Below are 72,089 nucleotides of genomic sequence, written 5' to 3'. Positions count from 1 at the left end.
CTAATATGAAGATGTACCGCATGATTGATTATATTGCATTTCAACACTGAATATTATTGCATGTGAGACGAATTTTATTCACAAAAATTGATAGTTTATAATTAGTTATAAAAAGGTTTAAGTTTTATGTTTTCTTCTTTTTTTGTATATGTTTTTAATTTAATTTTTATAGTAATATCTTTTCTATTGTATCAGTATTAAGTTAATGTTAAAATAGGAAATTGATAAATAAATATTTGATTAAATGAAATTATATATAAAAGTATATATGAATTTTCCGGGTTCGTAATATGATGTGTTTCTAGTGTAGACCTTATTACTAAGTTACTGCTAAGTAAACTACAACTAGCTGAATCAATAGAGATAACCTACTGCAACTAAACTAAACGAAAAGTGGCACACGACAGAAAGCGGTGAAAGGTTATCATTTCGGAAGCCAAGAGTCATTTTCAAAGCTAATTTAAAATGCGAAAAACCGCTGGTAACACGAGTTTACTCGCAAAAACCGAGTCAACCTTAAAACATAAAATTCCAGTTAATTAGAACTTGTACCGAACTTTAATCTGCGGCTTAGGCTTACAAATGTAGAAGCCTGTTCCATCTAACGAACCCGGATTATCTTTTGCTTTCACATTTAGACAGTGCTCACAAAATGTGAAAATGGTTCACACTTCATATTCTGTAACTTCCAAGGCTTGCAAAGCAACCACGTCTAGACATTTGTGTACCCAATTTCGATGAAGCTATTTCAGTATCAGCCTTGCGATTCTGTAACTCACTTGTTTTGATAAACAATAAACTACAAGCTCCCTCCTTATCAGCGTGCCAAATCGTAAAATGACTACTTCACGACTGATTTAAGCGACCGCCGCTGCGAAAACCGCAGTGAGAGTTCGAAAAGTGAGTTACAGAATCGCAAGGCAGTAGTGGAACGTAGTTCTATGTCACAACCTTGAGATGGCGCGGTGTAAAAACTAATATCGAAGCTCTGATGTGTCGCCATGGAAGTTACAACGTATCGGGGCTGTTGTAACCATCGCCAAACAAACATTTTAGTCACGCAATTGTGCGATTTTTTAATTATTATTATTTATTTTAACCAAAATGTCAGATCAGATTTGGGAACGTAGCTCGTAGCTCCCGCGTAGCGAAAGCATTTTCACTATTGGTTCACCATGCATGTATTTATTTATTTAATAATAAGTAATCTTACCACTAACATACATATTATAAAACAAAACACTAAGACAATAGAGAAAGCCAAAACAGATTACATTATTGACGAAGCCACAACCTCAGGGTACGGGCCGTGCGCTTAGCTTCTATCTAATACTGTCTAGTCTTAGAAATATTTCCCATTTTTATAGAAGAGATTTTTGAAGTTATACTTCTATAGGCCGTTATGAAAAATTGATGAGAGTAAAATTTTACGATGCGCGCGCACCGTGACACAAAATTATCAGAATGAAGTTGCCCGCCCACTAACGAATTCTTTTTAAACCAGCCGGGCACCGAGCGTGCGCGAGCGAGATGGGAATAAAACAATCTACAAGTAAAAAGAAATAGAATATGCGTGAAGTTAGCAGCTATGCCAAGAATTTTGATGACCATAATAACCTTTGTAGTTTTGACCTTTTAAACAAATAAAGGAGTTTTAATTATTTTTTCAAAGAAATTTAGCAATGCTTTTTCACAAAGACCTATTGTTACTTAGTTAAAAGGTTATGAAACATACCTTAGTTATTAAATTGAATGAATAATAAAATAAAATAATAAATAACAATAATTATTATTTTTAATTTATAATTGAATAATATACTAAATATTATTAAAGTATTAACGTTAAATATTTATGATTAATTATTTAATATTTAAAAAAAATAAAGAACGCCAAAGAATTATAACTTCTTACGCGCGTACATAAGTACACGCACCCTTTTTTTATACACGAGGCAAAAAGCATGCAATCTAAAAAAATAAAGATTTTAAGGCCGGCATTTTAAGATTATTTGTGTTTTACTATCTGTAATCACAGCAATAAATATCGACAAACAAATTCAAATTATACAAGTTTTTGCATAAGATTCGGTCTTTATAAAAGATGTGAAAATAGAATTTTGTAAAGGGCCCTTTTGTGACAACGGCGCTTATTATTACAATGTGATCTAAGTATACGCAACCATTAGGCAGATTATGAATGTTTACCTCGTACTCGTACATGACAATAACGGAGCAATTTGTGACTTCTCAAACAAATTAGTAACAGCTTACGCTCATCAATCGCTACCTCGAGGAAACGTACCCTTTGAATGCGGATGTCATTAAGGAACCAGCTTTCTACAACGAACACGTGAACAAATCCATTCTTTATTTAGACTTAGCCTCGTGATTCGAAGAAAATATAATAGCGGAGTAGCAATAATATGTTGTATTTTAATTGCCATATGACATAATTCATATGCAATAATTGGAATTCTGTATTTTGTAATCTGTGAAATGTCAATATTGAGTAGACTCTGTGAAACATCCAGCGTGACAGTTATACGAACTCATAGACCTCATTTCATTTATTCACAAAAATGATATACTATTATTTTATTTTATTTTTATAGATTACTGGCGAGCTAAAGTGACATGTATATAAAAAGGTAAGGTATTCTGTTCACACAGACTATACGAGTATACGCAGTACGTACGTACCGTTATGGTAAAAAATTTAAATGATATTTATTAACTAACACATCAGTTGTTTTTATATTACAACTAGCAGACCGGCCAAGCGTTGCTGTGGCTAAGGTTTTTGTTATATTACATAGTAGCAAACTATTCAAGGGAGACGGTAGGAGAACACCAGTCAAGGGGACCACCATGCTTTTTTGGTGGTTATGCCATTAAATTGTAGCTTATGTGAAACGTTGGTACTTTCAACACAGCGCCATCTGTTAGAATTGTGACTATCAAATAATAAACAAATGTTTTGCAATAAAATAATATTGCGGGTATAAATTAAGATGTAAGCTTTTAAGTTGGATCAATCTACACACGGTGTGCAAATTTGATTGATATCGGTTCGGTTTTTTAGGAGTCCATAGCGGACAAACAACGTGACACGTAATTTATATATATTAAGATATCATTTACGTTTATCATTATTAAACCAAATAATCTATGTCTCTATGTCTAAAATCTAAATTATTAATACCATAACATCGCACGCTTTTCTAACTTTTCTGCTGAATTTTATAATACCAAGAAAATCTCTCAAGTGCCATCATCTTCGTGCTAATAAAATATTAATTTAATTCAGTTTTGTTTTACAAACTAAACAGTAGGCCTAATATCATAGCTTTTATATGCAGTAAAAGAAATGTTTCTGTGAAATATTAAGCAACATTCCAATTCCGTTGTTTCTTGTCACGTACAGAGGGTTGTTTTGAGCATAAAAACGAAAAAGTTTATTTGTTGTGTGCTTAATAAACAACGAATCCTGTAATGTCATCAAACCCGAATAGATTTATATTAATTAAAGAAGTTTACGTTAGTTAGTATTCTCTAATGTTTTCAGATTGTCATTAAATATTTATTCACAAAAACCTCTGCTAATGTGTTCTAAAATGTTCTAAAACTTCACCCACAACTACTGACTGCAATTTTGTTTTTAATTATTTATTTTACACAATAATCAAATAAATAATAAGATCATAATATGCTACATTAAAAAACTTTTTGATGGTAGTTAGAATTTTTTTAATGGGTGCGTGGATGTATACTATAAAGAAATTAGTATGCGGCTCTTATACTTCGAATATAATCTTATATAATATATATAATGAAAATGGTCTTCGTTTGAGGCTCTTTCACGCTTAAACCACTGATCGTATTTATTTTTTTATGGCTATTTATTTTTTTAATTCCAACGTTCCTTCATTTTTTTATTTCTGTTTTACTTTTATGAAAATTTTTCCCGCTAATAAAAACAAAAGAGGCTTCCTAGAACCGCAAAACGTCAACTTCTGTAACAAACGTCTGTTAAAAACTCGATTTTCGAAATATTTCAATTTTCTTAGCGGGAAGTTAATAAGAAGAATAATAAAAATATGAAAAAAAAATAAAATAATGAAACATAAAATTTATTTTAATTCGTCCAGCAAAGCGGGCGCGAAACGGCTAGTATATATATAATCTGAAACCTTTTATGAACAAAGTAGACAATTTTAAACCTAAGTTCAAAAAAAATGCTTTGTTTTATTTCGACATTACATAATTTGGCTTCAGTTTTCTATCCACCGTAACGTCTGCTTACATAACAATAATCTTAATATATATAAATCTCGTGTCACAATGTTTGTCCTCAATGGACTCCTAAACTACCGAACCGATATCAATCAAATTTGCACACCATGTGCAGTTCGATCCAACTCGAGAGATAGGATAGTTTAAATCTCAGATTATAGTCGTAATTTTAATTTATTGCTAATTATTTGTCTGTTATTATTTGACAGTCACAAATCACAATTCTAACAGATGGCGCCGCGCTGTGTTGAAAGTACCAACGTTTCACATAAGATACTATTTAACATCTGTAACAAAAACCTTAGCCACAGCAACGCTTGGCCGAGTCTACTAGTAATATTATAATTATTACGCTTTTATTGCTGACATTTTAATATAAATAGACATTTGTTTTAGTTACATAACCTAATTTAATCTAATACATCAGATGTGCCGGTTTTGGTGTCCTGTGACACATAGGCCTTTTCCAGCTGCTTCCGTTCTTTTCTAATGTTAGCTTTTCTTGTCCAAGTTGTGCCTTCTATTCTCATTATATCGTCTGCCCATCTCTTGCTCTGTCTTCCTCTTTTCCTTTTTCTATCTCGTGGTTGCCATTCTGTAATAATTTGTTGATAATTTCAACCTCTCACCTCTTCGAATCTCTGGTCATGTACCCATGTGTATAGAAGATATATACACATTTGATAAATATACCCCATCAAGTAAATTATTGCTACCCGCCTTCATACTCAAGGATACTACATATAACATATATAACGCCAATAATATTTATGATTACAAACAAAATATTATACAATAATATATATTTTCAACCATGCAAAAATAATTACATAGAAAGAAAAAACTTTTTGACCGGATTGAAGTTATATATTATTATAAATTTACAACTATTTAACATAATTATAAATTTATCCGACGTTTCGCTTGCTTTACAGCGTGCGTGGTCACGGTGACTGAAGACAAAAGGTGTTGGATGTCAAAAAGTATCACAGCTGTAGAGAAAGTTGCATTATCTGTATTTATTTCCCCGGAGTTGGAATCGACTAAAAGATGGAGAATGAATTACATAGAATTTTAAAAGCAATTAACCACGTTATTTGAGCCTCTGCTAACAATCTTAAAATAATGCAAAAGTCAAACTGCTTAAGGCAGAAAAAAGGTTTCGAAAAGGTACAATGTGAAAGAAAAGGCATTTTACCGGACCCCAGCGGCTCGAGGAATGAATGACGTTTTAATTATCCGGTTGGACTTCTTGATCTCTCGGAAAAGACTGCGATTTGTCTAGATTCAGGATTATTTTGAGGCTTTTTGGAGATGATTGTACAGCTTGCCAGACTGTGAAATGTGTGGTTAAATTTATATAACCTTTAAATGTTAAAGTATCTGTATCATGTAGTGTATGTATGAGCAAACTGCACTAGATAACTAAATATATGAGTGGGTGAGATGTAAGAACCTGACATATAAATAGTGAATATATAAATGTCTGCACCAAGGGACCTAAGGTAACAGACAGAGCCCTACGGGTACGATCAAAGGTTCAAGGTGGTGGGATCATCTCAAAGCTATCGGGCAGGTTTACCACGGTAAATAAGAGCATAAAAAACGTCACCGTTACTTTGAGAGGAAGCGTGAAATGAATAAGACAGAGCAATATTCAAAGCTCATTTATAAAACAATATCTTAAATACGACTCACAACTACTATAATATTATTCTTGTAAGCTGTTGGTGAATTGCATCTTCAGCTATTAAAGTAATAGCCACGCGGCCGTGCCAGCAGTTGGTCAATGTTCAAATTAAATCTGAACAAAGTATTTATCTATTGACTGGAATAGGCTTCCGGAAAGTGTAATCAGTGCATCATCTTTGAACTCCTTTAAAAATAGATTGGATAGTTTCGCCAAAATACACGCGCATCAGCTTATTAAGCTGCTAGTGTGTTTATATACATTATTAAGTACCACGTAATATGTATGACCGTACAATTATGCCCATTACAAAATTTGTGCTATTATCAAATACCGACCTTGTAATTTAAATATAAGGAATATTTTTTTCATAGACTAGAGGGTATTCGGTAGGAGGATTACTTGATTTTAAGTTATTCGATAAGATATTGCTTCCACTGCCGCTAGAAGGCTCGCAAATGCGATGCCGAGTATTTAGAAACGCTATTTTTAAATCTATTAAAGTCAATAGAAAGCTGGTGCTACATAGAAATGGCGTCAATATCGACACCCCTCCGTTTGAATTGGTTCTTTAAATAGCAACAAGGCATTTAAGTATACAGAATTTAAATATGTGAACTAATACAGGAATATTTGTAGACACTTTTATTAATGATTAGGCTGCAGGATTAGTGCGCTCATTGGTTATTTGCTAAAACCTTTTATGTATATTTATAATTAGGAGAATTTAAAAGGTGCCTATCATAATTTGGCCGCTAGTGTTTTTAATTAAATTATTTTGAAGTGATTTTTGGGAAAGCATTTCGTTCACTTGTTATTTAAATAAAATATCGTCTTCACTTCAATTTACATAAAGATTTAAAAAAATCACGGGAGCCGTTTCCCACCTGGCCGCACTTCTTCGTAACATTTCTATACATTTATACGTTCACTAGCGACCCGCCCCGGCTTCGCACGGGTGCAATGCTGATACTAAATACACTACAGAAAAACGGTGCGGCCGGCCGGTACCGCCGCAAACGCTACGTCCCGCAATTTTTAAATCTGTAATATCTTCGAAAATATTCACTTAAATCATACGATGTAAAGGGCCATATAGATCTATATTAAATGAACAATGTATTCAAGGTATTTAATTGGTTAAGGATTAATGCTGTATTCGTTAAAATCGCTTCGAAAATTAGCCATTATTTGTCGTAAAAAGTAAATGACAAAAAAAAGTTATTGTGGGTTATCCATAAGAGATAGACATATACCATCACGGACTTTTCTGTAGACCTTTTCAATGTGTACAATACTTAGTACATTATTTTGATAAAACTCGTAGGGTTCAGCCTGCGTTTGCAATGTAAGCGGAAAAAATGTAATTATTTACGACATCACATTAGAAACCTCAAAAATAACAGTACTTCTCCACTATTTAATGGATGTTATTATACATATAAACCTTCCTCTTGAATCACTCTATCTATTAAAAAAAACCGCATCAAAATCCGTTGTGTAGATAACGTAAATAATTTTGTTATCTTTGACAGTGTTCTAAAGCACACTGTACATAAAAATAATAATAACTATATCAATCACAAAAGCAGCTACTGAAGCTGCTACGCCATGAAACTTTGACTGAATCTACTCTATATTAAAAATGTAATTTTTAATATTTTATTTACGTTTTGTGTATTTTATAAAAATTAATTCAGAATTTATAGATATATCTACATTTAAAATCAAACACCCGTCTTTCTTTGTTATGCCTTAATTAAAAATTTAGGGTGTAGGATAATGATAAAAATTTACGTGTGAACGAATTAGTTCAAAATGTGTAAAAGGTCTAATGGGAGCTATAAAATCCTTTATTTAGATAAAATAAACAGTATATTCGTGTCAATGAGACATTAGGAATATAAAATGAAAATGTTTTGAGGTGTGGCCGAAATACTTTGTTTTAGTGTATGTCATTAGTATGATTTATAAGTTGACTTTACACGTGAATATAGCATTTCGTTGTGAAAAAGGTTATACGTCTTTAATTAGATTATTTTATTTTTTTCATAAATCTAGTTTCTTACAGCACGTTTTGAAAAAAATATTTACCGAAAGTAAATCATAAAAATTTACGGTTACTTTGCATATTGTATTAATTAAAATCTAAATTTTGAAATCTCGTATTCTCTATACTAAACCACGTGCACATGCTTACTTAATATATTTTCACTTATTCATAATTTTGTCCTTCAAAAAAATATTTAAAACAGTTTTTAATAATTCATTAGTTCATAGTAGTATTAGCGGTACTTTGATTATTTTTATGTTCGTTTATCTGATATATAAAACATTCTTATCGATTGTAGAAATATATTTAGTAAAATTTACGTAGGTATTAATATATAGTGAAGACACTAGGAGGTAGGCCCTAACAAATATGAAAAACCAGTAAATGTAAGATACAAATTTAAAAAAATACGATTAAAGGACTTAGCTTTTGTATACACCTTACGCAGTGTTGAAAATGTACCTGAGACCTAATAATCCATTAGGTAGTTACACATTTTGCATTTCATTCGCTCAGTCACATGCACCCACACACTTACTTATTCACACGCACCCACACACTTACTCATTCACTCACATGTACCAATACACTCACTCATACACTCAGGCGTGTGAATTAATTGAAAAAACAAAAACAATTGAACAAAGAAGGTATAAATAATATATTTATGTAATTTTATGAAATTTAATATTCAGTTGGTTATAGCTGGTAACCCTATGGGACACACCTATTTTTTTTACAAATCTTACACATTATAAATAATTGTTGTCAACTGAATAAACACATTTTTTTTCTTAAGATTTTCTCAATAGGAATTTTCATCATACAATATTTCGTGATTTCTACTACTTCGGTGTCAATTGTGAGCTTAATAACAAAAACGATTTATTTATCACATAGTCGCGGTTTTCCCTCGCGGCGACCTTTGCAAATATTTGAGCAAATTCTGTTTGTTCTGTTGCTAAGGTAAAAGCAACAAATCAAGGCTTTGCTATCCCTCAGAGTCTTTTTAATGAACCTATAGTATTTCTTTCGTCTATATACAACATTACAATACCAGGACATCATTTTCACATATGTTATGTACCTATGAAAATGTAAAACGCGTGGCATAAGAACTTCAAACTCCTTCTTTATTTAAAACGAATATAATTCTCAAGTTACGAAATTATTAAAGAATTTTAATAGAAAATTATTATGGCAAACGCTCCTGAATTAAGTTAGATATTTAAAAAAAACAATATCTGCCTTGCGGTTCTGTAACTCACTTTTCGAACATCGGCGGTTGCTCTCAAATCAGTCGTGAAGCAGTCATTTTATGATTTGGCATTCTGATAAGGTGAGAGCTTGTAGTTTATTGTTTATCAGAATGCCAAATCATAAAATGGCTGCTTCACGACTGATTTGAGAGCAACCGCCGATGCGAAAACCGCTGTGTGAGTTCGAAAAGTGAGTTACAGAATCGCAAGGTTGTATCTATTTTTTGTCTTAGGCACATCATTTCTTTTAATTGACAGAAAGTCCCATTGGTGCACAGTGCAGTAGAACCTATGACCTCACGAATAAGTCGTAAACTGAAGCCACTAGGCCAACATTTCTCTACTTAGATATTAAGTCAATATAAAATTTGCGTTCATTACAATTTAGTAAAAGTAATGGGAAAAAAATGCCGTAGGTCAGTTAATGGTTCACGAACAAAAGCGGCCCGATTTTCACCGTAATAAGATTAGGCGGGAATCTTCCGAACGGGACGCTCACAAATTACAGTATTACCATGTTGAGGTCGGGCAATTTTATTCGAATTAAGATTAAGTCAGGGCTTAAATTATAAACGAAATAAATCAACTTGTATTAAACCTCTTTTTTACATATAAAATTGAACGTTATCTCAATACATTATAATTTTATGTAACGTTTTGTTATTGTTGGAGACTTGTAGGAAAATATAATATAGGCAAAGCGATAATTTTAAGGTGAAAGATTTGAAAGAAAGCTAATATAGTCCAGTAACAATGCGAAAACTTTACAAATAGCGCTCTTTAACATTTTTGATAATTCATGTATATTTTGCTTTTTTTTTTAAAAGGATGATCAGGAGGATCATCTGATGTTAAGTGATACCGCCGCCCATGGACACTCAATGCCTGAGGGACCACGAGTGCGTTGCCGGCCTTTAAAAAATTGGTCGAAGTCGAATTGGACCGTAAACACTTCAGTGGGTAGCTGGTTGGTGCCCGGCAAAAACTGCCTTAAAAACGCTCAGTAATTTATTTATAATTAAAAATTAATGAATCGAAAAATAAAACAAAAATCCCTGTGGCAACCTTTAACGCTGGTAGCTTTTCCACGCTGTACTGCGATACTCATTCGTTGAGCAAGGAAAGCACCAAAACCGGAATTATTAAAGTATTATTATTCAATTTTGATTTATATTTTTGAATCAATTTACGGAATTAATATTAAACTTCCCTCCCATATCAGATTATTTTATCTTTCACTCTACGTACATACGCAATAAAGAATTATCTTATGTAAATTTATATTGTGACAAGCAAAATTGGTAACTTAAAGACTTAATGTTGCCAGTCATATCCGATACAATTCCGCCATTCCGGCTCACTTAACTCTAAAGAGCTCCCATTTCCGATCGGAACGTTACAAAGGCGCCCTCTACAATTAAAACGTTAAGTTAATAGTCAATTATAACCGTTACATGGGGCATTTTTCCGTGTATTTCCAGCGCGTATTGTATGCAAATCAAAGATATATAGATACTAGAAACCCTAATAGTAAAAGACGAGAAAAAATTTTCATTCCTAAAATATAGATTTAAATGTACACTAAAAATATTGATATGTAATCTGCGTAATGGTTTTATTTCAAGAGTTCGTTATATACCTTAGAGAAGTATTTCCGAACGTATCAAATCTTATAAGGCCAGGAACGCACTTGCGAGCCCAGCGTTAAGAATGTCCATAGGCGGTGGTATCGTTTAACATCAGGTATTTTGAAGGAAGAGCATATATGGCACATGAGAATACAATATTATTAAAGCTTTATTAATCCATACAACAATTGGTTAGTTTACATTCCTTAATATAAGTTTTGGTTGTGTTAGTGTAAGTTTTAAAAAAATTCTGTTAGATTTCTTTTTCGTTTTAGTGGTCTAGTTTTTGTATGGCCCCTTTAGTAAAAGCCTCCTCTATATTTTTCCATTTCTCTTTGTCTTGAGCAACTTTTATCCAGTTTTTCCCGTTAGTTCTATAATGTCAATTGTCCATCTTTTCTTTTGTCGTCAAATACCAACAACATTCAAGTATTACGTAACGAATTTTGTCCTTTTGTAAAACGTTATGATGCGGGGCGGGGATTGAATTACGCGTTATTGTTAATATTATTTTCGACTTTCCAGTACTTAGCACATAATGGTAACTTTTATGTATAAAGAGTCACTGGGTGGTCACGAAACGTTTCACTATTGGGTACAGACAAACGTTACGGCGCGTTACACTTTCAATAATCTTCAAAAATTGCGTGAACGCTTCCATAACAGTAATAACAAAATGAATTGGACCTTCTGGAAAGGGATGAGAACACATTATCCGACCTAAAGGGAGATCCTCGACCAGTCTGATCACTGACTGGCCCAAAGACTTAGTCTTAGGTAATGAAGTTGTATACATCCTCTGTCGGAAGAACTTGTAAACGCAATTCAGGATGTGACGTCATCGCAGCGATTGTACCCAATTTCTATTCCAGAACTCTATGTTACATAGTGTTGTTTAGTATTGAATACAGGTGGCGTGCAAAACGCTCGAAAAAACCGATCTTTAGTTTAATGTACAGTCGTCACGACAAACGGTCAGGGCTGACTCACTGAATGTTTGTACAATTACACGGAAAAGTGTAGTTAGAGATTTTCGTTTAGATAGTAATATAAATGAGTGCCTGAAATGTATTTATTGTTACTTGGACGTTAACAAAACAAAATATTTAATGCTTTATTTAAGTACGTCACTATGATGAGTGATTTAAGGGTCAACAAATCAACTTAGTACTTATTTTTAATAAGATTATTATTATGGGTCATGTATAACCATTTGATTAAATTTTTTTTAATAAAATTAACAACAACTAGTATAAGATTTAGAAATAAAACTAAATGCATGGGCAGGGGGATTTTTGGAGTATCCTACCAAACCTTATTATTTGGTAAAAATTACCAATAAATTGGTTTTCTATCAGCAGATAGACACAGCGTTCCCTAAAGCCTGAAATTACAAAAAAATCCAAAATTGAAATTTCACAAGTAAACAATTTATAATCCATAACGACAAGTACACAATCACCTTCCGTACCTATCTTTTCTTCCCTACATATTATAAGATTTACATTTAAAAAATTAGCCTTTACTGAGTATAATTATAAAGCAGCTTTCTTGAAATTTAATATCCTTTAATAATTTTTTTCTCAAATTTAATTTCTCAAAAAAAAAATACCTGTTTACTCGTTAACTGAAAAAAAATATTACGAAATACCTTTAAAAATGCGTGGATATTTTAGAAAGTATAAACTATTGAGACTAAGTATTGTTTTAATCAAACACATATAGAAGTCTAAATAGATACTTAAATGTTATTCAATTCCACCAATATCACATGTATGTAACAAAGTAACCTCCTTTGTTTTTAAATTCGTACTAATGGCCAAAAACGCTATTATTTTGTAATTTCTCATATATTTTATCAACATCTATCAATCATGTTCTTTTTAAATGCCTGATTTCCTTAGATAAGCGTGAAGAAATAAAAAAAGTGCGTGCGTACAAAGTACACATGTCAGAAGTGAAACTAATTTTTAGGTCTTGTTCATATTTATACATATCTAAAACTTTAGATTTCCGAGACTTAGAGGGAGGGAAAAAGGAAGATATGTTAGGAATTTAATTGTCATTAAAATATTTAAAGTGTCGAAAATTAATACAAATTATAATTTTTTTTTTAAATTTATTTCTTCGATTTGAGATTCATATGAGATTTCAATAAATTATTTTGCATATAATATAAAATACTAATATTTCATAAATTTTCTTAACGAAATTTTAATTTCAAAAATAGAATTTTATAAGGTAATTCACCCTTCTCACTTTCTCTCCATCGCTCTCTCCGTTTTCTTCGACAAAGACTTAATAATTTACCCTCATGCGCCTAAAGAAGTTTCATTTCAATAAAAGCTTCAGCCTTCTTACCTGATACAATTTTTAGATTTCGGGCTCCTATAGATTACATTTCACCATAAAACAATTACAATTTCATTTCTTTTTAATATGTAATATAATAATAAAAATAAATCCAGTTTCACGTCTCAACAAAATTACTTAGTCAAATATTATAAAACAGCCTCAACCGTTCTAAGTTACTTTCATAAAACCCAAGTAGCCGTGAAGGAAATTATAAGGCTAGTAAAAGGAAAAAATATTTATGACGTCATCACTGTACCTCATGGACAAAGAGAGCCAATATATTAGTCTGACCTTCCAATTACTCCGGCACATTCGACCGTAACTTAAAAAACGATGTCAACATTTTTTTTCGTGAAGGTAAATTATAACTATTTGTTACACCTATTTCTGGAAATAAATAGAAATATATTTCAACTAATTCTTATGTACATCTTCGCGTCGTTATATATAAAATACGTTATATAACAGGTCTTAGTTATTTAATGATACGATGTGTTACTCTCTACAATGGGCAGCTAATGTTTAAAGAACTTTATTTATCATTACAAAAATTATTTTTTATTTACATGAGAAATTTAATATTATATACGAACGAGATACACGTCGCCATCAGCTAGCCCAATTTTAGTCTAATGGGCTCATTCTGATGTGTATCTTTAATGCCCTTGCCCAGCTCATGTCAGATCGCCGTGGTCAGCAAAAAAGCATTTGCAACGGACAATCTGTTTCAACCGGTTTCTGTCCAGCGTCTCTCTTATAACAGTGTATAGTTTTGAGGACGATGAGTCTACCACTTGATCGGGCCATCTGGTTGACGCCATCTTGGCCACGCGATCTTTTGCCTTCTGTGTAGGCAACCACGATCAGTTTCTCCAAGTTCTCAGTGCCTCTGCGCTTTGTATGTCCCAAGTAAATTTTGTATGTTTATAAATTGAACAATGTAGCCGGGAGTTTTTTTTAAAATGTAATAGGAGGCAAACGGGCAGGAGGCTCACCTGATGTAAAGTGATACCGCCGCCCATGGACACTCACACTGCCAGAAGTCTCGCAAGTGCGTTGCCGGCCTTTCAAGAATTGGTACGGACTCTTGAAGGACTCTAAGTCGAATTGGTTCGGAAATACTTCAGTGGGCAGCTGGTTCCACATAGTGGTGGTGGGCGGCAAAAACTGCCTTAGAAAACGCTCAGTTGTGGAACGACGGACGTCGAGGTGATACGGATGGTATTTTGTATTTTGTCTTGATATTTTTTAGAGTTTGTCCATCTTTCGTCCGCGGCGTCATATCTTTGTTTGAGTAAATGTAAATGCAGTCGTTATTGTATTGACGTCATAAGCGAACCTGTGAACCGTTTATGGAACAGGCGTAATATGAAAATGTAATTATTTATATTACATACTTTCACAATAACAAAGAAACGTGAGAAGACCACAAAAAATGGACTCACAACATCATAAAGGTTTCTTGGCAGAAATGGATGGAGGAAGCAAAGAACAGCCCTGCGATTCTGTAACTCACTTTTCGAAGTCACGCAGCGGTTTTCGCATCGGCGGTCGCTCTCAAATCAGTCGTGAATCAGTCATTTTATGATTTGGCATTCTGAAAAGGTGGGAGTTTGTAGTTTATTGTTTATCAGAATGCCAAATCATAAAATGACTGCTTCACGACTGATTTGAGAGCGAGCGCCGATGCGAAAACCGCTGTGTGAGTTACAGAATCACAGGGCAGATCCAAATTGAAAGTTCAGTAGGAGGCTATTACCCAAAAGGGGAATTATTAATTAATTAATTAATTATTATTACTGCAGAATACGAAGTAATGTAAATAACAAAAACATTCGTAGACTAAGTGTATACTAACAGAACTAACATCAATCTGATTTGTAATTTTTAGTGTGTGGAATTAAAGAGGCTGATATTATTAGAGTAATGTTGGCCTAATGGCTTCAGCGTGCGACTGTCATCCCTGACGTCGTAGGTTCGATCCCCGGCTGTGGACCAATGGACTTGCTTTCTTACGCATTTAACATTGGCTCGAACGGTGAAGGAAAACATTGTAAAGAAACTGGCTTGCCCTAGACCCAAAAAGTCGACGGCGTCACATGAGGCTGATCACCTGCTTGCCTGTTAAGCTAAATAATCTTGAAACAGAAACAGAAATCTGAGGCCCAGACCTAAAAAGGTTGTAACCTTACTTGGCTAAATAGTGAGTCTTTAAACGGTTTGCAACTCCAATCTTAAGTATCTATTTTCATGGAGCTCGGTCTACGTATCGCCCTAAAAAAAAAAAGAAATGCATCATGGAGTAGTAGATTAAAGGCGTGTTATACCGTTGCGGGTCACTAGTTTTATCAAGGGGTCAAATACCAGCATATTAGGTATAGCCCTGACAAATGTTAGAAATAAATCAAAAACCCGCGGCCCTCATGTTTATGTTTCACGCAACGCGAGCGTGGCTACTTCCATATTTTTATCGCGTTTAATAACCCTATTTTTCATTTTTAATTTACTTCCTTACAAGTAATTGTTATAGTATTTTTAAGTTTTAATTATTACAAAATAACTGATTAAGCTTTAAGGTTTTATAGCACGACTTTATTTAGTCATTATTTCTTTGTAAAACATTAACTATGCATGGGATCAATATATTTGCCGCGTTCGTAATTGGCCAAAAATATATTAATTTTTTTTTTCAAATTAAGTTTACTATTTGGATTACCGATGTTATAATTTTGTTTTTGTATTATGTCACCTGATGTTAAGCGATACCTTCGCCATTGGGTACTCACATTGGCAGAAGTCTCGCAAGTGCGTTGCCGGCCTTTTAAAATTTTTGTTGGGTACTATGAATAAACTTAGTCTTATTCAAAAAACGTTTAGCGTAGCTATTAATATTTGAACCATTACTGATATACTAAATGGGGCAAGAGCTACTACATTGCCAGAAGCATGGCAAGTGCGTTGCCGGCCTTTGTTTTTTTGTTGAATACTATGAATAAACTTAGTCTTATTCAAAAGTCGTTTTAGCTTAGTTATTAATATTTTAACCATTACTGATATACTTAACGGCGTGGGCGACTAACATTGCCAGAAGGCTCGCAAGTGCGTTGCCGGCCTTTTAATTTTTTTGTTGAACTTACTCTTATCCAAAAAACGTATTAGCGTAGTTAATAATATGTTAACCATTACTGATATACTAAAATTGGCAGTAAAATATTCTTTCATAAAACTTTGCCAGGCCGTCCGCCGCCTATTGTATTTCTTTTCTAGAATACTGGTTTAGAAAATTTGACATTACTAAACTTCTAAAGTGATATTGATTAATATATGAACTTTTTGCTCCTAACAAATTCGCCCGGACGTCTACACAAGGTGAACCTCCTCCCGTTTACCCTAGTTCTATAAAAAAAAGTTGTCAATTTAGTGCCTTTGTGAATATAACGTTCATAATTTAGGCATTTTATTTCAAACTAACTAGACATGAGACTGACGTGCGTTTTAATATCGAAATAACTTCGTGGAAAATTATTTTCTATATTTACTTATGAATTTGGCTTAGAGATGTTATATATAGGTACTTATACATTGGCCAGGTAGGTATATGAGGCTAAAGGCTGGCTTTTTCCCTCGCAATATATTTATGAAAATATTATGTATGTATACAAAAATAGTGATAAGTTTACTAGAATCGATTATACGCACAATGTTAATACTCGGAACAAACGCAGGCTGCAATTTCCCCGTACTAGACTATCTTAAGTTAGTATTTCTTCGGGAAAAGGGATACTTTTCTTTAATAAAATCCCAGAGGCTCTTTTAATACATTTAATAAATGTATTAAAGAAAAGCTGTGTAAAAAGTCTTACTATAAAGTTAACGATTATCTAGTTGATAAAAGGGCCTGGGACTAGTGCTAGACAGGCTACCTCTAATTAATTTGCGATATTTGTTTTAAAATAAGTGTTGTTTGATGATTTGCTATTTTAAAAGAGTACTGAGAGTTTTTTACGCCGGATTTTTCTCTCGGCCTACACCCTCTGTCTTCTTTGCCGATGAGTAGGGATGTCTACCGATTCAAATTTAATGACGTGGAATAAGTGATACCTTTGTCTTATATTCCCTAATACACATATTTTATTTTTATTTATTTTGAAGGTAAGATTAAAGTTTGTTCCACTAGTATCAAGAATAACTTGTTTTCTTTGGGAAGCTTTCAGAGTTATGTGCAGTTTTTTTATAGGACAAAAGGCATACCTGCAGACATCTTCAACACCAGGAGGATTGCAAGTGCGTTGTCGTCGTTTAAGTACGCTTTTCTCTTGAAGGTCGTGACGTCTCGGATATATCGTCGGTTAGTCGGTTCTATAAAGTGGTTGTGTGTGTCAATAGGTGTCTGAAATAGCGCTCAGTCGTGGAACGCCAGACGTCAATGTGTAATGGGTTGAAATTTGCGTTATGTCTTCACATCCGATGACATTTAGCCGCAGGTATTAATCCGTTTTAATAATATATGCGAGAGAATATCCACAGAGAGTCTTTACATCTCTCTACGTCGCAACGCAACGCAAGGGATGTAGCCGATCTAAATGAACAAGCTCGTCGACGATTTGAGTGAAAATGAAAGCGCTGGTACTGGAATTCGATAGTAACATTATTTCTAATATATAAAATTCTCGTGTCGTGGTGTTTGTGGTTAAACTTCTCCGAAACGGCTCGACCGATTCTCATGAAATTTTGTGTGCATATTGGGTATGTCTGAGAATCGGACAACATCTATTTTTCATCCCCCTCAATGTTAAGGGTAGTCAACCCCTAAATATTTTTTTTTTAATTTTAGATATTATTTCTGTTCTTATTTTTTTGTGATACAGCATTAAAAATACATACAACCCCTTACTTTCACCCCTCTACGATCAACTCCTATTTTTTTTATTATAAATGATATACATGGCAAAACAACGTTTGCCCGGTCAGCTAGTATTAATATAATATATTTCAAAGTATTATACTCATATAGCTCCTTACCTTGTTGTTGTTGTCGTTGTTTACGCTTGGATCTTAATTTTTTATAAAACTCAGGAAGCTCAGGAAAATCCTTAGATTTATTGTATTTGTATTAAAATTTTAATTTGAAACCTATTTCTAAGAAATAAAAGATTCCGGTAAAAGAGATTGCACACACTATAACAGTCGATCAAATATAATAATTGACTAAATATGATAATTGACTCGCCTAGATTGAATCTGAAAGTGTTGGTCGGGTTACAGTATTCAAAATTACGGATTACTATATAGGGATCGAACCTACTCGAAAACGTCACATTTTTTAATTCTAAATTTAATTTAAATATGATAATTTCAGTACGGCAAACATAAACGTTATATTTTGTGGTATAATTTATTTATATTTATCTAAAATTAGTTCACTACCCGATTAATAATTTCATCAAACAATAACTATTTTGGTTTCACTCTGCAACACAAATAGGTGCGGTTTCGGATAGATTGATGATAGAATTAATTAAATTGTTATTTAGGGTTAACTTCATATTCAAATCATAACCCATAATAGCTATTTTAATATTATCTCACATTTTTACTATTGAACACAGGCAAACGCAAGCGAGTTTATCTCTCTAAACCGTCGCCCAAGGGTTATACCATACCATTTGAATGTAAAGTGGGTTGTTGGTTTTGAATCTTGAACTAAATTAGCATGAAAATAACTCAGTATATTTAATACTATTTTAGGTTTAGGATTTGGGCTTAGATTTTTGTATCTTATGCGTGATTTATTTTCTTAATAAGAGATCAGCTTGGCATACGCCGTTGATTTTTGGCTCTAAGGCATCCGGTTACCTTGCGATGATTTTCTTAAAATAACACCTGATTATTGACGAATAAAAAGTTTATTATAATATTTAATCATCATTATCAATATGATTTTATAAACAAAATGAAAAGTTATCAATTGCAACAGTCGAAGCGTTCAAACTATGGAGTGGAGCTTTTTATTGGCTTTTAAATTTCTGAACAATAACGCCAATATAGACAGTGAATTTAACAATGCCTCCCTTTTAAATTCGTTTTAAGTTTATACTCAGTATTATGGCAATACTGAGTCGCTTCAATAGGTAATAAACATTTTAAAGTCATGTGAAGGTCATCTAAAAGTCTTTTGTTTTTCAATGAATATTTATGTAAAAAAAATTGAATCATAGCAAATACAGATTATCTGATACATATAGCTAGAGTTTCAGTCAATTTCAGTATACTAAAGAGGTTTCAACGACCATTACATTACATATGGGAAAACTCTAGATAAAAAGCCATCTTGTTAAAGGTGTTATGTTCTTATAGTATTCTTCAAGTAAAGAAATAACGAGTAAGTAAAGAGTTATGTTCTTATAGTATTCTTCAAGTAAAGAGATAACTACATAAAAACTTTTATTTTTTTTCAACTTTTTAAATATTTTTAATATGGAACACTGGCCCTCATCTAGTCCAGACCTCAACCCTTAGGACTTCAAATTATGTTTAGTTTTAGGTTCGATCCCCGGCTGTGCACCGTTGGAACTTTCTTTCTATGTGCGCATTTAACATTCGCTCCAACGGTAAAGGAAAACATCTTGAGAAAACTGATGTCAGTTTTTGGGTCGACTTTTTGGGTCTAAGACATGTGTCTTAGACCCAAAAAGTCGACGGCCTGTGTCAGGCACTGGAAGCTGATTACCTACCTGCATATTAGATAGAAAAATGATCATGAAACAGATTCAGAAATCTGAGGCCAAGACCTAAAGTGCTTGTAGCGCCACTGATTTATTTTTACTTCTTAAATACCAAACCGTCAATTTCATATTCATATTTTGAGCTGCTTACGTAAATTTTCTGACTTATTAATAAATCCGAGACCTCTAACAGTTTAATATGAATCAAGAGTTTCGAAAACGGCGCGGCGGAGATTACTTGTGTATTTGTATTGAACAAATAAGATATTTATGTAATAAATAGGAATGATCTTCTTTTGTTACGTTTTTCAGTCCCCCGTTTTCGGAAAGCTGTAGCGATTGTGTAGATAAAAATACCGAAAAAAATTAATATGATAGGAATAGTAAAGTGATGTTTTATACATACAATTTTCACAGAGAACAATAATGTTACAATACAAAATAAAATTCAGCGTTAATTTAATATAAGTAACATGATTCAACACAATTCTTTGCTTAGATTGCATTTTATTTAGATTAAATTCTAACTAAGCTTTGTTTTGCTGCACGTAAACGATAGAAAGCTGAACAAGCAACTGATATACTCTTGTCATTAAAAGGATTTTCACAAAGAATATTCAGACGTTATTTTAATATTCTAAACTATCAAATAAATATAAAAACAGCTAAAACCTATATGAGTTTTTAGATTTCATCTATTTGTTCTTAGTCTTGTACAAAGACTTACTTAAGGTGCGTACAGACTATATAATATAACATGTTATACAACATTGCTATACAACATGTTTCAGATAATGTGGACACTGAATGTTATAAAACATGTTATAATAACATATTATTGATATCTATGCTAGGACGAACCCAGCATCTACGTTTTTTTGTTTTTTTTTGTTATTTAAAATGGTTATATAACATTGTTATATTGCATTGTTATTCTAATGTGTACAGTATTGTTTTATGTTATAATGTTGAATAACAAGGTTACATAATGTGGACGTGTTATAAAACACAAGTTATATAATATTTTACATAGTCTGTACGCACCCTTAGACTGAAACATAGACAATTTCTTCTTAGACATTACCACCATTAACAGTCTTCTGTCACATGTCAAACTTTTAGAAGAAATGTCGGGTTTTTCTTTTGTTTAACTTAACCGCGCTTGTTTAGCGCACAAGGAAAGTCAATTGGTGACTGGCATAAAATTAAAACTATCGCCATAATATAAAATAAAAAAAGTCCATTGGTGCAAAGAAATTAGCAGCCGGGATGATCGCACGCTTACACGTCATACTTCATATTAATTATACGTATCTTACTATATATATATAGGCAATATATATAATATGACTTGTATTAGAAACGAAAAACAAAGACATTTATTTAGCCTACTCACAAAATGTATCACATACTAACATACTAACTTCAGAATAATATTTTTAAATAACCCATAAAGCTATTTAAAAATACGTTTAACGGAAAGCAATTCTACCTACCTATCTATGTACGTATGTTTTGATCTATACTACGTAGATAGATAGTTAACAAACATATCTCGGAATATTTGAAGGATAAAAAAGCCTACCTCACCTTTAACGAGCCCAATAAATGATTTAACGATATCGAAGTGTCAAATCCGATCGAGATATTTTGCACCTACTCCATTGGGACCCTCACAAATCTGGCACGTTTGAATATTGACCCTTTCTACTTATGAGTCAGTTGACCCGAATTTGAGTACATTTTCTTTTATACGAACGAATGTTTAATATACGCTCCATTATTTACTCATCGCTCTTTGATAGTCAGGTAGCGAATCAATTTAGTACAATTTTTGCTACAAATTTACCTAGTATTAGGGATACTACTACTTACTGGGTATAGGTACAATTATTATTGAATCAAACTTTTAATAATAATAAGTCCCGTTCGAGGCTCATCTGTGGTATAAAAAATAATCAATGGAGCTGTAACCTTTTTAGGTCTGGGCCTCAGATTTCTGTATCTGTTTCATGATCATTTGGTAATCTACTAGGCAAGAAGTTGATCAGCCTTCTGTGCCTAACGCACGCTGTCGACTTTTTGGGTCTAAATCTGGTTTCCTCATGATGTTTTCCTTCACCGTTCGAGCGAATGTTAAATGCACACATAGAAAGACAGTCCATTGGTGCATAGCCGGGGATCGAACCTACGACCTTAGAGATGAGAGTCGCAAGCTAAGCTGCAAGGCCAACACTGCACTCTGTGGTATAGATACATAAATATATCTACAAATATAATACTAGGAAAACATTAGCCACAAACCTAAGGTAATAAAAAAATGTATCACTGAATAGTTAATTACCGTTTATTAAATAGCAACTAATCTAAATCCTTCTTCAAGAAAAGACAGATTCTTAAGGTCGACGACGCACTTGCAAGCAGTGTAAGTGACAATGTTAAATAACACTTAACAACAGGTGTTCTTGTTCATTTGACCTGTTCTATAAAAAACATCACTTTCAGACGTTTATTTTACTTTATTTTTTACATGATCAGTACAGAAACAGACAACAGATTTAGTGAATACATAATGTTACTGCAAACTAAACAACGTTTGTAAACCTGAATCCCAATTACTGTACACAGCATTTAAGTGGCATTTTCAGTGCTGGTTTACAAATGTAATACTTTATACATACAGTATACTTAGAGTATATATGTATATACTATACAGTACATACAGTATACACTATACATATATTAAATTTAATGACAAAATAAAAGTTATTAAGGTTGCAAGTCCTACCCGCAAATTTATTAATGTATTAAACTAAAATTTATAAAATAAGAAAAGATAAACTACTATTACTAAAGGCTGTAGTTCTAGTAGACGAAGGGTGTTTATTTTAAGAGGCATAAAACGGTAAAAGCCTCTAAAAATGTCTAACGGAGCACGTATAAGCAATATTCGGTAATGTTCTGACAAAATATATTTATTGGGTCACGTATAGACGTTGACTCATAATTGGTGTTTTCGGGAAATTTCAAGGGGACAAGTATGAAGACTGGAATGATATAAGAGTTTATGACTAGGGATATTAAAACAAATGTATATGTGTTGGCCTAGTGGCTAAAGCGTGCGACTTTCGATGCATCTAAAAACAAAACTTTTGTATTCACACATTTTTCACATAACCTCAAAATTTATGTGAAAAATTCAAAAAACTAAGTTTTTAGTTTTTAATTTTTATCTTTTACAAAAATCTTATTTATTTAACGAAATTTTACCTTTCTATGTCCCAAATACGCTGTAATTTATTTGATTAAAAATATTTATTTTTTCACCTTATTTTGAATTAATATCGAAAAAACACCCTAATTTTCAATCGAAAATTCACCCGTCAAAATATCAGCTTTTTTCAAAAAGTTGGTGTGCTTTCAGTTCGTTGAAATCTTTAGTTTCCTATGGTAAAAAAAATATATATATTACCATAGTAAATCTTCTCAGAAAATGCAAAAAATCGTATGCAGTAACGCCCAGACCCGTTATAGAACCTATCCCACTGTTCTGGTGAAATTGAGTATTAATTTGTCTGTTTTCATCACAGCGTAAACACAATTTGCCAGAAAGAGATGAAAGATTTTGTTAAAAAAATTAATTACGTTGATTGATATTAATCATATTAATATATTATACAATTCGGCATAAACTTCGTTTAATTGACCTTCAACTTAAATTATTAATTACGATAAAAAAAACTTGACCAATAATTCGATATTGATTTCTGATTATAAGTTCGCTGTAGAGTCATTTTCGGATTCTGAATTGAAATATGAGATTACATAAGTTTAATTATGTTAATACTCAGAATCTTTTTATCGAATTTTGTTTTAATATGTGATATATAGAATAGTCTAGAATCTAGATGAACCCAGAAAAGCACCTAAGAATTGATGTACACAAACCGCAACACTACTTCAATAATAACAAGAAAAAATTAAATTCCTTCCTTTCGTAGTATTGTGCCAGTACATAGTAACAAAAAGTACTGGAAGATTATATTAATTAGATAAAAAATAAATCGATTGTTCTCACAAGAAGAAAATCAAACTCTAATCCCGAAAAAATGGCCACACAAAGTAAAATCATTATATATTCACAGACTAGCCCATATTAAATATTAAACTTATTTAGCAATTCACACACTATGGTATTAAATTTAAATTATACAATTAAATATTAAAGCGGCACGCGAGGACCGGCGGTCTAAGGACTTCGTAAAGTTTTGCCACGGACTTCAGTCGTAGCGATAACGTCGTAGCGGGCAAACGTGTCTTCTACTCTTGTTTTTCTTGGGATTGCGCGCGAAACACTACGATATGATGTAAATTTATTATCTGTGCTTGCATGTGTCTCTATGGTTTATTGGCGCGAAATATCCAAGGAGGTTGATTATGTAAAACTGTTCCGTGAACTATTTAGAATTCTTAGTGACGTGCTCCGATTTTAAATTGGTATGTATGATCTAAAATAATGTAGAACATAAAGAATATGTTTTTATATGCCAGGATTTTTGACTGTGAATTAATTACGAGTAATTTTAATGTTAATAATATAAAATACAACTTTTTAAGTATCTATTTTTAATATTCCTACGCATTTAAATTCTGTTTAGAAATCTCAAAACGCTTAATATTTCGTACTATATTTATATTCGATTTATAAGATCCCTGTAGAAAATATATGATATCATATCGTATTATTACATTCTTTGTTAATCTTTTTTACACTGACAAACATGAAATTAGACACATAAAGGTGCAAATATTGTATATAAAACTAGCTGGCCTGGCGAACATCGTACCGCCTAACAGTTGATTCTTTATTTTTTTTAAATACTTATTCTGCTATTCGGGTCTAGCTAAGATAAAAAAAGAAATTTGATAAGACAACAAATACATTATGTCAAAAAATAAAAATTTACCTTCCCGGAACCCCTCCACTAACACTTGAACTTTATGATATGGTATTAAAGTTCAAATTGACTTTTAAGTATTATTACGAATATTATGTATGGGAATATAGAAAAGTGTTGTTTTTAGACTTTTTCACTCAATTTTTTTTAATTTTTCTCCGTAAGAACCATCCTCGTACTTCAAGGTATATTATAAAAAAAAATCTGACAAATCGGTCAAGCCGTTTTCATGTTATGTCGTGACAACGGAAAACGGGTTTCATTTTTATATATATAGATGATAGATGTGTTAGAAAATATTACATTTATTGAAATAATCATTACAAACACTACTTAAACTACACTGACAATTATTTTCCACATTCAGTAGACAACTGTATATTAATAATTGCCTTTAATTATAGAGGTATAGTTTGCCGTAATGAAACCGTAACAAAATTTCGAATTTCGAACACTCCTAGTATATTTAAATGTTTATAACCTTAAGAATTACGTAATTTATTCAGGGTTGCCCACTTGAAGCGTAGATAAAATATCAGAGTTTGCAATTTAATAAGCCGAGGTATAAATATTAAAGGCCGCACAAAATTTACGAGACAAGTTAAGTAAAAAGTTTAATATCTCTTTTGATAGTAAAAAATTCACCCCTCGGCCTGCTTTAGGGATGTATCGAGAAAAGTTTTTATTGACGATACTTACCTAACCGCAATCTTAAAGTTTTTGAGTTGAAAAATCACTTTTAAAACCGTAACCGATTTATTTTATAGTTGGAAATTATCTTAAGATAAAAGTAGTATTTAAAATATATTGGCCAAGACATTTGTGAGTTCTAAGTCTTTTTAATAGCAAGCACATATACTTATAGCTTGGATTCAGAATTCAATTATACGGTTAATCAAGAAATAATTAATCCTTTTTCCTCTCGATATTTTCCCGTACAAGCAAGTATTGACAAAAATTTAGTACAGCTGTAAACCAAACCCACTCATGGTCGAGAACATAACCGCTTCTAAAATTGCTTTTCCCTACATTTGAAGTATAAAATCAATTGTGGTGATTTTTAATTGTTTGATCAGTAATTGTTTTTTTTAAAATGTTTGTTTTGTTTAATAATTGTTTAGATTAATATTTGTATGATCTCTACATGTATGTCATGTTTGCCTTTAAGTGCTTGTCACATTAAAAATTGTATTTTGTGGTTGTTTTACCAATGTATGAGCGTGCCGTGCGTTGGCAAACCTTTTATCAATAAAAAAAAGACAAGCTTTATCAAAAGTTATATCAATCAATTGAAATAATAAGTCGCGAATTATCAAGTTTCTAACTCCAGTAGTTTAGCGTCTATTTATAAACCAAAACAACAATTTTACATGTGACCGGAACATTTTAACTATACTATAACACGCAATAGATATTTTTTAAATATTTAAAATTTAAATTTAAAAATTTAATTTTGTAAATTTTTAAATTTTTACAGAAAAACAGTTATGTAATATTGTTAGTTTAGTAAATAAAGTGTAAGTATTATTAATATTTTCTATTCATTGAAGATATGGAACATCGAAGACGAACTAGTGCTATTTTGTAAAATTGCGTTTTTTTTAAAATATTTATTTACAATTACAGTCATCTAAGTATACATGTAGTATATACGTCGTTATATACGTATAAAAAACATGATTTTCTATCACCTGGAAAGCCCACACGTTAGATTTTATATAAATAATTGGTGACCATTATAGGATATTAATCGATACCAACGCGGCGGAAACCGTCCAGTAGAGCCAATTTGATAGTTAAATTTCATCACCGTTTACACGATTCTACGAATTTGCGAATAAAAGAGCCGATATTTGTTTAACTATTGTTATTCTTGTTGAGCTCCTTCCTGTACTGTCAGTCACTATATACATTTTTTTAGATTGGTTATGCAATTTGTATTTTTATTGTCTCAGGTGAAATTATTATGACGACTCATTGGTCTAGTGGTTAGTACCCCTGACTGCGAATCCATGGGTCCCGGGTTCGATCCCGGCTGAGACGAACATCGATGTGATGAGCATTTGTTGTTGTGCTTAGGTCTTGGGTGTTTAAAATATGTATTTATATCTATCTATAATATGTATATCCGTTGCCTAGTACCCATAACACAAGCTTTACCAGCTTAGCATGGGACTAGGTCAATTGGTGTGAATTGTCTTAAAAAAAAATTAATAAAAATTAATTTATTTATTACATACACTTTTATGTTATGAATAGAGCATCAAATTTTGTATTCTAATAAAAATTAAAAGCACATTTGAAACACAATTTAATAAATCTTAAAATGTAAAAAGTACCATGGCGCGTACTTTACATTCATCAAAGTTGTAAAAGCTTCGATTAAGCTTTCTCCATAAATAATGTGTTAGCGCCCATTGTAAATCAAAATGAGCGCTTTTAAAGTATGTATGTATTTTGATAAACACGTAAAATAAAATATCGTACTACCTATATAAAATGCATTTGATTATAATAATCATGGCGGTTTAACAAAAAAATTACAATACATTTATTTTATAGTGATTTTTGATGATTTTTATTTCACCTCATTATTTACATAAAATATACTTTGTCTTTTAGTTTTTGGTTTACGATTTTACCAATATTGTCATATGAATGTCAATGTATCAAACTTAAATTGAAATTTATTTTAATTGCACGAAGCTCTTCTAATTATCCATTAAATACTCCACCATGATCCATAATGGTCACGCAACTAAACCTATGTCATAAAACACACCTTTAATAATGTTTTTGAGTAACTCACATTTTACGTCCATCAACTTTCACCCCAAAGGTTTCACCCCATTTAATGAAATATCAACCATAATAAGCATGCACTTTGACACGCTATCTTAAATTAAAATATCGTTTAATTTAATTAAATATTGATATACCTAATTAATTTTGTTGCAAGCCACAATGTTTGTGTTTAAAGTCTCGGTGAATATATGAAATTAAATTTTTATTGAGTTGAGTAACAGTTCGTTATTTTTCAATACATATTTAAAACGATTTGAAAACAGAGGTATCACTATGACTTGTGATATTATTAAAATTTGGTTATATTTAAAGGTAAATAAATACAGATAATGTAACTTTTTCTACAGCAGTGATACTTTTTGACATCCAACACCTTTTGTCTTCAGTCATCGTGACCACGCACGCTGTGAAAGCATGGGAAACGTCGGTTAAATTTAAAATTATGTTAAATAATTGAAAATTTATAATAATACATAACTTTAATCCGGTTAAAAAGTTTTTTTCTTTAAATGAGTAAATGTTATGTCAATAAAAGACAATACAATATTTAAAGCTCCTAAGTTGCCAAGCACGTGTTCAGCTTCATAAGTGTATATATGTGTTGGGTCTGCCCACATATTTTCTAATAAAATCTAATAAATAAAGGTGGGCACCAGGAGGATTTTGGTTTAAACTACCAAACCTATTTTTATGTGGTAAAGTTTATTTACCACAAAAAAAAAATGTTATTTTACTATCCTAACACAGATAGATAGATTAGGTTCAGTTTTTATTTATTTCACAAAAAAATAAAACTAAATCCCAAAATAATAATTAAAGAAAACATCCTCACAAAGTTATAACAAAAATTTCATATAAAAAAGGAAACAATTTATAACTCAAAAGTGTTCAATACACGGCAATCACCGTCCGTATCTGTTGTATCTCTCAACCTATTATATGATTTAATCAATATAAAGGCATATATTCCCCTACATTAAAAGTTATAAATAATGTATCATTACATTATCATAAAATTATTAATTTAAGTGGGCTAATAATAATTCATGGAAGTCATTACTTAAATCGTTTACATTCCCATAATGCACACCGTTAAAAAAACTTAACCACCGTACTAAATAGTTTTATGAGTGAAAATCACAGTCGCGGAAAGTGTATTAAAAAGCATTTTCCCTTGTAAAAGTCATTACGAACCAAACCAAAGTGCATGAATAATATATATGCTAAATTCATATCAATTACCTTCATACATCCAAGAACTAGTCATTTGGGAAGTTAATCAATTATTCGTTGACACCGTACAAGAAGTTGCCTTTCACATAATTGAATGTTCTGTAATTGTATGTATATCATAGATATGTTATGCAACTGTAACTCCTCTATTGGAAATAAGGCAGGCTGAGATTTTGGAAGGAGTTGGGTTGGTTTAATTAACTAGCCAAACTTTCATCACAGTGTTTCTCGCACTGCAGAAAAAGAAGCAAGACCAATTAGGCATAGGAAATATTCGATTATGTGTCTGTTTTATTCATGATGTAAAATTTCATTAAAAAAAGTTAAATATAAATGATCATGATCAGACATGCCAGTTTTCTCACATCCATTCATTTGGAGACAGCCCAAAAAGCCTAAAGCCTTTCTTGTTCTTAAGAAACTTAAATGATATGTTTTAGGAAGAAATCACTGGGCAATTGTTGATAAAACACCATAAATGTATTTTCAAAACATAATGAAAAACTGAAATTCAATTAAATAATTTTAATAACTTTTCTTATGCCACCCCTTAACAATCATATTGCCCCCTGTGTGGCTTGGACCCTACGTTGGGAGAGACTTCTCTGATACAATGTTGTTTATTGAATTAAATAAAAAAAAAAGAGTGTGTGTATTTATATACACGCGTTAAAAGTTATACTTCTTTGGCGTATGGAAAAAAATAGCTAAAATGCACTAGTGATTAACGATAAATATTAAAATTAATCAATTCAATTCAAAATCAATTATTATTAGTAAATACTATCACCATCCTATATGAAATTAATTAAATAAAAACACCAAAATAATATTTATTTATTCACACTGTTTAATTGTACTGTTACGAAACACGTGTTCTTAATATAAAAATACTAGAATATAAAAATTCAAAAAAATTCAAAATTCAAAAATCATTTATTCACGTAGGTAACATAATGTACACTTGTGATTCGTCATTAAAGAAATACATATTAATGCTTCTAATTTTACATTTACTGCCAGTTCTCAAATCAAGGGCGTAGAACGGAAGAGAAGAACTGGCAATAAACTCTCCGCCACTCTTTTTAATCGCCATGTACATCGCCATATACAACTTGAACATAGTTATTATCGATTTTCATGCCATCTAGATCTAACTTCATTCTGTTAATTTTGTGTCACGGTGCGCGCGCATCGTAAAATTTCACCCTCATCAATTTTTCATAACGCGCCTAAAGAAGTATAGAAGTATAACTTCAAAAATATATTACCTTTGTTATGGGAGAGCTGCCAACCCTGACCCAGTATTTTTTTTATTTTAAAGAAGTTTCCAAATCTTACACATTATAATGCATAATTGTTTAACCTAAATTAACAGGGGCCTCATAGCCTAGCGGTCTTATTAAGTGGCAGCTAGGTGAGGAGTACCGGGTTCGATTTTCGGTTCGAGGGCAAGTTTTAATTTAAATTTGTTCTCGGCCTTTGGGAGGGTTGTACGGTACCGGGCGAGTGCCTAAACCGTACATGGAGGACACGGTCGAATTTCTAAAGATAAGCACGAATTATAAAAAATCCTATACTTGACGCTGGCTAATGCACAAATCGTGCCAGAGCCATAAAATGGGACAGGAGTAATAAATTCATAAAAATCATGAATGCGCGTACTCAAATGCCTCTAACTCGTATCGAAAAACCCTATTATTACTACTATTAATAATACATATGGTTATTTTTGTGCAAGTCAATCTTCCTAACAATTATTTAGCTAGAATTGAATTCACAATGCAGAATAAATATTCTTTTGTTAGTTAAATTGCATTTGAATGACACCGTCACTTCATAGCACACTTTACACTTATCTCGAAAAGAAATGGATTAAAATACATGAAACATATATAGAAACGCGAGATATTTTTGTACAGCCGTTATTTGACAGTATTAATAATGAAATGTTTCTTTTATAGAACGCGGAGAAATTGAAACGTGTTGACGTTACATTTATAAAAGCTCTGTAACCTTTTATTTTCTTCACAATTTTAAGTATGTAAAATAAACAATTTTCAATCTAATAGGCAAAATCAGCATCCTGTGCCTGACACACGCCGTCGACTTTTTGGGTCCAAGACAAATCGGTTTCCTCACGATGTTTTCCTTCACCGTTCGAACGATGTTAAGGCGCACATAGAAAGAAAGGCCTTTGGTGCACAGCCGGGGATCGAAACTACGACCTCAGGGATGAGAGTCGCACGCTGAAGCCACTAGGCCAACACTGCTCATTATATTAGATTGAAAAAATATCATGAAACAGATTCAGAAATCTGAGGCCCAGACCTAAAGATGTTGTAGCGCCACTGATTTTTTTTCGTTTTGTAAATTAAAAAAAAAAAGTAATTATAGTAATCAAGGATGGAAGATCGATTGAATCACAGATGCGGTTTGAACGTTTAACTCTAGGTTAAAAAACACAACCTTTAGTTCTTGGCCTCAGATTTCTGAATATGAATTCTCAATCATTAAGACGCCGTCGATTTTTAATAAATGCACAGATAGAAAGCTATTGGTGCACAGCCGTGAGGCAAACGCTCGACTGCGGTTGAGAGGCGCACGCTCATAAAATAAAGAACTACAATACCTACTTTCATAAAAATATATTTTAGTTTTTATTGAATTAAAAGTAAATTTAATGACAATGAAAACGAGTCATGCAGCGTTCAAAGCACGCAAGCTGCAATATTAGTTTTAAACAACAATTTAATCATTCTAAAATTGTCATAATTAAAAGGGATTCAGTCCGACTAAAGCTTCATTTAAACGTTTTAACTCGTCTAACCACTTTCAATAATAGCAACTTGTTTTCTAAACCTTCACACAGATGGATTTTATACAATTATCGCTAATCTATTTGTTTGTTTAGATATTTTTTTCTACTAATTTCAAAGAAAGCGATTATTAATGTGATCTAGTTGTATGGGTATTGCTTAATTGTTTGAGTCTGAGTAGATCTATTCAGGCCCTCAAGCACGGAAGAGAAGAAACGATTCCAGAAATCGAGTATTTCACCTTAAAATACATACATATTTTTGTATTATTTTTTCCATTTATGTATTACGACTTTGAAATGTGGTATTACCGAAGAATGCTGAGGATAAGCTGGGTCCATAGAGTCATGAACGAAGAAGTTCTACGAAGAAAAGAAGAAGATAAGATACTTGGGACATGTGTTTCGACACGAATGGCACCGACTTCTTCAAATCATCATGATGGGCGAGGTCGGTGGAAAAAGACGCGCTGGCAGAAGGAGGAAGCCGCTCCGCAATATTAGAGAATGGACGGGAGTGGCCAGCGTAGAACAGCTGATGGGCTTGGCGAAGAATAAGAAGAAGTAAGACGAGTTGACCGTCAACCTCCAGTAGTGGAGAGGCCCTACAAGAAGAAGATTTTACCTTAGTATACTGTCAAATTTTCTTAAATTTGGTTCAGTAGTTTTCGAGATGTCAATACATTAGTCGAAGGGTTTGTTGGTTGAAAACGATTTTTTTATTATATTTAAATTAAACTTACCTCTTTACTCTTTTATTTACATATATATTGATATAAAATTATTATAATTAGCAGTATAAAAGCTTTCTTAGCACCACATCAAATTCCTTTGATTAACTTTGTCACAATTTTATTTACAAATACGATATATTTAATTAAAAAACCAATACAACTTCAACAACAATACATTCTAAAGCTAAATTTTCACTTAAAAGCGATCTATTAATCATGGTTTGTATGTAAACAGGTTACAAAGCTTTTATTCCCTTAATAAATGACTTTCATAGCACTCGAGGCATTGAAAGTTGTGAGTCTTGTAAATTAATTCTAGTTAGGCGACAGGTAAGGCTAATCACCAGCTCGCCTGACCTCGCAGGTAGTTGATTAAAATTCTATTTAAAATTGTGTTTTCTAAGAAATAATAAAACAAGTGTATGTGTACTTATATACACGCGTAAGAAGTTATACTTTGGCGTAATAATTTTCTTCGAGCACTTTAGAGGGACGTTTCCCTCTTCGAATTGCATTTTTCTTGTCAATTTTAATGGTCACTTCGAATCGAAACGATATAATATATACCAATCATGATATTCTAAAACAAATACTATGTTTATTATCACATTTGAAGGGGTTTTCTCGTATAGAAATCATTATTTCGGTTTAAATAAACATGACTCTGAAAAACACTACGCCATGACAGACAATGCAACGTCGATAAAACAGAGCAAGCGCCAACTAGCAGCCCAGACTGTTTTACCAAAGTTTGAACATTCAGGGTGTCAGATTTTTGTGACGGTGTGCGCGCGCTTCGTAAAAATTTACACTCATAATTTTGGCCTAACGCGCCAAAAGAAGTATAACTTCAAAAATGTTGCGAAGACAATTGGGAAATTTTGATGAAGGGGTTATGTAGATAGACAATGATATTCGTTGATATACATATAAACAAGGTGCCCGATATACTCCGAGACTGGTGAGTCGCCGTAATAACGTATTCATTATGGTCTCGCAATAGTATGTGCTCATCCGCCGCATTTTTCTTACATTTTATTTTATGCTTCCTACATTTCTATTTTTATCATAATAATTATAACGTTGGTGCCCACTTATCTAAAGAAATTCATTAGTATAAAATGAATGATTGTAGAGTACGATGCTGAGTAGAAAGTCCCTTAGCTTAATTAATTATTAAAGCAAATATTTCCATCGAGCTGGTAAAGACTAATTACCACCATGACCTACTCTACTTTTGAGAACCACGAAAAAATTCTATAAGTGTTTTTGGTGATTGCCATAGGTACTTTGTCGGGGTATTGGTGTCGCTTATTTTTGTTGTTTTTAGACATTTTTGACGGGGGTAGACACGCGGATACTTTTTAATGTATAAATACGTGTAAAGATTCTAACTTCAGACTCATATTTAAAAAAAAACTCATTAAAATAAGCTTTTTTAAACGCAATTTTTACAACATTAGGTCGAGTACTTTCTGGCAGTAGTCGAAAAATGTATGTAGGTATGTTAAAATGTAGTTTCTAAACACTTTTATATTAGTCATTAAGTATTTTAATATTTTTGTTTCATATTAATTAAGAAAATGTTTATCAATCTTGAGAAGCGCTTTTGTGGGTGAACGTAAAAACATTACAATACAGCGAGGTGGAAAGAGGTATTTATTTTTTAAATTTATTTGTTGTTTTCTTCTGCAAAGAAAGAATGATGTTATCTTCAGTTATTTTGTATATTAATTAGCCCTCGATAATCTTATATTTTAATAAAGCAAATAAACAAAGGAATCTGTTAACAAATAATATTAAAAGCCTACGCCTGATTAGGTATCTTGATTATATGATGAGTTATATATTTCGGTCTGATTTTCATAAATATCATATAAAAAGATTCAATCTCCTTAACTCTGAATGGATTTATCGTCGAAATTCAAACTAATTTTCTTACGGACGATTTGTAAGGCTTTGTTCTTGATAACTTCTAAAAGATCTACTGAAAATTAATATATTTTAATCAAATTCAATGTAAAAATGTTCAGCCAAATAAAAATATTAAATAATTGGTCGTTCTTAGAATCTAGTAAATATTTAATAATCAACCAACACATCTATACATTTTAAAACGTTGACATATTATCATCCACGAAACAGCGTAAAGTTCGTTTCCCATTCGAATTTATATCGTGTTGTCAAATTGCGGCTACAAATTTTAGCCGGCAATTATAGTATAGATTCACAAATTATAGCAATTTTGCGTATCCGAAGAGACGATGAAATTCCGAATTCAAACCGCTTATTCATCGAAATCGTTAAATCGACACATCAATTTATCACAACCACCAAATACAATTCGCAATACGTTTACTAATGAAGCCATTGTACCAATCGTTTTTACACAGCAATTAACTTCGAATCTCAATGTGGTCTGTATAATCACTCGGCACTGCACTTGTACTGCTTGACACTTGATTTGGTGGGAGCTATTAGCGTATCGATGTAGTCGATTCTAGTTCGAGTACTCTTGACTCGATTAGTGACGTACCGTTATTGATTTTCATAATTGTACCTTCAAAAAGTTTAGACGGCTCATTGGTCTAGTGGTTAGTACCCCTGACGAATCCATGGGTCCCGGGTTCGATCCCCGGCTGAGACAAACATCGATGTGATGAGCATTTGGTGTTGTGCTTAGGTCTTGGGTGTTTAAAATATGTATTTATGTCAATCTATCTATAATATGATGAGAGAAGCAAGAAAAATGGACAAAACTTATCACAGAATGGTACCCTTTAGACGGAAAGAGACATAGAGGAAGACAGGCTAAGAGATGGGTGGATGACGTTAAGAAAATAGCGGGTTCAACATGGACTCGCACCGCAAAAATGAGAAAAGACTGGAGAGCTTTAGAGGAGGCCTTTGTCGGAAGACAAGTTGTAACCGAACTACCGTTTGCCGATAGTCAATAAATATTAAAATTGTTAGTATATTAGTTAAACTCTAGTTAATAGTCAAAATGTGTTTTTTTTTAGATAGTAGTCATAAGTAATTTTAGGCACACGAAACTACTCTGTGTAAAACTTGTTAACAACAATAAAGGCTTTTTATTTTTATTTTATTTTATTTATATCTATATATCTATATTGCTTTTATATACCAAGGGATCCAACACGGCTGCGGGTGCCTGCATGTTGCACCGCGCTATACTCGAAGAATTGTTACGCCATGGCTGTGAGAATATTTAATCACCTTCCTAAAAATTATAGATCACTGCCATGTAATGTTTTCAAGGGGAAGGTGATTAGATTTTTAAAGTCAAGGTGCTTTTACAGCGTAACCGAGTATTTAGAATATAAGTTTAACAATTACTCATAAATGACTTCTTATTATGACATTTGCATGCCTGTTATTGTACGGCTGATTGTGCGGACTTTTCTTGTTGTTGTTTTTATTTTATTTTGTACCACTATCATTGCAAATAAAGGATTTATTTATTTATTTATTTATTTAAGCGAATAAGTGCCATTAAATAAATAAAAATATGTATATCCGTTGCGTAGTACCCATAACACAAGCTTCACTAGCTTAGCATGGGATTAGGTCAATTGGTGTGAATCAATCAAAAAAAAAAAAACTTGCTGTACTCGTGGGTGTTTAGATATTAACAGAGCAGTGTTGGCCTAGTGGTTTCTGGCTTCAGCGTGCGACTCTACACCCTGAGGTCGTAAGTACGATTTCCGGCTGTGCACCAATGAACTGGTGCGCATTTAACATTCGCTCGAAAGGAAAACATCGTGAAGAAACCGGCTTGTTTTGGACACGAAAAGTCGGCGTGTGTCAGGCGCAGGAAGCTGATCAACTACTTGCCTTGCTTGACAAATTATACATAAGAAATCTGAGGCCCAGGCCTAAAAAGGTTGTAAGCGCCACTGGTTTTTAAATTTTAGATATGAACTATACGTGTACTACAATTACATTGTACACAAGGTTCTCAATATTGACTAAAATTACAGGTCTAATAACCATATGTTTAAGACGTAATGGAAATGTTGATATCAAACCCGAAATATCTGCGACATGGCGGCGTTGGATTACAGCGCAAGGGTAGCGTAAATACACAATCTCTATATAGTAGTTGCTATGTGACATCGGTCAGTATTAATTACCAACTCCATTCGGTTACCCCAGCACCCCAGTGCCTGATATATAATTATCCTCAACTTGACATTTAAATATAGTGACGAGGCGGAAATATATCAAATTTGACACAATTCGTATGTAATTAATATTACTTTGTGAGGCGGAATATTTTACATAACATACTAAATTTACATCAAATTAATTGAAATATGTTTTTTTTAACTTTAAATACAAGAAGTATTTCATATCTTTTTGTTTAAAGTGACCATACTTTTTACGTAAGCCTATGAACTATTAAAGATATGTTATATCACATGTGTATATCACATTTAATTTCTATTAGGATATCTTGTGACAGTGAAATAACTATTTTACCACTTTTAGTATCCAGTATTAGTGTAGTGAGTTCCACCATATCAGGGTGTTTTTCTTGACAAAACTATCGTAATTACGTACGTATCGTAATACGTGAGTTGGAACACTATTTTCAAACACAAAAGGCACTAACTAACTCACAATATTTATTGAACAGATTATTTTTTAGAATATAATTATAACAGAGTGGTTCATAATTATCGTCTATTTTGAAAATCATTTTCATATATAATTGTAATAATGGAATATCAATTAAAGTCTTCGACAATCTAAGACAACACAAAATTGCTTTTAAAACGCCATTGCGTCCAATATAATCATTAAACTAACACAAAAACCCTTTCCATGTATAAATATTGAATGAAACTTAATATTGAATGTTAGAAAGCACGCTTTTTCCATTTCAACCGTAAAGATAACGTCTGTCTAAATAAATATTGTGCGAAAGTTAAACTGTATAGTGTATACGCGACGTATCGTCCACTGTTTTTATTGTACTGCCATATGGACAGTGCTGTTTGCGGAAAATGTTTTACGTATAAAATCTTCTTTAACGTTTATTTATTATACTATTAATGACACAGTGCAATAAGATACATTTGCGTTTGGTTTGTTATATGAAGAAGTACATATTTTTGTGTCTGCGATACATTAGTTCACGTTATAAATTACTTCATTATGTTACGTCGTTAGAAATATCTTTATCAAAAAAAAAAATCAGTGGCGCTAGATTTCTGAATCTGTTTCATGATTATTCTTAAATCTAATAGGTAAGTAGGTGATAAACCTTCAGTGCCTGACACACGCCGTCGACTTTTTGGGTCTAAGACATGTCGGTTTCTTCACGATGTTTTCCTTCACCGTTCGAGCAAATTTTTAAGGGCACATAGAAAGAAAGTCCATTGTTGCACAGCCGGGGATCGAACCTACGACCTCAGGTATGAGGGTCGCACGCTGAAGCCACTAAGCCAACACTCACTCAATTTCTTTATCTAGTCTTTGATTTTCTCCTTCGTAGCATTCAGCCCTTATTTACATAGATTTTACGATATTCATTCCAGTAGGCGTTTCAGTAACTAGTCGTTACGATTTTCTTCGTCTAGTTTTTGTTTTTCTCCTCCACAGCATACAGTTCATATTTTTATAGATTTATTTCCACACTCATTTCCGTAACTGTCTAATAATACAGAAATTTGCAAGTCAGTGAAAGCCTTCAGTGGCTTCAGCGTGCGACTCTCATACCTAAGGACGTAGGTTCGATCCCCGGCTGTGCACCAATGGACTTTCTTTCTATGTGCGCATTTAGCATTTGCTCGAATGGTGAAGACATCGTGAGGAAACCGACATGTCTAAGACCCAAAAAGTTGACGGTGTGTGTCAGGCACTGGAGGCTGATCACCTACTTGCCTATTAGATTTAAAAATGATCATGAATGGTCCTGATTACACTTCAAAATCGATGAATGCTTTCTAAACGTCGTTCTTCTCATGTCTTTCGATTCCCAAGTCCATTTACTTATTAAGACAAAAATGGTTAATAAAAAGATACTCTCTCTCAGACTATTAGAATATTTTTAGCATGTTCATAATTAACATTCGAAAACAAAATAATTTCAATGAATCAAACTAAAGTAACGCTTAAATACAAGAAATATGTTGTTCACCGAAGATTCAAAGGAAAACGGAAATTCCCTTGTGAATAAACTGAATAGTTTTATCTCAAAGAATATCTCTTTCCCTTACATAATGATGATATTTGCCGAAAATATGACTTAGGAGACCATCAGTCAGTGGAGATGACACTTTAATAATCGTTTCGAAATTTCCCATTAACTTATACAAATATTTAAGTTTTTCATATAGGAAGTTTTGTATAGTAAACAGTGTTAGTATACCCTAGCATTAGGCTTAGTGGTAAAGCATACGATTCCCGATCCTATAATCGTTCGAAACCCGGCTGTGCATTCGTTTTCGTTAAAAAACGATACTGAAAGGGACTTTTAAATAAATTGTTTTTAGTATTGTCTTTTATTGACATAACTTTTACACATTTAAAGATAACATTTTTATACCGGATTGAAGTTATGTATTATTATAAATTTACATTTATTTTACATAATTTTAAATTTTTCCTGTGATCACATGTGTGATACTTTTTGACATTCAACACCGTTTGTTCACCGTGATCACGCACGCTGTAAAGCACGCGAAACGTCGGAAAAATTTAACATTATGTAAAATAATTGTAAATTTATAATAATACATAACTTCAATCCGGTATAAAAGTGTTTTCTTTAAATTGTTTTTACTCCTTATTATGTTCATAGAACACATATTGAACTTGCTGCGTCTATATCCTCGAGAATCCGATAGTCGCGTCATATGAGCCTAAAGCCTTCCTCAATAAATTGACTGTAAAGTTTTTCCAATATATTGACGATCTTTCCCAGTATTGTCGCATAGGCTGAGTTCATATTATAATATTTAAAAACGTTCTGTCCATAACAGACACAATAAATTACTAATGTACTGTACCAAGCTAATGTTGGCGTATGTAATATGGTTTCATAATAATTCATATGCATACATTTCCTTACAGTCTAGCCACGTTTAAAGATACCTGCTTTTAAAGTGCTGACTTAATTTTTGTATGCTCTGGTGTCATTGATCGGTAGAATAATTGGATGTACATACAGATTTTCCGTCTTAAGCTTTATTATCTCTTTATTAAATTATGACATTTGATTGTTCAAATTGGTATTCATTAACATACGAATTGCAAATGAAAAGTGACGAAATTGTTTATTGTATGCATATTTAAGAATATACATTGTGTAATACAAAATCTTTTATGTGTATTAAATCTTTATAGGCATTAAAAATGTAAGAATATCAGCTAGCTGCATAAATGTTCCCTAGCCTGTATTCTTACAAGCTTTTTGTTGGCTGTTTCCGAAACTTTACTGCACCCGTCACGTTGTTGACACGGAACTTTCTACACAAATTAATGTCTTTGTTGAGGAGTATAATGGCATCGTGGCTAGAGGTTTGAATTTTTGTTCATTTTCTTCGCTTTTCTTAAAAATATTCTAGACTTACATTGATTTGACAATGAATATTCTGGTTAATGCATTCATATTTAAATCGTATGTATTATTTTACGTACTTAATAACACAAAATAGTATTTACAATATTATTAACCTAACTAACATAGTAATAATAATGATAACAAAAATTGATAAATGGAATATTAAATTAATTTAATACGTTTGGTGCCTGTGGCAGTGTACCTTTAACGCTGGCAGCATTTCCTCACTGTATTGCGGTACTTATTGGTTTTTTTACGTACTTTCAAGCACATTTTGGCACTTTTTTGAAGTGAAAACTTCTTTAGCGGCGTTGTACACTTTTTTTGGAATGGGTAAAAAATGTTAAACTCGCGTCAGGACACGTGACTAGATCGAAAAGTCGTAAGACGGATGGAGAGTAGACAGCTGGCGCGGCGCATTTAATGTAATATAAAGTGTCATGTTTGTGTACGATATCGCAATAAATAAATATTGTATTCTACCACATAAATGATAGTACTTTTATACTATTAATTAAAGCAATTCGTGCAAAATTATTCCCTAACCTTTCCAAAATATCAAAAATGCACAACGTTAATATTCAAGTTTTCACTTCTGCCGGCACTCCCGGAGTGCAACCCGTCGTTATTTTTTATTCCCTTGTCCTTTATCGTTTAACAAATAAAATAGGTTTCTTCAATGCATATTTTGGTATATACTGTACAGTACTTATTGTTATTGTCTGTTAAAATATTTTTATTTATCTTAAACGCTGACTCAAACTGAGACTTACACTAGCTCAGATATGGCTTAGACAAATACTTGAGCTTTCTTGTACTTAACAGTAGTTTAATATTTATAATATGCGTTTGAAGTGTAAAAAACCTCGTAGAAAACATAGTTTATTTTGTTTCTTTCTTACAATTTCACTCTCTCAGACTCAGATTGTTATATCTATATTTTTGAAGTTATACTTCTTTAGGTGCGTTATGATAAATTGATGAGAGTGAAATTTTACGATGCGCGCGCACCGTGACACAAAATTAACAGAATGAAGTTGCCCACGGAAGATGCTACGGCATTGGACATAATTTAAAAACAACATTCGAATAATAATAGAATTTATGTTACTCTTAATGTAAGAGAAAAATAATAAATATTTATTTCTTTAATTTTTCAAATGTAAACTGAACTTTATTGACTCCTTTTCCAGTCTTTATAAAGATTATTATTTAATTGTAATTAATTATTTGCATGCAATCAAAAACTATTTTTAATAATGCCAAAGAAGTATAACTTCTTACGCGCGTACATAAGTACACGCACCCTTTTTTTTTCTAACAGGGAAGTCATCGACCTTTTTATTCATTCCCTCGACTTTTGGGTCTAGGACACGCCGGATATCTTACTATAGTTTCCTATCCGAGCGAGTGTTAAAAGCGCACAAAGATAAAAAGGTCTCCCTTACTGCTTCAAGCAAATAAGGCAATTCATTATAAGAATATAATAAATAGGTCATCCTTTTTTTACTTTCATCATAATGCCAATAAAGGCCAGTTTTGCGTAGTTGGGTTCGTTAAATCACTTTGTTTACAGTAAAGGCCTATTATGAAGTACTATCGATGGAGGCTTTTCGGCTATTTATTCCTTATAAAATATAAAAATTGCTTATCTAATATATAAAATTCTCGTATCACAATGTTCGTTCCCATACTCCTCCGAAATGGCTCGACCGATTCTTATGAAATTTTTTATGCATATTCAGTATCTTTCAAACCTCAAAAATAATATTAATATTTTTTAGACAATTTTTTTGTTTTTATTTTTTTTATGATACAACATACAAAAATACATACAACCCCTAATTTTTACTACTCTACGATCAACCCCTATTTTGATTATAGTAGATAGTTATTTTTATTGAACTAAAAAATTGTTTCCTAGAAATAATATACATGGCAAAACAACGTTTTCCGGGTCAGCTAGTAGACTCATTTTTAATTAAGCTATACCAAGAATATATACATGCAAGAAACAGTAATTCATATTGTGTAATTATTTGATATAATTTTTTTCATAATTACGTAATAATAATTAATTACTTCTGAGGTTTTAGCGTAGTGGTTAAGTCTGCGATGCTCAAGCCTGATTTGTCCATTCAATCCTATCAATAGCTTTTCTTTTTATGTAAAAGGAACCTGTTTTTAGTATATATAAAAAATCTCCAAGGACTTTGAAATCGGCGAAGTATATAAAAAATTCTACACGTCTACTTGCCTACTAAAATATTTTCAATTAGAAACGCACAAAGCTCCATCTGTGCGTTTATATTTCGATTAGAGGTTTCAGCTGTACATGTAAGTTAAATTAGGTTATCTGTCATCTTTGACATACTATTCCACAATCGAATTAATGTTTCAAAGAGCTTTTGATAGGGCTTAGGTACTTTTTTTTTTTTTTTTTTTTTTTCGTGGGGAAATGCGTTACGCATACCCTCCCGCGGCACGGTTGACCTTGGTGGGGAAGGGTTATGTGGGACTCGCACAACAGTGCATACCCACTAAAACCCCACGGCGCCACCAGCAATCGCCCGGGGCAGTACACGGTAACAGCGTAGCCTTGTCCGCATCCAGCCACGCGATCAGCCGTTAGTATCACGGTCCTCTACGGCAACGAATGATGTGGAATGGACCTTGGCACAGCAAGGGCCTTTCACATCGGCCAATTCACCCTGTTTATAAAGCTGGGGGAGGTCGGGCACGATGCTTGCAGGGATGCGTCAGCATCCCTTCTTTTCGACGCATGAACCCCAGGGATTAGGTACTAACCTAAGCGTGCAAATTCGTGATGCTTGAAGTTTGGTCACTAGAACTCTACAAGTCTTTTGGAAAGATATAATTTTAATAATATTAATAGCTCATATAGTGTCAAATATGATTGTTTGTCATTCTTCACTTGTTACTTTAATTGCAATCAATTTGCAGCAACTTTGATTGAAGTCACTACTTGTAATACCAGCCGTGCGATTCTGTTAATCCGTGACCTCCTCGCACTAACAACGCTGTCTACGTCACTCACGTCATTTTTGGAATCTCATGGTATTCCGTTAAGCAATATCACATTACGTCTTGACAAGCGGAGGAAGCTTGTAGTATTATTTATCAGAATGCCAAATCGTAAAATGACTCCCTCACGACTGTGAGAGTTCTAAAAGTGAGTTACAGAATCGCAAGGCTGTAAAATTTAATATTTGCAAGTATTAATATCGATTTTTCAATAAGGTTATTTTTACTCAACAAATAAAACCTGTATCTTTTAATACGTATTATAGCGGATATAGATATTTACGTCAAGTGATTAATGTCATAATTTCGCATATCCGTTTAGAATATTTTATTTTAATGTGTATACAGACAAGAAATCGTTTATTGGTTGATCTCTCATAATATTAAAAAGGGAAAAGCATTGCATTTTTGGTAATTCGAATAATCTCCAAAACTAAAAATAATAATAATTCAAGTGCGTACAAATTCTTGAAAGGCCGGCAACGCACTTGCGAGCCTTCTGGCAATGTGTTCATGGGCGGCGGTATCACTTAACATCAGATTAGATTCCTGCCCGTTTGCCTACGATTTCGTTCGTTTCTCTGATCATCTTATTCTTTCTTAACAAGTAACGTCAACAAGGTCAGCTGACACATTATTTACACAATTATTTTACATTTATTTATGTATTCAAAAAAAGAGTGTGTGTACTTATGTACACGTGTTAGAAGTTATACTTCTTTGAACAACATAGTTGGATCAATAATTAAAAATTATACATATACCGACAATGAACCTCAAATCTATAAATGCACTCAAAACAGTTTATTCAAATCAGTTTTATCATTAATATTCAATATATATAAATATACTAATAAATAATAAATTATTATTAGTAAATACTATCACCGTCGTATATGAAATTAATTTAATAAAAACACCAAAATAATATTTATTCATTCACACTGTTTAATTGTACTGTTACGAAACACGTGTTCAAAATATAAAAATACTAGAATATACAACTTGAACATAGTTATTATCGATTTTCATGCCACCTAGAACTAACTTAACGATGTAGAATTTAGGTGTCGGTGTGCGCGCGCATCGTAAAAATTCACTGTCATCTTTTTTCTCCATCGCGCCAAAAGAAGTATAACTTCAAAAAGATTATAAATAAAAATCTACTGAGATTCTGATTCTGATTCGATAGCATTGAAATAAGCCACTAGCCCAACACTGATCTCAAAACTAACTGTTGAATTAGAAAATTCTTTCACTACTTGCTTTATTAACTCAGGACGCCAATAATAGCTTGCTTCGAAGTTAATGTTATAAATGAAATAATGAAGTTAACGCAAATGAAATATGATTAACTAACAGTAAAACAGTAAATTACAAACTTTATGGCTCCATTCATACTCGTAAACTTGTAACAAAATTAAGCATTATATTCTGAACACAGGAATAATTAAGAAATTAGCTACGAACAAGTAAAAATGGCGAAGCCAAAATGTAGATTTCGTTGTAATATTGTTGATATGTACTAGGGCTACTGAAACAAGTTTTTTATACGTTACAAATTCAAATAAATTTATTGATTTAGGTAACACAAGGTACACTAATGAACGGCAATAAAGATATACATATTAAATGCTTCCAATTTTACATTTATTGCCAGTTCTCAAATCAAGGGCGACGGACGAGAAGAACTGGCAATAAACTCTCCTTTTTTGATGGAGATAGAGATTTTTACATAAAGACCTTTATAGGTAACCGTTTACTTATAAGTAGTCAAATTGGGTAGTCAAAAACAAGTGCTGGTTAAACACTGTTGTCATTCAAATAATTTATATAAGATCGGATATTGCGATTACTGCTTGGTGAATATTTAAATGGCTGGTAATGTAATTTTAATACGTCTTTATCGTCGTACGTTTTTTCGTCTAAGTTGTCTGGAAGAAACTGCCATAATAAAACCGACTATTTAGATCCTTTTTCTTCCTTTTAATTTTCTGTTTTGTGATATTATATGACTTAAAAAGTATCTCCCTCATATAAATTTAACAGTCTGATTCTCGTTTTAAATAGAATCAGACAGATTCATACATTTTATAGAAAGAGGCAAAACAGTACATAACTTATAAGGACGGACAATTGGACTCATTTACTTTTTATGAATGGATGCACGTTACATTATGTATATACTTGGTACCGCTGTTGGGAGACTTTATTCGACTTCAAAGGAAATTGTCCAATATGCGGATTAATGTGGAAATATTATTATTCATATCAGTTAAAAAAGTTTAATTTACACATTTTTATTTAGAAGATGCCTGGTATAAGTACTGGAGAAGCCAAAGCTTAAAAAGCGGCAATTCGCGAGCTCTCTGACATTGAGAATGTCCATATCACACAAGATCAGATGAGTCTCCTGCCCGTTTGCCCCCTATTCTATGATCAATAAATAAAGCTTTTTTCGTGTATCGTCATCCAAATGCCACAGTGACCATAGGGTAAATTTATTATTGTTTATTAGTTTTATATTATTTCTAATTGTTAGCATAAGCGTAGGTATTATTAACATACTTTATAATCGTTAAAAAAAAACTATAATTTGTAAATAAGATTTTCCGTATTGTGGCAACCCTGAGAGCTCACAATAAAAAAGTTAATAAAATCATATTTAACTGTTACACTGGGGTTCATTAGAGAGTTGAACGTTCGCAAAGTATTTAATGAAGCTAGCGAGTTTATGACTAACTAGTCCCGTTAATTTATGGGTCCTTTGATAGTATTACGTAGGGTCAGGCGAAAATAATACTTAGAAACACGTGCTGGCTGTTTAATCAGGTTAATTAATGCTTAATTAAGAATTATTATCCGTCTAAAAAGGTCTAATAATAGTATATGTATGTATAACGTATTATGAACTCATTACAGTTTTTACAACATCCGTTTGTTTTGGTTTTCTATTGAAAAATCCCAAAAAATATGAATAAAGTATCGAAGGGACTACTCATATTTGGTCGTAAAAACCGATAGTCGTAACTGCCGATGACCTTGTTATTAAAAACTTAATACAATATAATTCAGCCGGGACCTATGGTCAATATAACCGATATGTTGTATGTGTGATGTTACAATCATTTAACACTATCGCTTTTTACACCCTCCGAAGCTAATAAATTAATCCTAACATCCAAATTAGTATGAAGACATAAACGCCATTGCCGCATCCAAATCTTTTGTCGCGCCAGCATCCTGTCATATGGGCAATTAAGCTTAATTACTTAATTAGTCCACTCTGTAAACCCCTTTTGTACTGTTTATTATTTACGACGGTTACCGAGTTTGTTACCGAATAACTGACAAGTAAAAATTAACCTAAACCATTAAAGCAAGATACATAGTAATCTTTTATAGATTATATTGTTAAAAACCACTAACGCGTGCCTTTTAGAAATGGGCTTTCTGTATATGTTCGATGATCAGCTTTTTCTAATAGGCAAGTGTCACTGCCAGAGTAGTGTTAGCCACTAGCTTCAACGTGCGACTCTCATACCTGAGGTCGTAGGTTCGATCCCGTGCACCAATGGACTTTCTTTCTATGTGCGCATTTGCTCGGACGGTGAAGGAAAACATAATGAGGAAACCGAAATGTCTTAAACCCAAAAACTCGACGGCGTGTGTCAGGCACTGGAGGCTGATCACCTACTTGCCTTTTAGATTTACAAATGATCATGAAACACATTCAAAAATCGAAGCCAAGACCTAAAAGAAGTTGTAGCGCCACTAATTTATTTTATTTGAAGTATCACTAACGCATTGATTTAAATTTATTATTGGCACGGCTGGGAATCGAACCTGCGATCTCAGCTGAAGCCAACACTGCTCGATCAATGTTTAATTACGTATAGGCCATCTGAATAGGTTAGATGCCTAATGGAATCTTCTTTTCCAAATAATGGTTTTTATCAACGTAAGAAATGTATTTCAGATGATTTAATTGTAATCCCCGATCAACTTATCAATGTCATATCATATTCTAAATTAACCATAGGGCTTACGTTGCAAGTTTAAATTATTTGAATGATTTATTCATAGGATTTTTATTTATAGGATTTGCCCAAAAAGAGCAGTCAACACAGTTCGTGAATATACATTTTAGTGGGCCGGCCTTTGAGGGATTACCAATGTTATATACGTAGTATAACCATAGATAATGTGTTTACAGTATTATGCTTCATCTATTTAGATGCTATCAGTAACTAAATTGTACGTATACTTTATCCATTACTATGTACCAAATTAAATATAAATTCAATACAATTGTTAACAAAGAATATTGTTAACAGTAAACTTATAAAAGCTCTTTATAAATCTCTCCTTATTTGGCTTCATATCTTTTATGTAAATCTTTACACCATCTAGAAACTTTTGTAATAAAGGCACACAACAGTTCTATTCAGTAATTACTTCTCAACTTCAACAATCACAGGCTAAATTGAAGTCAAAAGTTACAATAAAAGCTCATTAATACTTCAAAGCGTATAAAAATGTAAGAATCAAACATATTGTTTGAACTTAAAAGACGTAATAAAAACGCGAAGTAATATGAGCCAAAGTTGCTCTTGCAAAGTTCACGAGGACACACACTCATAATCTCAATATTTTTACGAGTTTTCTTTCGAGAAATTTTAATAAATAATACCTCTCAGTTATGTTTACGCGCCCCGCTAAAAGGTACGCTTACTTTGTTCTTATCAATATTTCCTATCTATAACAAATAATAAATGACTCGAGCGGCTCCTAAACTTCGATAAATAATAGGGATTAGAGTAGACACTGTCAGAGAGAGAAATGTATTGAACATTTTCTGTTCGTGAAAAATAAATTTACGGTTTTTCGGTGCTTATACTCGATGCACATGACTTTGTTCATGTGGAAATTATCCCACGAAAAGAATATGTAGGCATTAAAAATAGGTTAGGTTTAGAGATGAATTTAGTGATATTAATTGTAATTTTTAAATAGGCTAATGTTAAAACTGGTTTAAACAGGTTTATCCTTTAATATGCGTCAATTTATTTTATTGTTTGAATAGTGTAGTGTACACTTTAAAGAAATAATTTAGTATTTATTGACACAATTTTTGTATCAAAGTATAGAAAACTGATAAAATATTTAGCTGATTCAATCTATTCTAATTGAAGTAACAGTAAGGCCAATGTGTCATAGGCCCCATAAACACTGAGTTTTATACACACTGTATAGGAAAAACGCCTTTTGTATGGCAATCAAGGTTTATTTACCAAAAATATTAAATATCTGTAAGATAAGTAACTTTATTCTTCTGATTTTAGAAATCCTTTTGTTTTAAACAGTAATAAATTTTCTTACTAGGCTAGGAATATCAAACAGATTTTTCTACCTTTGTCTGCAAAAAATAGAGTGCATTTTTTAAAAATGAAATAGGAGGCAAACGGGCAGGCTCACCTGATGTTAAGTGACTCACATTGCCTTGAATTTTTTGCAAGCAAGTGCGTTGCCGGCCTTTTATGAATTGGTACGCTCTTTTTTAGAAGGACCCTAAGTCGAATAGGTTCTGAAATACTTCAGGTTTCACATAGTGGTGGTGCGCGGCAAAAACTGCCTTAAAACGCTCAGCTCTAATATATTCTAGTTTTAGACTTAAATGGAACTATTGAAGTCACAAAAAAAAATGCTAGTTGCGACGCACGGATAATGGCGATTAAACAAAATAATAACACGTATTTTCATAATATATGTAATATACAACTAATGTCTAGGGTAACAAAATTTAACTGTCAAGAGGCAATGTATTGTCGAGAAATGCACCTGCTTCTGAGATTGGAATATGTATAAGCATACGACACATTCTTGCTTATGCTATATTATTTTGTAAAGGTAAACGTTAGTACTAGTTGTTTGATGCCAACTACGGGGCTGATATATTTTTATACGATGATGCTTATTTTTATGCACTATATACTTTTACACACAAAAAATTACTTACACTGTTCATTTTTACTATGATTATTTTTTCTATCATTATTATTACATTCTTTTCCTTTTTTTGCGTCTGAGGCACAATCTAACTGTTGTGGTCTCTGGCAGAATGACCAGCGCTGTGGAACACGTCTGCTCACAATTCACACACATTACACACTTAAAATGTACCTAATTCCTTTTTTTCTTTCCATATTTTTTTATTATTATTATTTTGTGTGTTACTGTGTGTGTGTTTTGTTGGTGATAAATGTTATGTCTATGTCTAGATATTATTATTTTTTTTAAATATAAGTCTTTATCTTGCAATCAGTCAGCTAGACTATGAGCAGATGTGTTGAGAACTGTTAGACGTTCAGAGCAAAATCTCCTATATTATACAAATAATTTTTAGAAATATAAAATCTAAATCATCATACAAATCTTACTGTATAAAGTAAATCCTACTCCAATAAATGGTTAGGTACTCTTGAGTTCCTAAATGCATTGTATCCTAAATGTATACAATTTTGGTTGAAACAATCATTTTATTGTGTTGGAAAGCAGTAGAAGCATGAAAATTAATTACCCAATAATGTATAGAGACGGTGTGAAATAGAAAATTGAATTATTAATTATGAATCAATATATTATGTTCTGTTACTAACTCTACTACTTACCTATATTAAAACTACATGTATGAAAATCGGATTTAAAATAAAAGTATTTCTTTCTAGAAGTATTTATTTTAAATTCTGATATTTTCACTAAAAACAAACATCAATGTAAGCAAAGTACAGATCGTGTCATAAAACTTTGTGACATAATTTATCTTTCACCATTTTAAGCTAAACGAGATCTCAATATAACTTCTTTGTTTCAGATAAAAGGCGACCCAATGTGAGTGGGAATAAAGATGAGCTTAACGTATCTGATCCTAATGATAGCCTTCGCAACAGTCGAAATAAATCTCACTGAGAGTCGTCAAAATGATAAACGCAGATGGAAATCCGAAAAGTCGCCTTATTCGCATTTCGTTAATATTTGCGATATACAAGACAGAGCATCTAAAGTGCATTGCTATTGTGAAAGTATAAAAATAAAAACAGCAACGAAAGCCGACTGTTGGGTTTTTAACGGTGGAATCGCTGAAGATGATCCCTTCTGGTCCAACTTTTATTCTCAACCGAAAATTGAACGGCTGACTTTCAATGTTAGAACGGACGGTGGGCTCACATTTATTCCCGCAAAAGTTATTGTGCGATTGGATCATTTGCAATACTTAAATATTCAGTACGCAAACATATACAGCATACCGTCCTTTGCGTTCACAAATTCAACGACGCTAAGAGATATAACGCTGCATAGAAATAAAATTGCGAAATTGGAGAAGATGTCATTCGCTCATTTAATTATGTTGGTGAATGTGAGTCTTGTAGAAAACCAGATTTCGGAGATAACAAAAGATGTATTCTACATCTTACCTAATTTACAAAGACTTTATCTTTCAAAGAATACAATAGAAGTTTTACACGACGGGTGTTTTAAGCATTTGAACAATTTAATCAAACTCGACTTGAATAATAATTTGTTGACTGTAGTAATCAGAGAGAATTTCCAGGGGCTATCTAATTTGATTACCTTGGATATGCGAAACAATAAATTGAGTATGATAGGCGATCTTGCGTTCGCAGAACTTTGGGGTCTTCATGAACTTTATTTAGACGGGAATGAAATAAAGTTCATTTCGGAAAGAGGTTTTGGTGGCTTGACACAACTTAAGAAACTTTCCTTAGCCAATAACAAGCTAGCGGCGCTGGATGACGGAGTGTTTGATGATATACAAAAGTTGAATATTTTGGATTTACGGAACAATAACTTGGAAACATTAAAACACGAGACGCTGAGGAACGTTATAGATAATATGAAGTCCAATTATGCGTTTATCTCTCTTGACGGTGAGTTTTCTTTCGAGATTCTCTTTAAAAGTTTTTAATTTTATATGAAATACTAGATAGTTCATACTTGTTTATTTATTTTTAAATCTGGTCTTTACCTTCGAGAACTCTTTATGTTTATAGATTAAGTTCAATTCTTAGTATAATAGCAAATAATTTAGATAGATATATGGTAAAGCACCTTGACGTCCAGACTCACAACAGAGCGTTTATCAAGACAGTTTTTGCCACGCACCACCGCTATGTGGAACCAGCTGCCCACTGAAGTATTTCCGTACCAATTCGACTTCAAGAGTCCTTCAAGGAAAGAGCGTACCAATTCTTAAAAGACCAGCAACGCACTCGCGAGGCCTCTGGCATTGAGAGTGTCTGATCTATCACTTAACATCAAATGAGCCTCCTGCCCGATTGCCCCACGTTCTATTAAAAAAAACGTATAAATCTAACAAGAATTGTTAACTTTTTTATAGCTGTTTTAATATTATGAAAAAGAGACATATTAGCTTACTACAGCAGCCAACGGGTTAATATCTACTTTGAGGTCATCCTCATATTCCTTTTGTGGATACGGGACTTTTTGCCGTGGTAGATTTTCTAATTATGATTTTTTTTTTGAATTTATGAATTTTTATAATTATGATTTTCTAATTATGATAAAATATCTACAGAGGGATACAAATCTTTTTATTTAAATCTTCAAGTTACTATGGACAACTATTCGTTATAGACGAAATAAAATACAACTTAGGTTTATTTTAGATGATTAGTTAAATTATTCATAACATTTCACAATAAATTATTGGAGGTGCTCAAAATGTTGCGTTTAATTACATCAGAAGTTAGTTAACCAAAGTTAGAAACTTAACTACTCAGGACGCACGCCCCTACGTTCCTTATTAACTTTCAACAACTACCTACGTTTGAACAACTTAACTACCTATACAACTTGTGTTAATTACATCTAATCATTTGCCTAGTAATGTAGCGAAGAGAAATTTTAAGGAAAATTTTGAATCCACTTTAGGTACTGTACAAATTATATCACCGCAATTTTTTTTTTATAACTAAACTAACTATAGTTTATTTACAATAAATAATTAAGAGTAACGTTTTGTAAATAAATTTCACATTATAGTATTCGAGATATTAAAATTAAAATTAGTGCGAAATAGTAGGCTCTATAATCTATTTATTTGTATTTGGTTTAAGCCGAAACAGTAAAATAGCCTCGAAAAACGCAGCGTTTGTTGCTTATCACGGCTATGTTGGCTCAGTTATGTTATGGTAACCTTCTATAGAAATTCGGTAGAGGCGATTTTTTTTTTCATAAAATATATGAGGGCCATTGAAATTTTTGGATTACTTATAAGCTGTAGACCATTTTTTTAAAGAACTGGACTCTGTAAAAAATTACCTAAATATATCTAAAACATTTACAGATCGAAGAAGTCGAAGTAAAACATCGCTGGTTTCCCAAAATGTCTCAGTTTAAAAAGAACACAAGTTTAAAAAAATGGTCTACAGCTTATAAGTATAAGCTGTAGACCATTTTTTTAAAGAACTGGACTCTGTAAAAAATTACCTAAATATATCTAAAACATTTACAGATCGAAGAAGTCGAAGTAAAACATCGCTGGTTTCCCAAAATGTCTCAGTTTAAAAAGAAACACGACCTGTGTCAGGGAGAATGCTGATCTCCTACTAGTGTATGGAATAAAAATGATCAAAGATATGAATCATATAGGGTTGTAGCGTCACTAAATATGACTACTATTACAGACACCTAAATAATTACCGTGGGATTTTACTCCCTGCATGTAGTACGTATAAATAAAAGCTACACTATGGTGACCAAATTATTGAATCACCTTCCCAGAAGTTACAGATGTTAGACCTCATAATGCTTTCTAAGAGAAGTTGGTTATGGTATTTGACATAGCTGATGCAGTCTTTTTAATTCCATCCATCCTCCAGCCGCTTTCATGGCATATAAAGACTTATATTATCATGTTAACAAGAAAGTGTTAGGTTTGAAGGGGTTAAATCATTCTCATTGTATTTTAATCTTGACTGGGCTTATTAGATTGCCCCTTTTTTATGTATTGTAAACATAATCAGAAATAAAATAAAAAAGTGTGTGTGTCAGCTACGACGCACGATTGGAGTTTACTCCTTACGAACGATAAAATGGCGATAATGTTCTGTGACTGTCGACCATATTTTCATACTAAAGGTGGTAAGAATATATGTTATTATAATATAGATGTTTGTAGTGGTAATAAAACGTACCTACATCATCTATGCCCAAATAGGATTTTCTTTCTGTGGCCAAAGTTACCTTTATAGTAAGAGAAGAATAAGAATGAACAATCTTTTTAGTTTTAATTTCACTGACCATAACTATTGACAAAACTCCATGGCACGCTAGACAATCTACTTTTATTTTTTACTCCTGTCAACACTGACAAAGTCTTTCTACATAACGCCTCAACTTTTAGTGTTACACATAACGCCTCAAGTCTCAACTTTTCGTGTTACACTTGATTTTACTCCTCATAAAATTTCCGTACCGGGCCTTATAACTCAAATCGTTTCTTAAGGAGTAACAGTGTGGAAACACAAACTGGACACTGCTACACAACAAATAGCTATTAAAATAGTCCCCTCAACGTGAAAGTAACGGGGCAAACACATTTTTTCTCTGCAATTTTAGAAAGACAAACTTTATAACCGATATATTGCTACGCATACAAACATAGTGACCAACTGAGCCACGGAAGCGGTCCCATTAGATGTAGCAAGTGACATTTTAATGGAGTGTATTTCGTGTCGTAAGATATGGCCGCCGCAAAATTGCTGGCTGCACTTGCATTTTCAGATATGATTTAATGTATTACCAGCGTTCATTATTTATTTCTGTACGCTATTTATAGACTAGAGGGTTATTAGTTACTCGTTGTTGTATATTTTACAACGGCAGACCTTAAATAAGAGTTAACCGTTATTTAAGCTTAGTTAAGATTTGAATTCACAGTAGCGATATTGTGTATATTATGTGTTTAATATTATATATGTACTTTATTATATTTTATTTAATGTTTCTCGACATTATCGTATTGGCATAGTATGTAAGGATAATGTATGTATTTCTGTAATAAATAAATAAATATATTAGATAAACGTACTATACATTTAACTGGGAAAAGAATGTGCCTGTGCCTTTTTAAATCAGTCGTTAGCTAATCGTTCATTAAATTTCGTAGTATTGCTCTTTAGATATTTACAACTCTGAATACACTTTATAACTTCATAAATACGTATTTGACATGGGTTTAAAATGAATAGAGCAGTGTTGGCCTAGTGGCTTCAGCGTGCGACTCTCATCCCTGAGGTCGTAGGTTCGATCCCCGGCTGTGCACCAATGGACTTTCTTTCAACGGATTAAACGCATTAAACATTCGCTTGAACGGTGAAGGAAAACATCGTGAGGAAACCGACGTATAAGAGAGTGACGATAAGGGCAGTGTGCTCATCTGAAGTTAAGTGATACCGCCCACCCATAGACAATCTCAAAGCCTGAGGGCCCGCGAGTGCGTTTCCGGCCTTTTAAGAATTGGTACGCTCTATTCTTAAAAGATCCTAAGTCGAATTGATTCGGAAATACTTCAGTGGGCAGCTGGTTCCACATAGTGGTGGTGCGCGGCAAAAACTGCCTTAAAAATGCTCAGCTGTGGAACGAACTGTGTTTTTTACACAAGTTAAATTTCCTCTGTCACTTATTTATCGTAATGTCGCTCGGTGACCCCACTCTTATCAGTTATAATATATATTATATTAATCAATTGTGTTTATACTTCTTGGTGTTATCTGTACTCGGTCAGGAATGGCATAATAGTTTTGTTACTGGGACTGTATCGTTATCATTGTTATAGCACGCTCTTATCACACACACACAAAACCTAATGTTATAATCTAACCTTGTACCCGATCTCGCTGACACTCTAGTACTTTCTGTTTTGTCAGCATTTCACACCAAGTGGTGATACGATAATTAAAATATGAAGTTAGTTCGGTACAATTCATCGCGCATATCATTTGTTGACTTTCATTTTAATATTTTATAAATCCTAAACATCAATCAATTCAATTGTATTCTAAAATCATTTCTTTTTTTTTAAACCCAATTAACGACAATCTTAACCGTACCTGCTCAATAGTAATTTAAAAGACTTCATCATAAAGTAAAGTAATAAATCATTTAATCATATAGGTAACAAAATGTACACTTATGACTTGTCAGTAAAGAAATACATATTAATGCTTCTAATTTAACATTTACTGCCAGCTCTCAAATCAAGGGCGTAGAACGGGAGAGAAGAACTGGCAATAAACTATCCGCCACTCTTTTTAATCGCCATTTTTTTGTTTTACAAAATGTTTGTTTATACATAAAAACTAAAGCAACGTAATTGCACTCTTTTAACTTACACTCTCTTTCGTCTATTTCTGTCATAGCGTATTTATGCTGTGAAGAAAAGAAACAGATGAATACTTAAGTTAAAAGTTACTCATCTCTTTTAGTGAAAAGGTACTTATCTTACAGTAAGGCTCAATTTCTTTTAACTTATACAATTTGTTCACAGGTAACAAGCTAACCTGTGACTGTCGACTATCCTGGCTGCACAAACTCCGTGACGAGACTAGAAGCAAACGCGTCCGCGCTGCTCTCAACCGCCTGAACTGTATCATGGATAACAAACTAAAAACCAACTTGATCAACATTAAAACCCAAAAGAACGAACCTAATAAAGTAATTGCTAAGACCGACAGAACCTACGACGAAGATGACTTCGAAGATTATGACGACACTATGCAAGATCAAGACACAGATTTGGATTTAAAAATCGAATACCGTAAAAAACTACTTGACATCCCTAAAGATTTACTACCTTGTCCTAGTAAGCTTATTTCCGAGGCTTCTTACTCGCCCCCTACTCAGGACGAGGTTAAATATTACAAAACTTCCGGAAGTCGATTATTACAATCAATTTTAAATTTGACCATTGTGTGTGTTTTTATTGTATTGTAGGCATAAACTAGGCTATAATATGTATTAGCTTTAGTATTATTTGTATTCTATATAGGCATTTTTGACGTGACAACGTCTTATAATGTATATATATATAAACGATGGAACCGGCTACACGCACGAAAAAACATGACGAATGCGGCGTTACCTCGCTCTGAGGCGTTCCATTTAAGGCTTGAAGTGCAAGCGAGAGCGCGGAACGAGCGACAAAGAGGCTCAATCGGCCTGCGCGTTTGGCAGCGTTCGTTCGTTTAAAATATACATAATTTTATTTATGCGTACAAATAAATGTAACTTAATCAATACAATTGTGATTTCCATTTACCTCCTTCTCTACGAAATATACGAAATATCTATCAAACAAATAAAATTAAAATTTTCTTTTGAAAAATGCAACCATTGTCACGTTCAACTATCGTCAGTGAACCGACTTTACAGAGATTTTTGTTTTAAAAATAAGAGTGCGCCCGAATATAGTTAAAAATATAATATTCACTGTCAATGTTATCTATCGACAACTTCGTTATATGTATGGGTTGACTATAGGAGTTTCAAGTTTTCTTTCATAATTAGAAATGATTCGTTTTATTATACATAATATTGTAAATATAAGTTTAAATAAATTGCACTTGACAATTCCAAAGATATGTATTCTTTAGTAACGAAAGTTAGTGTTCAGAGTTAGATGTAAGAGTGGACGAAATTAAAACTTTTAATCATTATTATCATATGTTTAATGACGTTAAAAGTTAAATTGAGATTATACGAGAAACTTTCGATTACATTGCTTTCATTACCGAACGATGTCTTAAAATGAAAGTTGAGAATTTGTTATATAGAAAAGATAGTGTTGTATTTTTAATACAAATTATTTGATAATGCTTTGAAACATGTTTTAATAACTTTTATTTAAATTAGTGTAATCCTCATTTTATTCCAAATTTATAAAGCTTACAAGCACAGTACTACACATTTAAATAAAACTTCTTTGACGGCTTATACGAGGTCATCATGTCGCGACCCTATTGCTAATCACAACTGCTGTATTGCACTTGAAACGTCAATTTTTTATCTCTTAAGGAAGTTTTATTTAAAGGCCAACTTAAGGCTATATAGGATTTACGTTATCTTTCGTCAAATATGCCTTGTAATTTAGATTGTACATATAGAATTAAAAGATTTTAAAATCTATGTATTTAATTTAAAATGCGAAATAAATTGGTACTTTTTCTGTGATGTTTTCTTTATACTTTTCTGATCGAATACTTTTCTGATTGAATGTTTGAAATTCCTCAATCCCTCAATGGGATGTTGAAATATACCTTTCACCATCATCCTTCTGTACACACTAGGACCTCTTGGTCTTGCCTCTTAATTTCCATAAATGTTTCTTGAAATTTTATTCCTTAATGCAAGAATGTGATTATACGACTGTGCCTGACACACGTCGTCGATTTTTAGATCTATAATATGCCAACTTCCTCACTACATTTTCTTTTACCGTACGAGCTAGTATTAATTGTATTGCGTTGTCATGACCGGATCTGCCCTTACTCTAGTTTAATAACAGAATGTAAAAGGCGAAGTGTGGAAGAATTATCCTACCTTTTATCTACGTACTCGGGTGGTTCCCTTTTTCATGGCAGTCTGTTAATTTACATATTTTATCTTTATGGTACATAGAAATGTCAGTATTAGCTCAGTAGTAACTAAAATACCAAATACATTAACAAAAGTAGAGTTTTACATTTAAAACATAAATGTCCATAAACATGGACGGTGCGAATTTTACAATAGATATTCAAACTTAAACTTTCATATATGTAACCAAGTACACTTACAAACGTCAGCAGAAGCTATTTTTATTCATTTATTTATTTATAAAGATACTCCTACCCTAAAAGGAGACCCTAAACTGACAAAAGTGAACAATAAGGTAATAAAAATTACAGAAAAAAACATACAAAATTAATTAAGAAAAACAAAATTACATAATAACAAATATAAGAAATTAACTAACTACTCTAGGACAATGAAAAAGGTCCGCTAACCTGTGTAATTCGTTAACTAAATTAATACACCGAATCATATGTGCCCTCTTCAGAAGGTTAGTCCTAGCAGTGGGCATATGAAGTAACGGCGGACGATGTCGCTTTCTGACGTACCCATCAGGTACATTGAAGCTAAGGTACTGAAGTACTGCCGAATAACTGTCCGTGCCATGTAACAACTTTATGAAGTACATTATAAACGCGAATTCTCGGCGTACTCTTAGCTCGTTGTAGCCCCCAGAACCAAGATGTTAAATTGATTCTAAACTTACATTTACCTGTTCGCAAGTCAAGGGCGTAGAGCAGGCAAGAAACTCTCCGCCACTCTTTTTAATCGCCGAGTTTTGAGTCATACAAATTGTTGGAACTGGTGCAAATCAATCCCAAGGATTAGGATCATTTAAATAATCGTCAAATTTATCATGCGATTCTATTCTATATGAATTTCTTACTTAAGCTTTCTCTTAACACTCCCGATCCATACTTAGTATTCTATTCCCATAGAGCGCAAACTAGATTATTTACAAAATGAAATATGTACCTTATAAAAACGTAGGGGCGATATTGAGTATGATCATCTATACGAATTTACGCAATTCTAAAACTAAGCAAAGTGGAACATTTACTTGTTTTGTGACAACAACTATGTTATTACTGTTTAAGACTTAGGTACATACAACTTTTAGTTACATAAATAAAATAAAATTCACTATATTTGACGCCAAAACAATTAAATTTTATACTTACATTGTAAACATTCAATAGGCAATCGTTGACACTATTAATTTTGGTTAACCTTGTACATAATATAATTCTATGAGCACTAGCGTTTAAACTAGGCCTAGCCTGCATCTTAAACGCCAGTTTCTTCCAGTGTCATTAACAAATCGTTGTTTTTTATGTTGTCATTAGATGTCAGTTTAAATGTTTGTTGTTTATTAAACAAAATGAAGGTAGAATATATATAATACGTTAGACCGTTGTAAATGTGTACTTCGACAACGATTTTTAAGTCTTGTGGATGAGAAACTTGAATACGAGTTAGAATTATTAAGTTTTGTTGCATTTACATTCAGATATGTATAAAACAATTTGTTATATCGCCCGCCCATGGACACTTACAATGCCAGAAGGCTCGCGTGAGCGTTGCCAGTCTTTTAAGAATTAGTACGCTCTGGTGCTGATCTTCTTCTTCTTATAGTGCCATCTCTTTCCAAAGGTTGGTGATCATCATGGCTAGTTTAATTTTGGATGCCGCGCTTATAAACAATGACTTGGTGCTTTGATCGAACCCTTGTCTAAGGTTTTTCAACCAAGACGTGCGTCTGCGGCCAGGTCTCCATCTACCTGCCACTTTGCTGCTGGTCAAGTCAAGTCAAGTCAACAATCATTTATTCATATAATATGAACGTCAAAAAAGAAATATACATACAGCTGGTGCTAATACTCTCTCCTATACTATAACATACTAAACTATATTTTTTTAATAGTTAACAAAACGGTGTGATAATTGTAACAATAATCCAAATCTTATATGAAGACTAGTGGACCCGACAGACGTTGTCCTGCATGATATTTCAAGCGATTAGTAAAGCAAAGTATGAAAGTACCGACTGCAGCGCCATCTGGCGGGATGATTTGTGAATCTAAACCATTCCCAGATCCCCTTGAACACACACAAAAAAATTCTTCAAAATCGGTCCAGTCGTTTCAGAGAAGTTCAGTGACATACACACTCACAGAAGAATTATATATATAAAGATAAATTAGAAATACTTAAGATTTTACTCAAATTATAATCATGAAAAATATGAAAATATATTATTCTAACAAACAAATTTAACCGTAAGTAAATTGTCCGGTAACTCGATTAAAATTAATAAATTCAAAACGTTAACATTTTCCCCTTTAAGTGTAACAGATGTTGTATAATTTTTTCTCATAAAAATCCGGAAATTAAATCGGTAGGGCTTTTACGGAATCTTTTATGATACCGCTTTGTACTGTTTACTTCCTAATTTTAATATTATGTAGGTTTTTGTTGATGTTTTGTTTATACAAACCACTGTAAACAGATTTTACGCCTAATATTTGAAGGAAGGAAGCCAAACGATGTTGTATGTTTTTTTTAATCTTACATACATCCCATCTGTTATTAATTTTAAAAATGAAAACATACTTATATAGTTAACCTTTTTTGAAACTTTGCTGTATAAAAATACCAAAATAATAAAAAATCGAACTCCCCTTGTTATTCATAAATACACCCCCTTGTGGTCTATTTATAAATAATAATAATAGCCTTTATTTCCAAAACTTAATGATGAGCATAGAAGTTTCATTTCAATTGAAAAAAATAACTTTTAACATTAGGTAAAATTCACGTTTAGGAACTATTGTATGCTTGTCAGGTTTTGGTTAGGCCACCGTTGGACATAGGCCTCCTCCTATATATAAATAGATATACTAAAATGCAATATAATTGATTTGCTGGTTAAAATATCAAAACGTATCAAACAAATTCATTATTAATGTTGGTAAAATAAATTCGGATTGATTCACAAGGCATATAATTATGTAAGTATATTAAAAGTAAAATAATAACTCCCTAGAATTCAAAAGGAACATACTCAAGTACTCAATCTTTAACATGCACAGACAACTATTACCATGAACAAAGAAAACTGACATAAGCTTCTATCATAGATATATAACGACCATAGATACATTTATTTAATATTTTATGGCTACGTGGGCCCTGGAAGTCTGCTCACGCTGCTCATTAGTTTATATTAAACACAATAAAAAAAAATTGTGCAATATAATTAATTTAAATTAAGTGTAAACCAGAAGTGAGAATAAAATACGAACCTAATTCGATTCTCATATTAAAAAGTCGATATCAATTCGTGAATCGATTAATCTTTCCTAAGGGTGATCTCCATTTAAAGGAACCCCTGTAATAAATAGCCTATTTAGGGCTCCAAGAAGGACCTATTAGTCTCGCACTAAGGGGACACCAGATGGCAGAAACATTAACAGCACGTTCACTAAGGTATTAAAAGATTTGTCAGTTTGTTATATGAAATAGAGTAATACGTAATTTGTTATATATGCACCCTTTGTAACGGAACAGACTGTGGGAACGACTTGAAGATTATCGCAGTATTCTTGGTTTGGCTGATAACATTGAATATTCGTGTTTTCTTTCGTGATAATCAGAAATATTGATTTAAAATTACTGTTACTAAAACTATCAAGTTTCCCGGCATAAGAAGATAAAAAGGGCCGGAATTAGAGGTCTGGAGGCCTCGCGGCAACAAAGGAGTGGAGGCCTCCGGGCCCCAAATTATTTTCCAAATAAGTGAAAAAAAAAATTCAGTCGAGTTTTTCAATCAATATTGTATTGTGAAGATTAGTTTAGTATTTAACAAACATATAAAAATATAAATACAGATAAATGATTTCTGTTATAATTAAGAACAATATAATCATGTTTGTACAAAGGTAAAGGTAAGTGAAACAGCGGAAAAAATAACAAAAGAAAAGTTGTTTTCTAATGTTTACTAGTCGGAATTTAAACGTTTTTATTCCGAAGCTTCTATTGTGTGGTCCCTCTTTTGTGGAGGCCCCGCAACTGTAGCCCCTAATTCCTGCCCTGAAAATAAAAATTTGGTAATTTTTTTTTGGTAACCTTGGGCACCAGTTTAGTAGTTTCCTGCTCGACTTTTCTGTTCCTATTGGCCTGTCTCCTGCCTATTTCCAAGTTTATTTCTATTGTACCATCTGCTACCTTAGTTGTTCTTCTTGATGATGTCCTTCGTAATTACATAGTATTAAAGACTACCCTCTGAGAACGTATTAAGATTGAACTAGACGTTTACGTAGGTACTTATCAAGTTTTAGTGTCAGCCTAACAGATCGTAACTTGAATATTTGTTTTAATAAGAAAGTTTTGACGTTTATAGACGTTTTAAGTTATAATCCTTCAGCGTCATAAACGCGAGTACAATAAGTTTATACATGCTCGTATGACTCGTGGCACCGGCAAGTTTACTTGCTGACTGATGAAAGGTCAGATAACGGTTTTATTAACACTAACTTTGGCCCTTGTTCCTTGGGGACATAGGGCAATAGTGCACGTAATGTCAGAGGTCTCTGAAATAGACAACTGTCTAAATTCGACAACTGCGTAATTGTGTTGTCACGATGTGTAGTGTGTGATATAAGTATAAATAGTAATGTTATTTTAAAGTACAGTGTCGCGCCGCATCGAATTTATATCACGGGGTTTTATAATGCGTGAACAGAGTATTTAGAAGACAATTTTGTTTCGCAATGTCAAGTTTGTTTGACAGGTTAGGTTAGTCATCAGTCCAATAATGTGTCAAGGGACATATTTAGGCATCTATTTCATCTTTTATGACAAATCAAACAATACAATACAATTATTGTTTTGCCGAGTACCTTGTTACGTTAGTATTATTACTTTCTGGAACGAAAGCTACGATTTAAAAATGGAATAGCCAAAAACGTTTCAATAACTTAAATAGATATATATATATATATATATATATATATATATATATATATATATATATATATATAGGCTTGATCCCTTGGCGTTGCGTAGAAATGTGGGATCTCTCTGCATCTTCTACCGCATTTACCATGGAGAGTGTTTAGAGGAGTTGTTCGAACTACATGAATACATATACCATCTGTATCACCTTGACGTTTGTCGTTCTACAACTGAACGGGTCTTAAGCCGCGCACCACCACTATGTGGAACCAGATGCCCACTGAAGTATTTCCAAACCAATTCAACTTAGGGTCCTTCAAGAAAAGAGCGTATCAATTCTTATAAGGCTGGCAACTTCAAAGAATAGAATATACAGATTGTACAGAAAATAGAAACAGGCAAAAATGTAAAAAAGTCAAAATATTTGACTTGACGAAACTATCTACTAAACTTTGTCTGTAGATTAAAACCTCGTAGATAGAGTGATGAATAAAATGTTATGTCTGTATGTAACTACCCTATGTGTAAAGATGGGTGACGTAATCACAGAAGTTTGTAGATGACATCCTTACGGTCGAATCAAATTAGGGTGAGCGAGGGGTTAGATTTTCAGCCTTGATATGACGTGTTTGGCCGTGGTTTATATCTTAAACCTCTGAGGCGTTCTACATCCATTCGTATGTTTATATTTCATAAGAAACAAAAATAATTAACGTTTAAAATGGAATAATAAAAACTAATCCTATATCTAGTCAAGACAGTTATTATTTGCTTTTCTTTCATTCATGTACACACGTTTGCACTGAACATTACTCTGACATTTATTTTAAATGTCAACTTAAAGTTTCAGTTAAAAGTTTATATTAACCGTTTCGTAGCAACTTATTGATTTATATATTGAATAATCAATATATTTAATTTATTATCACTTCGTTGCATACAGAAATATATTATAATTGACATAATTAAATGAAAAAGAGGGCAACTGGCGGCGACGCTTTTGAGCGATCTCATCCATCAATGTGAAAAAAATTAGATAAGGCAAACGCAAGGAGTGCACAAAATACATAAGTCTAATGGAACAAAACAAAGCGAGTAAAACATATATAATCAGGACAATATTTTAAAAAAGCGTGACTTTACGAGCGATTGACATAAAAACATCAATTTAATATATATAAAATTCTCGTGTCACGGTGTTTGTAATTAAACTCCTCCGAAATGGCTCGACCGATATTCGTGAAATTTTCTGCACTAAATGTTAAGGCTAAGCCCCTAAACTTTTTTAAATTATTTTGTAGACAATTTTTGTGATGTAACATACAAAAATACACACATCCCTTTAATTTCACCCCTCTACGATCAACTCCTATTTTCTAATATAGTAGAAAAGTTATTTTTATTGAACTAAAAAAATGTTTCCTAGAAATAATATACAACTCCAAATTGATGTAGTTATACAGTATATTGTGATATATCCTCACTGTTTATTAGTATTATTACTATTCAAAGTTCTATGGTATTACACAATACCCTTTAAAAACGTAAAGAGAAAACAAAGCCCGATAGCGTGTGTGTAGTCCCAGAGGTAACAGTTATCGTTCAATTTACATTTAGTGCCGCGTTTGTTTTAGCTCGCTTTAGATCGTATCTGCGAACTAAGTGCCCGGTACCTTTGGTAAACTTAATGAAATTTCTTTGTTTAATATTTTCGTGTTTTTTGAAGCTTTTTAAAAATACATTTAGGTTATTTAAGATGTTTTTTTTTAAATAGTGGGCCAAACAAGCTTGCGGGACGACCAAACAGGGCAGTCTTCGCAGCCCATAGACACCCATTTTTAGTGGGTGCGTTGCCGGCCTTTGAGGGAGGAGTACACTCGATTTTTATACATTTGGAGGTCGTTTCTCTGAGAGAAGACCCATTCATTAGTTCGCGAGGTAATTAATAAAAGAGCCAATTTTATTACACTAATTATTTTTCTAATAATGTTGATAGATAAAAATCACGAAATTACATTTACCTAGAACTAAAAACAATTTACGAACCTGCAAAAATCTTGTTCAAAATCGGTTATTCAGATTCATAAACTTTCAACATTGAGTTTTAATTTCAATAAAATTATTTTTATTAAAAGGGTTGAGCTTAAAAAATACTCGGTTGATCCGGGCAATGACCCCACTTTTGATCCTTACCCAGAATTCATATAAAATATTAATTACCTAAAATTTATATGAAATTTTAATATTAACTTCATTTTACTTCGTTAAGCTTTATTGCTGCTGATGTATCTAATTAAATTTATAGACACAAGTGTAATTAGTATCAGTAATATTAGTATTGTCTTTGATTTACATAACCTTTACACATTTAAAGAAAAAACTTTTTAACCAGATTGAAGTTATGTATTATTATAAATTTAAAATTATGTTAAATAGTTGTAAATTTATAATAATACATAACTTCAATCCGGTTAAAAAGTTTTTTCTTTAAATCAGTAATATTGTCTTTCGATGTGCATTTTAGTTTCAAAAGCAATAAATCAGCTATTTTAAATAGTTAAGACAGCGGGTCTACCACGCATACCTATGCCGCGCACCACTATGTGGAACCAGCTGCCCACTGAAGTGTTTCCGAACCAGAGCATACCAATTCTTAAAAGGCCGGCAACGCACTTGCGAGCCTTCTGGCAATGTCCGTGGGCGGCGGTATCACTTAACATCAGGTGAGCCTCCTGCCCGTTTGCCTCCTATTACAGAAATAAAACCAAGACTTCTAGTATAAACGCTGTGCCATGTAAATTTGTGTAATTAGGTTTTCGATTCGGAAATTTTATTCTTGTTTGTCTTGTGCATTATAAATGTATTACGTCAACAAGTCATGGATGTATCAGTCTACTTTTGGCGGTTAAGATTTAGCCTAGATAGTCTCAATAGATAATATTTATAAACCAAAGCTAAAATTGGCTAACAAATCCAAATAACTTCAATTATCAGCGCAATCAATTAACTTCAAATATTATAAGTGTATTTATTTTGTTTTTAAGACTACCCTTTTTGAGAGCAGTGATGGTCTAGTGGCTCTAGCGTGCGACTCTAATCCATGAGGTTGTAGGTTCGATTCCCGTCTGTGCACCAATGGATTTTTTGTGTATGTTATATTCGCTCGAACGGTGAAGGAAAATATCGTAAAGAAACCGCATTGTTTCAAACAAGTTAATGGCGTGTGTCAGGCACAGGAGGCTGTTCACCTATTTGCCTATTAAATTGACAAATGATCTTGAATCCAAGCCCTAAAAAGGTTGTAGCGCCATTGATTTTTTTTAAACTATCATACTCTAGAATAATTTAACTATCGTTTTATACATTTGATTCTATTGTTGACAAATTTTTCAACGACGACCTTTTTTGTATCGTGTGATTGCAAAGTACCAAGAATAATCATAATAATAGCAAGAAAACTGTAATGCAGTACAATTATATTTTTACACGTTTATTTCATGTTATTTCGCTTTAATTCATGGTAATAGCAACAGAGTTATTGAAAATATGTTGCATGTTCTAACGGCTATTAAATTAAATGTATGTTATTACTTGCGTGGGTTTCTGATTAAAAGTAATCACTAAGTACTTAATATTAATCATCTAAATATATAAAACAAAAAATCAAGATCGGCTGGACCGCTGTTAGTTATCTCTTGTTTGGTGGATTCTTCTCCGCTCCGGATAGCAGAATAAGTAATAAAAGAACGGATAAGTTTTCGAATAAAAATAAAAAAAAATTACGAGTGCAAACAGCATGTAGTGCCATCTGTTGACAAAATTACGCATATAAAAGAAACCTACTACTTTGTTCTTGCGCCGGAACAAAACAAAAAATGTTGTTTATCAGAAAGTGCTCTAACATCCAGTATCGCAATATTGGTGCTAGAGAAAAGAGGCCTTATGTGTAAAATTCATTCTTTTTTCGCAATGGCACGCAATAAAACATTTCTGTATTTGCAATAAAAGTTGTAGTAATTACCTTAATGAAATCCTAAATTAAGTTTAACTAAAGTTAAAGACTATTAGGCGGTAGTATGCCGGGTCAGCTAGTTTTTAGTAATGATCACCAATATATTGTCTCAAATACAACCTAATATTACTGTTGAAACATGCATTTATCAGGGGCTTTGATAAAGGTGAGGTTATGAATTTCCAAGTCAATTGTTTGTCCACGGGTATGGCTTGACAATAGGAGACGGGTCAGATAAGCCAACGCCATTGCTTCTTTAATATCGGATGCGGTGTTCATTCTAATATTATACAGTATTCATCATTTTAATGACATTTTACTAATTAAAATGTTTTTAATGATAGGTAGAGGCAGATTACCTTGATATTTTAACGTGTTCCAAATTCAAAATTAATTAATGTAAAACAAAAGGTGACATTTTACATTAAGTTAAGTTTTAGCTTAACGGAAAAGCTTGTTGACATTTTAAACTAATAAAGTTTAACATGTTTTTGTACTGTCCTGCATCGTGGTATACAACTATTTACAAAGCAAATAAAATATTTTCATAATTACTTTAGTCATTAATTTGTCGTTTCTATACGCTTTATGTTTTTAAATAGGTGTTTACGATTTTGAGTAACTCTAATAAATATTTCCAGTCTCATTAATTTAAAGAAAATTAATTAAAAATCGTTTCATTAAAAAAATGCTGTTTATACCTATACTGTTTTAACTAAGGCATTATATACATCTTATAAACAATCACACGATACTCTTGTTACTTTTAAGCGCATCCATGAAATAGAGAAGTTACTGAATGTCAGAGGATATACATAATAAATGAAGATTTTAGGCTTGAATTCTGTTGAGGACTCAGAGTGACCCGCCTCAGGAATAATAAACTAGATTCAATATAACGTATACAGAAACTATTGTCTATGATCTGATGATAAACTGATGTAGGAAATAGGGTTAAAACGAAAAACAATGTGAATAATATTATCGAGATAATACATTAGTTTTGAATACAAGAGTTCTGCCTTGCGATTCTGTAACTCACACTCGAATTCTCACAGCGGTTTTTGCAGCGGCGGTCGCGATCAAATCAGTCGTAAAATCACTGCTTTACGACTGATTTGGAGCGCGTCCGCCACTGTGAAAACTGTGTGGAGGAAGAGAGCTGGTATATCAGTATACATTATGATATTTACAGGCCGGGTACTCTATGGAGATGTGATGGAGAGGGTAACTATTTCGCCATGCTTCCTGCTGATAGAGGACATATCTTTGTTTTTAATTTATTTTATTATTAGTTATTACTTAAGTTTAATTAATTAGTTTTTTTTTTATTTAAGTATTATTAACGAAAACTGTCATTTAATAATTAGTAATTGTAGAAATCCGTTGCAGTTTTCGATTTTTTTGTATAACTTTAAAAACGTCGAGTGGAATCAAAAACTATGATATTTTTTCGGATCGCCAATTCGATTACATGAAGGGCATGTTGTTATCACTTTCTTAGGTTAATTTGCTATGCTTAATAATTTAAGGTATTTTTTGGAATGCTTTTGTAACCTTTGTAAGCTTATTAATTATAATCATTATGTTTGTGCTCGCCGTCCGCACATATTAATAGTTATCATGTGTGTTACGTGTTTCTTTCTTTTTTTGGTTTTTTATAGTGTTGCCTTGTTGGTGTGGCTATAAATAAATATATATAAAAATATAAAATGAAAGCTGAAGTTAAAATTAATTTAAAAACATTAAAATTGATCGCCTGCTGATCCCACTATTCCCAAGAAAATTACATTAACCACGTAAAAAATTAAATGTTTTATTCATGAGTCAAATTTTTAAGCGTGACAATAAAAATCTATCTGATTTATAAGGGTGGGGTGTCAGCCCGGCTTATGTTAATGTGATACCAAATGACACTCCTTACAAAGCCAAACTCAAAATGACTTTTTTCAAATAGGTAAACAAATACACTTATGAACGTTAGAAAAGAAGTTAAATTAATTCTAAATATAAGAGTCTTTCCTCCAACTTCAATTTTGTTCCCTTTGGAGTAGTGACTCTTGGGCCGTGGGGTTCAAGTGCACAGGCGCTTGTTAAAGATTTAAGTTGGCGCCTGGTAGATAGTACCGGTGACCGCAGAGCTGGCACTTTCCTGGCTCAAAGAATAAGTCTTGCCATACAGCGAGGAAATGCTGCCAGCGTTAAAGGTACACTGCCACAGGGACCAAACTTTTAAATTTGTTTTAATTTTAATTTTATTTATTTTTAATTATTTTTATTATTAGGTTAAGAAAATTGTAAATACTGTATTTGTGTAAATAAATAAAATAAAGATCAAAAAAAAAATTGTAAATTTGCGGGCAAGAAACTTTCCGCCACTCTTTTTAATCGCTAAGTTTTGAGTCATACAAATTTTATGAACTGGAGCAAATCAATCCCAAGGCTAAGAATCATTAAATGATTATTAAATTTTAATGTTCGTCAAATTTATAAAAGATCTTAATGATTAATTTACGTTTAACGAGGGCTTTGAATTTATTTAGTGATAACTATCTAATTTCGCTTGGGAGTTTGTTGTAAAAACGAATACAATTTCCATATAACTTTGTTTTAGACAGTAGCTTTAAGTTAAATTTTAACTAAAAATGAAATTAAATATTTTGTTTAGGGGCCTCATAGCCTAGCGGTCTTATTAAGTGGCAGCTAGGTGAGGGGTACCGGGTTCGATTCTCGATTCGAGGGCAAGTTTTAAATTAATTGAAATTTGTTCTCGGCCTTTGGGAGGATTGTGCGGTACCGGGCGAGAGCCTAAATCGTACATGGATGACACGGTCGAATTTCTAAAGACAAGCACGAATTATAAAAAATCCTATACTTGACGCTGGCTAATGCACAAATCGTCCAGAGCCACAAAAAATTTTGTCTTAATTCACTACAAAAAAATAGAACGGCTATCATGGGAAAAGCTTTAAATTTTCAATGAATCTAAAAGGCTTGATAACTTTCAACTACATAACATTGTTCATCTAGTGCGCAATACCGTTGCGAACGCTGTTGAAACTTTTACTCATCAATTCATATTGAATGCAAATATGATATACACTTCAATAAAGCTACATTTCTATGTTCAAATTGAGTCGAAACTGTTTATGATTGCGGAGTGTGTTGCAATTTTCGTTTTTCACTTTGTTTTTAACTATTATCTAATATATAAAATTCTCGTGTCACGGTGTTTGTAGTTAAACTCCTCCGAAACGGCTTGACCGATTCTCTTGAAATTTTGTATGCATATTGCGTATTACTGAGAATCGGACAACATCTATTTTCATCCCCCTAAATGTTAAGGGTAGTCCACCCCTAATTTTTTTTTAATTTTTAGATAAATTTTATTTTTATTTTTTTATGATACAGCATTAAAAAATACATACAACCCCTAATTTTCATTATACATGATATTATACATGGCAAAACGACGTTTGCCAGGTCATCTAGTCTGTTTATAAAGTTTAAGAAAACCATATTTTGTCTTTCTTTGACTCGTAGGAAAATAAGTATTGATACATTTTTTATAGATAATTTTATGATCTACAATTTTTGGCTGAGGTACTTTTATGATAAAACTTACAGTTTTGCTGAAAGTCGCGAATAACTAATTTTTTTGACCTTTGACTTTGAATAAAAAAAACATACGCGGGAATGATGGGGAACTTTTAAATATTATTTATAATTATGTTTTGAACAATTTTACTGATTTTCAGCTTGTTTATGCACCTTCGAATCTCTAAATTGACCGGACTAAATGCTTGTAGAAGCGGAACTTTAATAGCTATACTTATTGTAAGTATATTTTGTATGTTACCAAGTATAATATATTATGCGTAGGCGTACAACTCAATAGTTGTATTTTACAATCATGATTAAATATCTTTAGAAGATTTGATTTTCTCTCATTGGCCATGGCTATTTAAAAATCTTATAGTGTTGCGGGCTACGTGCAAGTGTGCGTGATTGTGTGAATGTAGCATGTAAAACAAAACGTATGTATGTTAGTGTTTGCTCGAGATAATTATAAGTTCTCTGTACGTAGGTCAGGATACTGGCAGTTTGAAAAAAAATGAATACAGATTATAAAATGTGTTATAATGTGTTAAGATTTGGGAAGCCTTTTAAGAAAAAAAATAGTTAATTCCAAAACATTTTTTTCTCAATTTTTTTTTAAACTGATTACAACACGCGTGAGTGCATGTGTGTGGGTGCATGTGAGTGTGTAACTACATCTATGTTTTATGTAGTGAAGAAAATATACGAGATTCGCGCCTCTTTTTATAACAATTGTTTAAAATATATACATAAGGCAATTTTAAAATATATTAAATACTTTATCGTAGTCTACTACCATTATCAATCAGCGATTAATAAGAGCCCAAATCATCAATGCTCTACTTGCAGTTAAAGTATGGTTGTACAACGTTAAATACATAAATTCCTTAAAGCACTCTAGAATATCTATCTGCATAAACTGTTCTTAGTTGCGAAGCTTAATATTTTCTAAGCCCTTATAAAACTTTCCTTCATAAAGCGTATAAAAAATTAGCTTTTTAAGTGAACAAAGTGAACAGTGTTAAAGCTACCGACACGAACGGTATCCAATTTATTTTTTCTTGTTTATTATTACGCTTAGAGCACTAAAGGGAACTTAAATGAACAACTCCTTGTTAACTGCACGCAGTCAAGTGGAAAATAGAATTAGTGTCGTATCGATAGAGCTTTTTTTACGGAGACGGAATTGTAGGCATATGTAAATGCACATATAATAATAATAATAATAATAATAAAGCCTTTAATCAGATAGAAAATAATTACATAATTTTAAACTTAAACTTAACACTAGTGAGTCGGTGACACCGACAACCCATCTGTTTGCCCAACTTTGGCAAAGGCCTCCTCCATTTCTCTCCACTCTGCTCTGTTCTGAGCTTTCCTGGTCCAAATTTTCCCAGTTACGGATTTTATTTCGTCTTCCCACCTTCGAAACTGTCTACCTCGTTTTCTTTTATTATTTCTTGGGTACCAATATATGATCTTTTTGTTCCACTTTTCTATACCTCTTATTACGTGACCAGCCCATTTCCATTTCAATCTTCGTATCCTCGTTGTGACGTCTTCAATCTTCGTGTGGTTTCGTATGATTTTATTATTGATTCTGTCGGACTTCCTGATATTTAGCATGCTTCTTTCCATCGCCGTCTGGCATGTCTTCAATTGCCTGGTTTGCATTT

The 72,089-nt window shown here is 32.6% G+C and overlaps 1 protein-coding gene across 1 annotated transcript; it reads left to right on the top strand.

Moving 5' to 3' along the window:
* The first annotated feature begins 24,274 nt into the window (after nt 1-24,274).
* On the top strand, nt 24,275-56,290 carry LOC125060401 (connectin-like). The gene is made up of 3 exons (XM_047665289.1): nt 24,275-24,500; nt 50,062-51,136; nt 55,780-56,290. The coding sequence occupies exons 2-3, from the start codon at nt 50,095-50,097 to the stop codon at nt 56,223-56,225; spliced, it is 1,488 nt and encodes a 495-aa protein (XP_047521245.1). The 5' UTR covers nt 24,275-24,500; nt 50,062-50,094; the 3' UTR covers nt 56,226-56,290.
* The last annotated feature ends 15,799 nt before the right edge of the window (nt 56,291-72,089 follow it).

This window comes from Pieris napi, chromosome 21 (assembly GCF_905475465.1).
Source record: "Pieris napi chromosome 21, ilPieNapi1.2, whole genome shotgun sequence".
Classification (NCBI taxonomy): Eukaryota; Metazoa; Arthropoda; class Insecta; order Lepidoptera; family Pieridae; genus Pieris; species Pieris napi.
Note: the sequence above shows the minus strand (reverse complement) of the source record. Positions and strands in the feature narration are given on the sequence as shown.

What these genes read in the sequence shown, in the direction of transcription:
- LOC125060401 (XM_047665289.1), top strand. Translation starts at nt 50,095, where the DNA reads ATGAGCTTAACGTATCTGATCCTAATGATAGCCTTCGCAACAGTCGAA. An exon ending in TGCGTTTATCTCTCTTGACG is followed by an intron (nt 51,137 to 55,779) that starts GTGAGTTTTCTT and finishes ATTTGTTCACAG; the next exon opens with GTAACAAGCTAACCTGTGAC.